Genomic DNA, 72,089 nt, shown 5'->3' with positions numbered 1-72,089 from the left:
ATGCATGCAGTGACTGCAGCTATTATGAAATACGTGAAATGTATTTGCAGTTGCGAAGATGAACAACTATCAGTTGCATAATGGAATGAAGCAATTCACATTTGTGCCGGACCGGGAATCGAACCTGGGTAACGCTTATCACGAGAGCTCACCTTACCATTAGACTATCCGAGCACGACACAGGGCTGAATCCAAATGGCGTTGATCATATGTCTGGCCTTGAGTGTGCTCAGATATTCTAATGGTAAGGCGACCACTCACGATAACCAGGAAATCCAAGCCCTTCACAAATGTGCATTGTCATCATTCCATTCTGCAGCTGATGGTTGCTCATATTCCCAGCTGCGAATACATTTCGTGCATTTCATAACGGGTTCAGTCGCGGCAGTGCCGGAACATTGAATCGTAGTTCGGGATAACACCTGCACTGCAATATTGTATTCATCCACAGACGATGGGGTAAGCAACTTCCATGTTAAATGCCTCGTCTGTATGGGAATATAGATAACCGATGTCCGCATAAGGGTTGTAGACAAATGGTCAATGGAAGTCTGGGTCAGGCCGTAAGTCTACTCGTGTAGCCTAACCGTAAGGCGAACGCTCGCGTTAAGTGGGAAATCGGGGTTTGAGTCCCGGTCCGCCACAGATTTTCATTGTCGTCATTCCAGTATGCAGATGGTGGTTGTTTATATTCGCAATATACAGTGAATGTAGGCTACAATAACCGATAAAACTCATAAAATTTCTCTGTCTACTGTTTCAAGATAAGTATGTAGTCAACAGCCTACCGGCCATGGACAAAGCCACGTTGATAATGGCCTAGCGTTCCTTTAGCCAATAGTTTCATGTGGTTTAGCAGCAGCGTTATGAAGATTTTCTAACCAGTTTCAGGAATATTTTGTAGTTAAATCTAAATAACTGACACGAATAAAGTCACTCGAACATTAGTTCCATGTGAGTTCCTCGACAGCTAAGTCTCCATACGGCGATATAACGTCAGCAGTGCATGCTCACACCTTAGCCTTCCGATAGGTGCGCCTTCTAGGCGGACAAAAGCGGTCGCGCGTATCTTGCAGATACTATTTGTTGTTAATAAACTTTGGCTTTTTAAACATTTAATTTTTATCTTAATAGTAATAATAAGTATTATCCATGCGCTTTACAAACAAAAGCAAGGCAAAATTTATTTAAAAATAAAGTTATGTTTCAAAACACACATTTTCTACCCACAGCTTCTCGAGGTACTGACACTCACTTTCCGTGTGCGAATGACAAATTTATTCAGGATTGTGATTGATATTTTGGTTTGTCAATATACTAAAGTTGTTTGGAAGTTAAAATACAATGAATGCAAACATTTCTTGAATGATGTGAACAAAAAATACCGTCTATATATCTCACATTTGAAACAACGAGTGACTATTTAGCAGCTGAAATATAATAATTCCGAACATTTCTTGAATATTGTAAACAAATAAACTGTCCACATATTTCGCATTTGAAACGGGTGATTCTCGTTTTCTTGCTGACGATACATGGCCTACATCTTTTCTTCAGAGACTCCTGAAGTTGATCTTCTTCTCCTTTTCTTTGTTGCTGTTGATAATCTTATTCTGTGTGAGACACATTTAAAACTTTTGTACGGAGGTCTACAGTTACTTTATACTTCTTCTTTAAATGCTCCTGCAAAAATTCGTTCAAAAGGTATCTGAGATATTTTCTTCTCTTGAGATTATTGCTGGTGTTTCCATTCCAGATTATAAATGACTTTATGGCAGCAACGTTCGTCATCGAAAAAAACACCACCAAAGGCCATCGCTCTGCGTTTCTCGCAACGTTGAAAGACCCACAAAGTTTGTAGTGTCAACGCCTCCTTTTGTGTGATTATAAAAAGTTATAAATTCTGGTTTCTTGAGATCATCTGTACCTTCATCGACTTTTCCATCGTTGAGATGGCTAGATATCAACAAAACATTCTTGTACTTTTTGGCACGTACGAAAAATTGTTGCCTCGTTGCGGAAACCAGACTTGAGTGGAGCTCTCGTTTTCTGGTCGCTGTGAATTCTGGAGAAATTTGAAGTTCATTTTTACGTAACTTCCAACGTATGAATTTTTTTATGACAATTCCTTCACCACATCGTAATCCGTAAACCAATTGACCTCCGTGATATTTCTTCCACTGTAGAAAACGGGTGCTGCTAACCTTTTCACAACGTCGGAAGGTTTATTACTTACACTAAATGGACCTTCTGGTTGGCTTACAGCGTATATTTACATAGTAAATATATAAAATAGCCGAGAGTCAACTATAGCGCAAATTTTTGTACCATATTTGCTTGGTTTTTTGGCGTGTATTGTATGAAACCGCATCTATCTCGAAAAGCCTTGAGTTTTTAATCAATTGTGACATTTTCACCAAGTGAATAGCATTTTTGGCAGTTCACAACAAATTCTTTTAAAATAATTTTTATAGGTGCTAGGCGGTCAATTTTTCTTCGTTCTCCTTTTCTTTCCACATCATCAAAACGAATAAATTGCATTAAAAACTGAAATATTTTTATACCCGTTACGGTTAGGAAGTCAACCGTCTGCCATAAGTCGTCGAGATTCAGACGATTCGCGTGGTACACCCCAGTGAGATAAAGCAGCCAGAATAAGGCTTTATTTTCCACTGTGTCTGTCTGCTCAGCGTCCCTTGAACGAGAATAGTTATCCTGTATTGTAGGAATAAATTTGTTTGTATTTTCTACAATACGTTGAATCATTGTGTCAGAGATGAGATATTTCCATGAATCTAGAATATTAGTCACGATTTTCGCGGGTCCGATCACTCTGGGTAGATGAAGCAAAATATTTTGTTTACCTCGTCTTTACGTGTTCGTTGGCTTTTTTTGCCATGACGAAATCTCGATTTTTTTAATTTTTCCTTTGAAAAGCTTGAAATGTCTATTTGGTGATCTCATCTTCGTCGTCTTCTGAGCAGGACTGAGCACTCAATTCCGTATCAGAATCTCCATTCCTTTCCTATACGTGCTCTTCTTCAACAGCGCCACTGTCCTCTGTAAAACTGTGGTCCTGATCATCCCATCGTTGGCATAACGCAGAATTGCATTTATCACAACTTAAGCATCGAAAGGATTGTTTAAATTATATATCCCTTTGTCCTCCACAGTACCTAAGAAATAAATATGAAACGAAACAGAATAAATAACATGATAAAACATTGAAGTTCGCGCGTATCTGACACTTATAATTTAGTTTAATTTCAGTGTCGATTCGAGACACATGTAAATTCACCATGTACACTGCTTTAAATTACTAACAAGCATTAAACATTTAACAACAAATAATGGAAAATGAAAAGTTAAATCTTACACGGAAGGTCGCCCGTATTCCTCAGATACGAAACCCTTGTTACTAGCTTGCAGTTTACCGTATCCGGCAGCAACCAGGACTGAAGTAGGGTCGAATGAAGAGGCTAGAACGAAGGGGGGTTTCCCTCCCTCCCGCTATCCAAGAAAAGGTAACAGTCATTGCCGAAGCGAAACTGACACATACGCGGGCCTATCGGAAGAGTGGAATCTAGTTAGCACCGCTTAACACTCCACACTGCTTTTATATGCTTTGTACTTGTGGGTGGAACAGGCCACTGTTTAGCAAAGTATGAGTTACTGCTGCTAGGGGTCGTCTGAGGCGCAGGAGGTGCGGACGGCTGGGGCCTGATTCACGGCCACTGCTGACGGCAGAAGACAATGGCAGCCCTAATGTACGTCTAATCACCGCAATTACCGTAATGAAGCACATAGCTCTTGTCAACCGGCAGACGGTAACGACACACGCCTACAGCCTTCGAGTTGCTCATCACAGACAAGGAAGATTCGTGTGTTCTCACTGATTATTTCCACAACAGCTGGTTTCAGCTGTGCAAAAGGCAAGATATTACGAACACACGATGTGGGAAACCGTCCTATTGTAACTATACAGAGTAACTACTCCTGAACCAGAAGCTTCCTAATTACCGTTTCATGCCCTGGCTCTAATGACTGCCGTTGCACCCAACTACAGATTATAGCAAAGGGTCCGATTACAAAATCAAACTTAATGAAGTATGATTATCCGCTTGTGACATCTGTAGCATTAGTATCGTCGCAAAATAGCAGAATATACATAAACTGTTCCTAATAAATTCGCAGTCGACCTTTTGATGGTAATGGATTTTTGTTTGCTATGCCTCCACAGACTTATTTCTATCATATATTGTATCGTAGTTGTCAGTGGTAAGACTGTAGAACGCCAATGAACGTACATAATGTAGATATACAGCGTGATTCAGCTGTCCACACCAAAATCATTTTATGTGTCTGGTAATGTTATACCTGACCTTCAAAAACCACTTGCTACATTTTCCCTATTCACCAACTATTACGCCTACTGGAAAATTATCAGCAGGGTCTTGCTGAGGCAAATTTAGTTTACTTAAATTTTGCACTGGTGTAGGTTTCCGATAGAGGCCCTGGTTCTAGAGATATTAATAAAAAAAAGTAAAAAACTGACCTTCAAGGTTACCACCAAGCTTACACTCAACCCCAGTCGGTCAGAATTCTGGTGTGCTATTCATGGCGCTATCTCCTTCCACTGTTCAATAATTTGAGACTGCACGAATTATATCCCACATTCGACCTTCTTTGTCATTCATTGACTGGCCTTGTTACGCCACCGGCTTAGTCGAGCACTTAAAAATTATTTAAATGATGTTTTAGTAAATTTTATTTAACAATTTTGCGAACTTTAACAGCATAAGGCAAAAAGTTACGAACTTCTATTCGTCAAGCCTCTTGGCCATGATACTTCTGCGCTTGTAAGTCTTAAGTTTGGACTGACTTATTTGTAGCGTAGTGGTCACAAAAGTCGTTTTTCTTTCATTACCCTCATGCTAACGAAATAGCAGACTATGCTCATGGCGTAACAGCGTTGTCAATACAGACCAAGAGAGGTCGCATATCGGGAAGAGTTCATGTGGTTGGAAATCTTTTTACGGTGCTAGGAGGGAGTGCCACGAGCAACATACTAGAAATTCGGACTGATGAAGAATGAGTGTGTAGTGGAAGTGCGTTTGAAGCCCAGTTTCGTATGTTGTTCTTAAACATCTCTAAAACCGTGGCCTCCGTATAAATTGTGTCTAAGTACGAAATTTAACTACTTTAAATTTCCTACAAAAAAGTCCTTTTCATTTATTCTGTAAGACTAATAGTTAGCGCTCAGTGAGCAAAATAATATGAAAATCTCGCGCATGGTTTTTGTAGGCTAGATGTTAAATTGCGGGTTGTACAAAACTTCATCGGTAGAGGAAACTGAATCACTCTGTTCGCAGGAACTGGAAAGCTCGGAAAGGTGTTGCAAAATAGGTTTTGCTGAGACATAATAGTTAAGAAAAAATAGGATATGTTGTTCCGTTCCTGAGTTAATTAGCACTGAAGTTAGCCAATGCGCCCGTTGAGCGCGAAACTTCAAGCGGTCCGCTAGACATAATTAGTCTCAGTTGTTCTCATAGCGTAGATGGTAGGACACGAGACTGCTCAGCCTCTGGCTCGGCTTCGATCCTTACTACCGTCCCAGTTCCAATTTTTGTATCGCTTCCTTGTTCGGTTTTAGAAAACCAAACGAAGATGTCCGGCGACACCGTCTCTAGCGGGCCCCTTTAATTTGCCCGAACAACGGCGTGATTGACTAACTTCAATGCTAAGTTAAATATCTTCAACATTTCGCGGCCCTGTCAGCAACTGTATAAATATTAATTTCATTTTTAATAACGAACAGCCTCACTTGCACCGTTTACCTATAATTTACCTAGGTTTTAGTAGGCATAAACTAACCCACTTCAGAATAACAGAATCTACAGTTTGTCCATAGGGGACACCGTCAAGCTAAAACTACAAATCCATAAATTATCGTAAAACTGTAAAACTTATCTGGCACTGCCTCGGTCCCACTTTGCGACTGCGATGCGGCACCCACAAGTGCTGTACTGGAACTCGTGGCTGCCGCATCGCAGTCGCGAAGTGGGGCCGAGGTCTGGCTTTTTTTTCAGAACAATGTGATTATAACATGTCAAAAAATACGTATTAGGGAGAGTCGCACAGCGAACTATCACGTAATACTCGAGACTCATTTTTATGAATTATATAGTAAGAAAATACGTGACTGAAATGGCTATCATGGGTAAAATACAAACAAAATCAAGAAAAACCGAAACTTCCTGGCAGTTTGGTATAGCACATGCCCGCGAAAGGCAAAGGTCCCGATTTCGAGACTCGGTCCGGCATACAGTTTTAATCTGCCGGGAAGTTTCATATCAGCGCACACTCCGCTGCAAAATGAAAATCTCATTCTTTAAGAAGAAACCGTTTCAAGCAGCTTCCCAAACCTTTCTGCTATTGTATAAGTCTGTGGTTCTGATAGAAAAATTTAGGACAAAAATATATAATTGCTGGGGATGGTTTCTTAAAAGAATTTTTACAAGAAACGCAATAACTATGAATATACTAAGCAGCATATTAATAAGTAATTTCAGGCGTGGAACATATTGAAACCGCAATAAGTTTATAGAATTAATTACTGCAGTGATTGAAAGGCAAAATATCGGTTGACTGGAAAATGTTACGTAAGAATAGTTGGCTATTACGCGAGGCAGGTAACAGCGATTAACACGGGTTTTCGTTGGTTGTACACACAGGCGCTCTTTATTTCTTTACGAGACGTTCAATTCTACCTTCACGCACCAAGTTAGAGTGGTATGGTGAGCCGGCCGGGGTGGCCGAGCGGTTCTAGGCGCTACAGTCTGGAACCGCGCGACTACTACGGTCGCAGGTTCGAATCCTGCCTCGGGCATGGGTGTGTGTGATGTCCTTAGGTTAGTTAGGTTTAATTAGTTCTAAGTTCTAGGGGACTGATGACCTCAGAAGTTAAGTCCCATAGTACTCAGAGCCATATCCACCATTTTTTTTGGTATGGTGATAATTTAAGGTGACCAATTTTGCTGGGCGGACCGTTGCGAGACCTGCAGGAAAAGAGTCACCAAGGTTCTGTGATGTACCGGCAGCGCTGAGAAGCCATGCCGACCCCAACGCCGCGGCCAGTTGGGAGAGGATTCTCGTTGTGGATCCAAGGCGCTAGTAGCCCGATCGAAATCCCACAGATTGTCGATTTGGTTTAAATCCGGGGAGTTTTGTGGCCAGGGGAGTAAGGTAAACTCATCCAGGTGTCTTTCGAACCAAGCACATACACTGCGAACTGTGTGACACTCTACATTGTCACCTGGTAGATGCCATGATGCCAAGGAAAAAACTGACAGCAAGTAGGGGCGGATAAGGGCGCCAGGCATATAAGCATATTTCTGTTGATCTATATTCCCTTCCAGAATGACGAGATACCTAGAGAACGACGCTGAAACATTTCCTAGACCATAAGTTTCCCTCCACCGGCCTGGACCTTTCCGAAGATGCTTGCAGAGCCGTTCACGGCAAGACCCGTTTGTCCAATGGAACAGAAAACAATATTAATCTCAAAAGGCTACATCTCATCGCTCATTGGCCTTCTAGTGTTGGTGCAGGCGTGCAAATTCCAGACTTCGTCAGCGATGAACAGAAGTCAACTGTGAAGGCCCACACGAAGTAATATTTACTGAAAATTTTTTGAGGAGACAATATTGGTAGCCCACTGGTTCATCTGGGCGGTCAGTTGCTCAAAAGTGGCACGTCTGCCGGACATAACTTGACATAATTCCTGTTGTTCACTCTGGAACATAGGGACATTACGAAATTCCTTCACCCAGTACGATTTCTAGCAAGCCTCTTCACTTCACGCCAGGTTTTCTCATCCTCTGCTACTTCCCTCTCTGTCGTCCTTTTCCAGGTCTGTTTGGGATGTCCATGTTTTCTAACTCATCCAGGGTTCCAGTTCAACGCAGGGCTTCCAACAGCTCCATTTGGTTTCCTCAGTGTATGCTCAATCCAGTTCCATTTTCTTTCCTTGATTTGTATCTTGATTGGTTACTGATTTGTCTCACTACAAAAAACCTTCAACTTCATTATATCTGACCACCTCACATTTAAAATACACCGGAGACAGAGGTTGATAAAATTTGGAGCTGGTTTTTTATGTGGTTAGTGACCTTCCAGGTTTCAGAACCATACAACAGAGCAGCCTTGACATTGCTTTTGAAAAGTCGGAGTTTGGTCTTCTTTGAGATGTTCCTGTTTCTCCAAACAGGGTGCACGTGTACAAACGCACCATTTGCTTTACGGATGCGACTACAGACGTGCTCCTCAGCGCTTCCTGTAGTCGTGAATATACTTTCGAGATAGATGACAGATTGGACGTGCTCTACGTCCACTCCATTAATAGCCAGCCTATTCGTGGTGGTCGCATTTATCCGCATTTTTTGGGTTTTGCGAACATTTGTCTTCAGGCCTGCAACTTCTGCTTCTCGCTGTAACCTGCGCAGTTTCTCTTCGATGTCTCGATATCGTTGTGCCATTAAGCAGATGTCTGCGAAATCTAGATCTTCGAGCCTACCCCGCCTCCCCAATTGTACACCTCTCTTCCTTCCCCCCCCCCCCCCCCCGCACACTCTTCATTACATGGTCCAACACAAAAGGAAATAGTGTAGGCGAAAGAATATACCCTTGTCGTACTCTCGAATGAACTTGGAAAAGCTCTGTTAGTTCTCCATTATGCAGTACTTGGCATTCATTGTCTTCATACATTTCCTTGATGATCTTCGTTAGAATGCCATATTTTGCAAGTGTGTCGCACATGAATCCGATTGATAGAGTCGAAAACCTTTCCAGAGTCAATGAAGGTGGGGTAGAGGGTATGTTGCCACTCCACACTTTGTTCCAGAAAATTCTGAGAGTATTGATAAGGTCTACGTAGCTTCGATGTTTCCTACAACCCGCCTGCTCTCTCCTCAGTCGTGCTTCCACAGAATTCTTAATGCGGTTTAAAATGGTCCTCGAAAGTACCGTACTCGGTACTGACAATGGGGTAATGCTCCGCTACTTGCTGCAGTTAGTAACAGCTCCTTTTTTGGGTATTTTCACCATGATACTTCATTTCCAATCTGTTGGCAGTTTTCCTCTCTCCATATCTTCTATAAAATGATGTAGAATAATTCGTCAATGGTGACCAAGTCTATTTTCAGCATCCCCGATGTCATATTATCTGGTCCTGGTGCCTTTCCTTTCTTGCTCTGCTTCAGCGCTATCCGAATTTCTGCTTTCGAGGGTGCATTTACACCAATGCTGTGACTAGCATCATTGTATTCCGTTCGTTCTTGTTCTTCTACCTCACCGTTAAAGTCTCTATTTCGAACTTCCTTAAAGTGTTCATTCCACCTATGCCATTGTTCTTTATGTGTAGTTAATATCTCCCCTTTCTTATTCCTTACTGGTCGGTTCCACTCGAAGCTTTTCTTTGAGAGCATCTTAGTGATATTATGTAGTTATTTCACATCCCCCCTCCGCGCTGCCTGTCCTGCTCCATCAGCCTGTTCATTTACCCATCTTCTATAGTCTCTTCTCACACTCCTTTTCACATCCTTATCTGCTGGTCCATAATCAGCTTGTGCACATCTGCTGACCGGTACTTATCTCCGCTGGCGCCATTCGCTTCCGTCATTTATGGCCAGTCGTGCATCACAGCTGCTTCGGCTCTGGTTTTGGTTAGTGCCATTATGCCGTAGACGTTAAACTTCATCCTCGTCGGCATGCAATTAGTTTACACTGAGCCGTTCCGCAAAACATTTCCACCGTTGCCCCAAGACCCAATGACCATGTCTTTTTGGACCTCAGAGAAGTCGCTCCGTTTCCACAATACGACAATGACTCTACTCTTGACCGTTCTCCACTCTTTCTCTCACCCCTTTTATATACTCTCCACTGTTAGTGCTGCCACCTCCCGTCTGTGAGTGGTTATTGCACTCGAGATCTAACATAGGCAGCATCACATTAATGTGACTGGACTATGTAGCACGACATCTACTGAGTTATTGATACATGTGGTCAGGGACTGAACTGATTGAAAGGGAGAATTACAAAGGAGAAGACATATAAATCTCCGGGAACACAGACAGAGGCACTGCTACTATAGCAAAGGAAAGGAGCGAGAGCTGAAGAGGATGGAACCGTTGTCAATAGAATATTATGTTGCAAGAAAAATCTGACATGGAGAATGAGCAGCTTCGTCTACGTTAATAGCACACTCGGCTAATATTTAAAACGTAACGTTAGAAAAGAGATTATACTGTGTTTCTTCCAAAATTGTAGCTATTTTAACCCAACAGTGAGGAAGTTCAGTTCATTTTGTAGGGGAAAGAAAGAAGGGAAAAGAAAAACAATGAGAGTAGGCAGAATTGAAGTTTTCGGGGAAGATCAGCTAAGTAGCCTATGAAAGAAGGGAGAGGAATAGGTATGTGCAAATAGGAACGGAACTAAAAACACAAGGATGAAGGAAATGTAAAGGACTTTAGAACAACAGGAGTATGTTCCTCAGAATGGATACGAGGTAATTGCGTCTATAGTCGTCACACAGTCGAGCGGGATAGGTTTCTTACCTTTTACTTCATATCGATCTTCGTGAATCTTCTCAGACTTCTGAATCACTGATGATTTGCGAATACGCACTGTTTGAAGTCTAAATATCTCTGCTAGAATAAGACCTCGAGAAAGAACTTATTGATTATCCGACCCGTCCCATTCAACGACAAAGCCAAGCTGTGTCACTGTAAATTAGTGGTCCTACCGAACTATCAGTTTAATAAGTCACAGCTGCAAAATGCTAACACGAATTCTTTACAGACGAATGGAAAAACTAGTAAAAGCCAACCTCGGGGAAGATCAGTTTGGATTCCGTAGAAACACTGGAACACGTGAGGCAATACTGACCTTACGACTTATCTTAGAAGAAAGATTAAGGAAAGGCAAACCTACGTTTCTAGCATTTGTAGACTTAGAGAAAGCTTTTGACAATGTTGACTGGAATACTCTCTTTCAAATTCTAAAGGTGGCAGTGGTAAAATACAGGGAGCGAAAGGCTATTTACAATTTGTACAGAAACCAGATGACAGTTATAAGAGTCGAGGGACATGAAAGGGAAGCAGTGGTTGGGAAGGGAGTAAGACAGCGTTGTAGCCTCTCCCCGATGTTGTTCAATCTGTATATTGAGCAAGCAGTAAAGGAAACAAAAGAAAAATTCGGAGTGGGTATTAAAATCCATGGAGAAGAAATAAAAACTTTGAGGTTCGCCGATGACATTGTAATTCTGTCAGAGACAGCAAAGGACTTGGAAGAGCAGCTGAACGGAATGGATGGTGTCTTGAAGGGAGGATATAAGATGAACATCAACAAAGGCAAAACGAGGATAATGGAATGTAGTCGAATTAAGTCGGGTGATGCTGAGGGAATTAGATTAGGAAATGAGACACTTAAAGTAGTAAAGGAGTTTTGGTATTTGGGGAGCAAAATAACTGATGATGGTCGAAGTAGAGAGGATATAAAGTGTAGACTGGCAATGGCAAGGAAAGCTTTTCTGAAGAAGAGAAATTTGTTAACATCGAGTATAGATTTGAGTGTCAGGAAATCATTTCTGAAAGTATTTGTATGGAGTGTAGCCATGTATGGAAATGAAACATGGACGATAAATAGTTTGAACAAGAAGAGAATAGAAGCATTCGAAATGTGGTGCTACAGAAGAATGCTGAAGATTAGATGGGTAGATCACATAACTAATGAGGGAGTATTGAACAGGATTGGGGAGAAGAGAAGTTTGTGGCACAACTTGACCAGAAGAAGGGATCGGTTGGTAGGACATGTTCTGAGGCATCAAGGGATCACGAATTTAGTATTGGAGGGCAGCGTGGAGGGTAAAAATCGTAGAGGGAGACCAAGAGATGAATACACTAAGCAGATTCAGAAGGATGTAGATTGCAGTAGGTACTGGGAGATGAAGAAGCTTGCACAGGATAGAGTAGCATGGAGAGCTGCATCAAACCAGTCTCAGGACTGAAGACCAGAACAACAACAGAACAACTTTCGACTACATTTCAGCAGCTAAATACACTTTTCATTGAGATCACAGCAAACTCTGGTGCTTGTAGTTCACTTTTAGACTAGGTGCTGCGCTGGTCCGCGTGGACTAGAGCAGAGCCCGTGTGTGGAGAGCCGTAATTCTGCCGGCTAGTATCGTCATGGGGGAGGGGTGGCCGACACAGGGTGGGTTTTGTGGCCGCACGTATCAGCCCGTGGCATCCGTGCGGTCGCCACGTTTCCGTGTCTGCCATAATATATCACGGAGATGAATAGCGGCGGCAGCGGCCGCCAAGCCGGTACGCTGCCTCTCGGCTGAGCTGCCGAGGACAGACAGCATACCGGAATCCCGACGCCACAAAAAAAAAAAAAAAAAAGAAAAAGAATTAAACGAACACAGGCGAGTGAAGTCGCACGTTTCGCCAGGGGAGATAATATTCTATACATTAAGAATGTCCCTGTACGCGTATATCAAGAAAGATTTGTCATTACTGTAGAACATTGCCTTCTGTTAGAGTGTATTCTTAAACTCTGAATCGAGCTCAGCAAGTTCACCTACTTGCACATAAGCGTTTCGATAGTATAGTTCCGCAGGTTCTTGACATAATGACTCAAATTAAAGGCCCCTAAGAGGATATTTGATGATAAAAATAATCATTCCACCACCACGTTTTATGTCTAGCTCACACGTGTGTTTCTGTCTTATATCTACATGACAAGTTATTTCATAACACAAGATTTATAAATATGACGTTTTAATTTTATCGAAAAGTATCCGAGGAACTGACGTCATGTGGAACAACGGAGATTTGGTACCGTGCCCAACCTAACTACGTCTTACATTTAGTAGAACACATAACATGAAACATTCTTTGTCTAAAGTTTTCTGGAGTGTCTAGTAATCGGAAGAACAGAGTGCACTAGTCGGTACAAAACAACGGAAAAGTACATTAATTTTATCTTGACGATACAGCTGACGAAGAGCATATAAGACAGGTTAGGTTACTGGAAGCGTAAGAAGCCAACCGTTGTGCTCTGTGTTGGAAACAAATACATACTTCAACCATTATAAAAGACACATGGTTCAATTGAAAAGACCATAACGGTCTACATTACAGATAGACAAACGTATAGGAACCCCAATAGAGCATACCCCACTCAGGATAGATACGGCTCCAGGTGCTATTTGGTAATGGTGGAATGTAGGGTGAAATGGGAAAGAGTGAAATATCTGAATTACGATAACTGATATTTGGACTCTAGCAGATGTATACTTCCCGCGATGATTTCACATCTTTGACTATATTCAATGTGGCTCTATAACAGAGGAGAAAGAGAAGAAGGCAGTAAACATTCAAATTGTTACGGCCATTTAAACGATTAGAACTGTAACAACTACAGTTTCCCAGGGACCAGGTCCGACTCCTTTTACTGTTGATGACCTGGACTAGATTCGATAATGCCAATAGTTCAAGTGTTACATGCAGACGTCACAAGTGCTAGGTGAAGAGATGGCGAAAGTTTATGAGGATACTGAGCGCGTAATTCAGGATGTAAAGGGAGATGAAAATCTAATAGCTGTGGGCTTAGTTGTAGAGATAGAAATGGCAGACATATTTGCGGAGGATTGCTCACTCTTTAGGAAAAATGAGAGGGGAGAAGGGTTCATTGAGTTCTGTAATATATTCGAGTTTGCTAGGCGAATACTGATCAAAACTCACTAGAGTAGTAAGTATACTTGGAAAATGTCTCGACACAGGGGAATATTTAAGCTGGATTAGGTAATGGTGAGACAGAAGTCTGGAATCAGATATTGGATAATAAGGCGTACGCAGGAGCAGATACGGACTCAATGATAGTTTAGTAATGATGAAATGGACACTGAAGTTTATGAAAATAAGCGGAATATTGTATGAGGAAAAAAGTGGGATACCTAAATACTGTAGAATGATGACATAAGTATGATGGTGCACAATGCGATAGTGAATACAACAATAGCAAGTTAAGTAGAAGAGGAAAGGGAAAGTGCATGATTTAAACAGACAAATTTATGTAGAAGGAAATCAACTGCGAAGAAACCTTGGGCGATAAATGAAATATTTTATCTGAAAGAGCGCACCTGTCACACCTGCTGGTTTCACTTGATTTATCCGATGGCTATTTGACCCTTTGTTTCGGTGTGATTATTACTAATTCTTTCGTCTTGCTCCCTCTGCCTTACTATGCCACATGACTTCTCGTTTTTTTCGTCTTCTCTTCTTAATCTACTTCTTTATTCTATTCTTCTTTCTTTTCTACTTCTCCTCTTTCTTAATTATTAAAATCTTCCTATACGAGGAACTTATTACTTCTGTCCCATTTTCTTCACTTTCTAAATGATATGTCTTCGTAGTCCTCCACTTCCTATGCACACATGCTAGCGTTTCCACTCTTCAAAGCGACGTTTCCGCTTTCCTAGCTTCGTGCAAGAAGAGCAACGTTACTATCTTATTTCTTTCCATCTCCTGCAATGACGTGTCCCCCCAACTCCATCATCAACAGATTTCTCTCTCACTTGCTTGTTGCCGGCCACTGTGGCCTAGTGGTTCTACGCGCTTCAGTCCGGAAACGCGCTCCTGCTATGGTCCAGGTTCGAATTCTGCCTCTGGCATGGATGTGTGTGATGTCCTTAGGTTAGTTAGGTTTAAGTAGTTCTAAGTCTAGGGGACTGATGACCTCAGATGTTAAGTCCCATTGTGCTTAGAGCCATTTTTGAACTTGCTTGTTCTGCCCACTTCTTACCGATTACCTTCTTTTCCTCTTGGTGAGCTATATCACCCTTTCCTCACCATCTTGCTACCCCTGAGTACTCTTCTCCTCTTTCCCACTTATCGAATTTTTCATTCTTATTCTCCTCTCTCTCTTCAGTTCCTGCTTCTTCTGGTTTACTAACATTTTTTAATTCTCTCTCTTGCCGTTCCCCATTCCCTCCTTTATCTTATCCAGAAACTTCATGTTCCAAATGGCGCTCCGTATACACATCTCTCTCTTCTACTTCTGCCTTTCCCCTATCTTCATTGTGCTCTTACTGCTTCTCTTCTTCTTCATATTTCTCTTCTCCTTCCTTTTTTCTTCTTTCCGAAATTCTTCTCATTCGTTCTCAGTTTTCTTGTCCATTTATTTACTTCCTAATTTACTGCTATCCTCATCTGTTTGTTTACCATAATCTATTTTTATCAGGTCGCTTTTCGTTTCTTCATCCTCAGGTAGTAATTCCACTTCTACTGTAAAATGCAATGGATGTATTCCCTAGCTTATATTTCTTCGTTCATTACGGCTACATTCTTCATCTGCTTCTTTTCTTCCCTCTGTTTCATACTCTGCCTGTCTAACGTCCTACTGGAATGAGTGAGCTTTTACAATTACCTTTATCGCTTCCAAGTTGCATCTATTGCCTTTGTTTCATCGCCACCGTGTTTCGTTTCGTATAGTCATGTTTACTGTTATCTAAAAAGTCTATATTCTGTGAATCATCATCTCATGGATTTATACGCTGGTTACTGTAACGTTCAAGTTGCATACAATCAGCCTCTCAGGCCGCATTGTTTTGTATGATGTCACCCCTATCTGCCTGATCATCAAGCTCCACGAAATTTTGCTTTCGCACACAACTGTTGTGCGTAACGCTACCACCGTCAGGGTACCTGCAGCTTACTCTCCTTCGCTGTATTGCTTCCTGCGGTACCTTAAAATATTGGAAGCGTGAAGTAGTTGCCGCTGTTGACGAATTGTGGGAATGGTTGTACAGCTGCAGCAAAACGGACAGCGACACGAAAGCTACTTAGCATTAGGAGTTTAGATCTGTGTGTTGACTTTCCAATAAAATGAAAGGAATATATCCGTTTAGTGCCTTGAACACGTTGGGTTTTGTACCTACAAAACTAAAGAAATCTGCTGTGGAAAGTCTTCGTTTGCTAATGGAAGCGTATGTGGAACATGCTCTTTCGGAAACAACTTGCAGAGATTGGTTTCGAAGACAACCGTTTTGAGATGAGTGACAAAATGCGTCTTGGTCTGTGTAGTGAAACATAAGCTGCTGCAGCCAAGTGAAACGGTGAATGCTGAATGCTACGAAACACAATTACGCAAAACTGAATAGTGCAGCTGAAGGCAAACGTCCGCAACATGCTCCGAGACATGACGAAGTTATTTTGCTTCATGTCAGTGCCACACCTTATGTTGCAACACGAGTCTACAAAACCTTGAAGGGACTTTGGTAGTACGTCTTCGTTCATCATACATTTCCCCTTCATTTTATCATTTCAGTCCATGCAGCATGGCCTTTCTGAGAAACACTGCACATTTTTAACGATCTCGAAAACTGGCTCCATGAGTGGATCACCTCAAAAGAACCCACATTTTGTTACTGCAGAAATCATTTGTTACCAGAAAACGTTGTAGCTGCCAAAGGAAACTGGTTTCAATAAGTTGTCTGATATCATTCCATTAAAATGAACAACTACTTTCTGTTCAACGAACAGCGAGAATTAACTCAAGTCCCATTATTTCAAATAGTCTTCACAGTTATATCTATAATTCTTGTCTCGACTATGGGTTTCTTGCTTATTTGTAAGTGCAGTATCTTGTTCTTGGTCAGCGATGATTCACTGGTCCTCATTTGCGATACATGTATGTCTGGACCGTCACATACGCCCTTCTCCGTTTTTCATATAATTTTGTTCATTGTGCTGCTTCCTGTTTTCCTGATTTCCCGTTCTTCTGTTGGTTTCTGCATTGTTTGGTCTCGAGTCCTCTACGTCCGTTGTTTTCGTTTTTTCTTGTTGAACCACTTATATAATTCTTACTTGTTTCAGATATTCTGTCGCTACTAGAGTTAGCTTCCGCTCATACCCCTCTCCTTATAAAGTTGTCTTACTCCATAATTCTCGTTGTAGCGTTATGTTTATTTTCATAATTTGTAGTTCCGTAAATAATTCTTCTTTTGGTGTGTTAACTATATTTTCTGTGAAAACAAATGGCATTTTGATATGCACAGGGTTAGAAGTCTGTTGTATTTTATTGTGAGATATTTGTCTAGTAACAAATGGAAGACCCGTAACAATATTTTCGATTCTAAAATAGTGAGTTCTGTGATTAACGATATAAAAAGGCCAACAACCACAACACGTGTCCGCGACGTGATCTGAACACGCAACCACTAATCCCTCTACTCATTTCGGTAGTTTCTTCCTCAAACCCAAGATCTTCATCTCATTGTTCGAAAACACCTTCGTGTGACGAAATTTGCTGATCATTTTATATAAATCGGTTTAAACGCTGTCCCCTGTGTATCCCGGGCTCCACATAGGATCTCTGGCTACATTAGCCACAATTTCATCGGACTAAAACAGTTTTTAAAGTACTAAATTAACTCTTCACAGGTTCGACAACGATTTCTAAAACCTCATAAGTTTGTTGGTGGCAATTCACTTTAATTTATTTGCAAGCTGGTTCTATTTTCTTTACTTCGCTCCTAGGGTTACGTATGTACCTTTGCAGTCTTTTCACAGAAAAAGAGAAGTAAGGTATTGAGAGGAAACGTTCATCAGAAGGGTCAGATGGGGAGTAGAATCGCTATCCTCCCGTATTCGAGTCCAGTGTGTTAGCACTGCGTCATCTCGCTCCATTTTCTACAGGTTTTCACCTTTGTGACTGTAGTCGACGTCAGCAGCCGTCCAATTACAGAACATGCTATTTCCTCACCATTACATCTCATCTCTTATTAGCAGACATCGTTCTTCCAAATTGTTTAATACAACCAAATGGAAAGAGTTCATTTATGAGTGCTACACATAGTTACTGCAGTCAGAAACAATTTTGAGAATCTAATTCAGAATAAACAGAGATGTAGAGCTTCATGATAGAATGGTGCAAATGGCTCTGAGCACTATGGGACTTAACTGCTACGGTCATCAGTCCCTTAGAACTTAGAACTACTTACACCTAACTAACCTAAGGACGTCACACACATCCATGCCCGAGGCAGGATTCGAAACTGCCACCGTAGCGGTCGCGCGGTTCCAGACTGTAGCGCCTAGAACCTCTCGGCCAACTCGGCCGGCTTCACGATAGAAGTGCTTTTATGTAGACAGCCCAAATTTAATGAGCACTGAAATTATGCTAATAATTACGTAGTATATCAAGCGAGTTAAATATTAAGACTAATGACTCATGTCGTTTTACATTAACAGAATTTGAACATGGAATAACATACATACTATATTATTGTCCCAACTTCCCTACAACTTAAATTTAAACCGAGAGTACATTTGAGGTACGCCTAAAATATATTTCAGAGTTTAGGAATATAATAATTGTGAGCTAGAGATATGGCCTGGTAATATCAGATGTATGGTTGACGATTATGTCACGCCATTTAGTGTAGAACGCTTGTTGAGCTGTCAACGAAATGTGGCTTCATCTTCTTTTTCATGGTCATCTTATGTAGGAGTGCCTGGCTATCGTTCTGGCTGCTGAATAAGTGCGGAGAGACCTTAAACCTGTTCAGCCGTTAAGAAACGGTCCCGTTTTTACGACTAATTTAACCATAGTATATTTAAAAACACATATTTTCTTTAGGTGACGGGTTTTCGTAAAAACGATAAAAGAACAGCAGCTGATATCTCTCACACTCGATTACCTCTTCCTGAAAGTAGCGTATCCAATTGAAGAGCAGTGATGGGTCGCATATTGGTTCCGTAATACTGGTTACTTTGCACCTTAAACAGAAGTATGCGCCCCCTACAGCGGCAATGATATTGCGGGAAAAATATATGTCAAATTAATAGGTAATTCTCCCTGGGCTCTCTATTCCATCCACAAAATCTGGAAAATGCATCTTACTGTCAAGAGGTTTATTAAACGGTAACTTAGTTGATGAATTAGTATCTGAAAATACTTCTATAGTCTAGAAACACTCGGCCCTAACATGAATTGGGGAACCACAAAATACCTCAACAAGATAGACCAAACTCGGCTTCTTCACTCACTATGGTTCCATTGAATAGGTGAGCAGCCATCTTACTCACTCTACGCATATGGTTTCAGAACATTGCAATGAGAAACGACGCCATGTTAAATGTCGTTGTGCCCAAATACACCCCTCACAATCAAAAATAATATTTGACGACACGAAAATTTCATTTCATGCAGCTACCCAACAAGATCAAAGAAGCCGTTAGGATCATCATAAGCAATAAAAATCTTTATCGGGATATGGGAAAGGTTGCTCGATGCGGAAATAACCTGAGTTATCTATCTTCTGACAAAATAGGTATCACTACCGTTTTTCGTCCGTCAAAGTTCCGCGAAGCCGTTACGTCTCCGTGATAAATTCGGCTAGTCACAGATTAAATTACAGCATCGCGTATTAACACAACAATTAACTTCTGACGTAGCAACAGTGACTGTCATTACAAGACTGTGTATACAGAAAAACTAGAGAGGCAGGAAAACAAAGAAACGTTTATCGAATAACTTCGCCCCCAGAAACTGCTTTCTATCACAACTGCCTAATTAATACTTAGATTGTGTTGCATAAATTATTATTACATACTTTAATTGATGAACATCATTTCTTCATCAATAGTGGCATGGTACCTGTCATTCTTTTTAGCTATGCAAATCGTTAAAAATATAAGTAAAACTGAGAAAAAATAAACGTGGGAAAAGAGGAGGATGATTAGGGTTTAAGGAGCAGACAAAGATGAGTCTGTCGGCTTCCAGAGATAATCTCTGGTTGATAAGGGATAGAGAAATAAGTTTGTCGTGCGTTTTTAAAACTGAACCATGGCTTTATTCGCCAAAATCTAGTTAAGAGAGTCGTGGGAAATGTAGCTATGGATATGAAGCCCTGTCTTCTCGATTTCGTGCTCAGTAAGAAATTTCATCGTAGTTTGATCCTGTCACGCGGCAAACATTGCATAACTGGACTTACATTAAACAGTTTTTCAAGACTTCAGTATGACTTGTATTTCCTAGGTTTCTCTACACTACGTTTCAAAGAATGTCTCACTCGTCTTCGTCAGGTGCTGTGCGCAATCTTTACGTCTGATAAAAAGGTTTGCCTTACAAATTTGGATATGAATGAAACAGATGCTAGAGCTACGTTTGCGTATTGAACATTGAGGTGTTTCCGGATGGCTTGTATTTCTGCAATAGAACCTCGGGGTGATGGTAATATAGCAACTAGTTCTAACAAATAGTCGGTCAACAACACTTGTTACTGCAGTTGATTAGCGGTTGCTGAATGGTCCTCGGAGGTGGTGGTAATGTAGCCTACCAGCTGCGCGTAAGGTGGTGATTAATGTTCCGTGATATAATCGCGAGGTAATGCATCGCACCTAGTTTTCTCTGGGTCCGACCTGGCGGACCAAGTTGGCTCCAGCCAATTACGCTGGTGCACCTGCGTAAGCGGGCGCCAACTTGTGGTGCCAGCGCCGCCTGCGGCAGGAAGCGCAACTAAATGGGACGGAGTGCGGCGGGCAGCGAAAACCCAAGGGAGCAATCTGCACGCGTGTCGCTGTTATCAGCGACTTCAGCGACTCAACGTGTTTGTTGGCTAAACACAGTGACACATAATGGACCTGCCTGGGCGACCTAAAACACGTCTACAACAGCGTAAAGTCATTGCTTAGCTACACTGACGTGACAAAATTAATGGGATAGCAATATGCACTTATACAGATGACGATAGTATCGCGTGCACAAGATATAAAATAGTTTGTACACAGGTGATTCATGAGGAAAGAGTTTGAACACGGTATGGTAGTTGGAGCAACAGGCAAGGGACATTCCATTTCGGAAATCGTTCGGCAATCAATATTCCAAAATCCACCGTGACAAGAGTGTACGCACAATACTCAACGTTCAGATTTTATCTTCCCCTCGGACAACGCAGTGGCCGACGACCTTAACAACCGAGAACAACGGTGTTTGCGTAGAGTTGTCAGTGCTAACAGACAACCAACATTGAGTGAAACAATCGCAGAAACCAACGTGGAACCTATGACGAATGTACCCGTTAGGACAGCGCAGTGAAATCTGGCGTTAACAGGCTATGGCACAGACGACATAGGCGAGTGCCTTTGCTAACTTGACGACATTGCCTGACTGTATCGGTTGGGCCCTAAAGATAGGGAAACCTTGGTCTGGTCAGATGAGCTACGATTTCTGTTGATAAGAGCCGATGGCAGGGTTCGCGAGTGTCGGAGACCCTACGAAACCTTGGAACCAAATTGTCAACAAGACTGTGTGGAAGTTGGTGGTCGCTCCATAGTGGCGTGGGCTGTGTTTACCTGGAATGGAGAGCGTCCTCTAGTCCTGCTGGACCTATCACTGACTAGAAATATTTATATCCAGCTACTTAGGAGACTATTTGCAGCAACCCATGAACTTCATGTTCCTAAACAACGATGGAGGTCTTATGTATGAAAATGCGCCTTTACACTGGGCAACAATTGATCTCGATTGGTTTGAAGACCTTTCTGGACAATTCAAGACAATGATTTGTCCACCCAGGTCGCCTGAGATGAATCCCATGGAACATTTATGGGACATAATCGAGAGATCAGTTCGTGCACAAAATCCTGCACGGGCAACACTTTTGCAGTTATTGACTGCTATAGAGGCAGCCTTGGCTCACTATTTCTGCAACGACTTGTTGAGTCCGAGACTTCGAGTTGCTGCACTACACCGGGCAAAAGGATTTCCGGCACGACATTAGGAGTTACTGTACAACTTGTGTCACCTCAGTGTATATGCCCTGCAAAATACGTATAGCTCTCTAATATGTTTAGACAATCCAGAAAAATAGTACTGACGACAGTTTCACAACCATTCAACCCATGGGGCCTCATACAATACCAGACAGTTATTGTTTCATTTCTTTAAATGCTGTAATTATCTTACCACTTGCTTGTTAAAATTATCAGCGAAGCATCTACACTGCCTGACAATTGCTAAGGAACAGACGCACTGTTAAACACAAATCACCACAGGCTATGACTGACGACATGAAACACTAATTCGTAATACAGGTGGACTGGTATATCTATAACTAGAACAGTACAGATTTTACCACTTGAGAAAGCAGGGTAACAGATAAAAAAATTAAAAAGAAAGCTCCTAAACTGGTTACGATAAGGTAATGCATTTAATATTTTACATGATAGCCCTGCTTCGGCTTAACTGACATTACAAGTGACCTGCGAAAATAACACTGCTAAAATTATCTATATGTAAATCGTGGCTGTTTTATGTTTACATTTGCATTGGTACTTAAGTCTAGCTGGAAGTGACGACCATACTGCATCTGTAGCAAATTTTTCTTGTCATTCGTTGCAGGTATTAGGTTTTTTTAAAATGTTCGTAGCGTTTTTTGTTTTGCATATTGGTATTCCGGTTGTTCTGGGTCTATCTACTGATTGTCACTTTTTATTTGTAGTTAAATGTAACTATTTGAGTTTACTTATTGTTATTTTGTCATTTGAGACCGTGAGTGGATCCGTGGACATTAGAAAATGGTATGTGAAATGAGGAAGGCGGAACATATCCGACATATTCTTCTGTTTCTGTTCTATGGAGGGGTGACAACAGCGGAGGCAGACAGAAACACTTACGTGGAGTATGCGGTAATGCCGCTGGACAGGGCACGGCAAGAATATGATTTTCTCGTTTTAAGAAGGGTCTTTTTGTCTCTCCACGTTCACGAAGACCTTCGTGGTCTGATGGCGATCGCGTAAACGTATTAACCCACAATGATTCACTTCAATGTACTCGAGAACACGTGCACATGACGTACTGCGATTATTCCACCATCGCGCAATATTTGTATGCTATGGAGGAAGTACAGAAATCGGGTGTGTGGCTTCTGCAAGGTGTAAGCTAAAATCTCAGAATGCAGCGTTAGGCCATATGTGCAGATGCAGTCCAGGAACAATGACCAGAAAGACTGCGTGAAGTAGTGCTACTCCACGCTAACGCCAGCCCTCATTCTACTAGACGGACAAAATACACAGGAGTTGTGTTGAGAAGTGATTCCTCACACATCTTGTTCACCTGATCTTGCACCCTTAGATTTTCACCTTCTGCTCTCTGTGTCAAACAACCTTCATGGAACCTTTCCAGATGAAAACGCGCTCCGAACGTGGCTTGGAGAGTTCTTCGCCTCAAAACCATGGATTTTGACAGTCATGGAATCGAAAAATTACCCCCACGTTGGCAGGCAGCCGTAAATAGTCAAGTAGAATATGTTATTGATGACTAAAGTCTCTGTTTCGTTAATCTGTTGTACTTACCACTCTTATAAAAAAAACAACGCTACGAAATTATGCCACAACCGTATATAACATTTGTTGTAGTTAAAAATAGAAAAAATACGTATTTGACAGATATTTTGATACTTCAGGACGATGTTACGTATTTGCAAATCACAACTTACCAGAGACGTTACATTTCGTTGTTTTTACCGTTATTTTTATTTTTCTTTGAATGTTATCTTTGGTTTCCCATACGACTATCTCTTTTCCTATTTCGTAATGTCGATAACATTATCGAAACAGTATTCATGTTTAAAGTCTGTTTGTTCATTTAAAATTTCGTGTGGTATTTTCTTATATGAATATGTATTTGCAGAAAAATTTACTAGAGATGCAGTATGATCGTCACTTCCAACTAGAAGTAAGTACCGTACAAATGTAAAATAGCCACGATTTACTTGTAGATAATCTTATCAACGTTACCTTCACAGGTCACTTGATAATGGCTGTTTGCCCGAAAGAGGACTGTCGTTAAAGAAATAAATATATTTTAACTTACTGCAAGTAGTTTTGAAGACTTTCTTTTTCATTATGTCTTATAACGACGTATACCATGCTGCGGGCCCAGCGGAACGTATGGCATAAATTACGTTACACACCGTCTTGTAAGAGGGACAACCGCAGCCATAAGTAGACATCTTGAATAAGAACCACTTGGCTGCTCTTGTAAATAATTCCTTTAACGACCGATTTCATAGCATAGAAGACACGTTATCACCTTAGATGTGTTAAATTGGAAAAAGCGTTCGCTGCAATTGTGGTCTAATTATAGTTAAAATCAATAGTTGGAAATAGAGCATGTCATTTACATGGCAAATCATGAGAAGATTGAATGGGGCCAAACATTCTTTTTCTACGAATAAATGACAATTAGCGGATCGTCAGGTAACGGAAAGTATGGATCTCAAGTGCGCCTAAAATAATTCTTCAGCTGTAAGTACCGTCAAAAATCTCCTCCCAACCTAATGCTATAGAAGACCAATAACACGCTAGAACACCAGTAAAGAATTAAAACTACGTTCCGTGAATCCGGAACGGACGACATTAGGCCTAACATAACGTTCATGTTCAGCTTCCTCTCCCTACTTATGTTGCTTCCAGTGATTACCTGGAACTTGTGATCACTTAGCATGCTCTTAATCATTCGAGCCATTGTTCTGCATGGTATGATGCGGAGAAATTTGTAGATAAGGCCTTTCCTCCACACAGTGTCGAAGGCGGCAGTCAGATCAACAAATGCCACAGATGTTTTCTGCTTCATTTGGTATCCTGACTCTATGAAGGATGTGGGAGACAATACTTAGTCGCAGCAGCTACGCCCTGGTCTGAAGCCTGCCTGATCAACTGGAACGTTCTCTAGGATAGCGCTACTTATTGTGCTGCCTCAAGGAACAGTTCTCTCACCCTTACTGTTGAACCTATATATATCTGATCTACCTGACTCTTCGTCCAGAAAATACTGCTATGCCGATGACCGGGCTCTAGCCGTAAAACACCAGGAAATGAAGACAACAGCAGAGATTATAGCCAATGACCTGTCTGCGTTAGATAATTACTTCAAAATCTGGAGACTCCGACCCAGTATGAGTAAAACAGAAGTGTGTTGCTTCCATCTAAATAACCAGTTGGCGAACGTAAAACTGGAAGTAATTTTCAGAGGCAGAATTCTTCGTCATAATTAGAACCTAAAATACCTTGGGGTCATCGTGGATCGTACACTATGCTTCACACAACACCTTAACTTAGCTCAAAAGTTGAGGACTCGATACAACATCCTCCATAAGCTATGCGGAACTACCTGGGGATCTTCTGTAACCACCCTGCGATCTTCAGCTCTGGGCTTGGTGTACTCAAGTGCTGAGTATTGTGCACCTGTTTGGACCAACAGTCATCCCAGGAATTCTAACCTTCCCGTGCATAGCGATCTGCCACTTTACAATCGTAAGAGACTGAAATCACGCCATCCAACTCTGTGCTATGCTGCTGACATGGTTGCTAAGGATTTCAAACCTCTTGAAGAATGGAAATGTCGGTGGGAAGCAGTGACAGATGTGCACCTGCATAATATCTTCTCAGGTGCTAAACTTCCAAGTGGATTCGACCTACCACGCAAGACCAGGACTACTCTCAACAGAATCCGTACCAGCCATGGCCGATGCAGGGATGCTCTCTTTAAGGGGAAGAAGCTGCGTGATCCAGCCTGTGACTGCGGGGCTCCATACCAGACTGTTCACAACACCTGTTATTCATGCTGGCTACCAAATTGTTGAGGAGCCCATGGCGGATGTTGACCAACTACTTTCTCAACGCAGTTTTCAGTTCTTGCACAGCTCGGGGACGGGGTGTTCGTTTAGAAACACGTCTGCCAGGAGCGTCGCAGGCGTGTAAAGTGTTTACGTGCAAGGACTACGCAGGCTATTCTATCAATATCTTTACATTCCTGTGAGCCCGAAGCCTCATTGGTCATCTGCGGACGGGCATTTTCGTTCATAAACAGAAAATCGCGACCTACTGCACCCATAATCAGCCGGACATTATCCAGAATACAATATTTCAAGGCCTGTGTTATTCTGAATAACAATGCAATGTTCCTTCGGACATGCAAGCGTGGTAATGATACCGCTCAAGAATAAGCGGGAAATCATGGTTGCGTCCCAATCAGGCATAGACTTTATTTGGCGTCATTCCGTACAGTTTATGGTTGTCCATAATCGCAGCTGTGAATACATTTCATGATCCAGAATAATCATCCTTCAGTTCTGCTGTGCTGTAGTGGTACATCGCGCAAAAGTAAGCAGCGCTGTTCGGCCACTGTGCGTAATGGCTACCTACATCATAGCACCTAGGTGAACGACCTCGTGGCCAGATTTACTTACGTCACTGAAGCGAAATTGGTCGTAGTACGTCACTCTGGACCACTGTTGCTGACCCCAACTAACATGCTCCTTACACTATCGAACGCATTCAGCCGATGGCGCGATTAAAGAAGAATGCATTTGACGGACTAGCCTGATTTAATCGTCGTGAGGTGGTTCTAACAGAGACATGTGTACAAGTAGCGGTTGATTGTCTGCAGCGATCTATCCACGAGGGAAACGTCTGTTCCTGTTCGCAGCTAGGGCTGCTTATCGATCCTGTTGAGGTGTGATGGTCCATCTATGACGATTATCATACTTTCGAGTAAGATTTTCACCTTCAGCGGCCTTTTTCAATCGTGAAATGACAGTTTTGGAAACCATCATTACTGAGGAATAGTTAGCAGATCGTCTGATAATGAGCGGAAAGTATGAGTCCATGTTATCTCAAGCGTACCTAAAAGAAATACAAAAGGACTACACACGCTATTCCACACATTCAATTTTTCGCATTCCTCTGAGTCTAACGCCTCATTGGTCATATGCAGACGGGCATTTTCGTCCATAAACCAAAATTCGCGATCTACTGCACCCCTAAACAGACGGACATGATGTACCTTCGGACATGCGTGATGGTAAGGCGACCGCTTGCGAATGAGCGGGAAATCCGCGTTCGTTTCCCAGCCCGGCACAAATTTCCACTGACGTCATTCCATAATAGGGCTGATGGCTGTCCATATCGACTGCTGTGAATACGTTTCATGATACAGAATAATCTTGCGCCAATACTGCTCTGCTGTAACGGTACATCGCCCAAAGATATGCAGCGGTGTCCGGCCATTGTGCATAATGCCTGCCCACACAATAACGCCTATGTCATATCGATGACGTGATGATGATGATGATGATGTTTGATTTGTGGGGAGCTCAACTGCGCGGTCGTCAGGGCCTGTACAAAGTCCCAATTTTTACGCAGCCCAATGTTTTCTTCAAACTCCAATCCAGCCACTGTCACGAATGATCATGATGATGAAGTGATGAGCACAACACAAACACCCAGTCCCCGTGCAGAGAAAATCCCCCACCCGGCCAGTATCTGAAACCAGGCTCCTGTGATCCAGATGCAGCAACGCTAGCCACTAGACCACGAGTTGTGGACCCGATGAGGTGAGATGTTTAATGTGTTCCCCTCTCTCTGCACACTAACTGGTGGCCAGATTCACTTACCACACTGAAAAGGGATTTGTCGGAGAACGTAGCTCCGGGCCACTACTGCTGACGCCAAGTGCCAAAGAAACTGGTATAGGCATGCGTATTCAAATACAGAAATCTGGAAACAGGTAGAAGACGGCACTGCGGTCACCAACGCCTATATAAAACCACAAGTGTCTGGCGCAATTGTTACATCGGTTACTGCTGCTACAATGGCAGGTTATCGAGATTTACGCGAATCTGAACGTGATATTACAGTCAGCGCACGAACAATGGGACACAGCATCTCCGAGGTAGCGATGAAGTGGGGATTTCCCGTACTACAATTTCGCGAGTGTGTCGTGAATATCAGGAATTCGTTAAAATATGAAATCTCCCACATCTTTGCGGCCGGAAAAAGATCCTGCAAGAACGTGACCAACAACAACTGTAGAGAATCCTTCAACGACACAGAAGTGCAGCCTTTCAGCAAATTGATGCAGATTTCAGTGCTAAGCCATCAACAAGTGTCAGCGTGCGGACCATTCAACGAAACATCGGCAATATGGGCTTTCGGAGCCGAAGGCCCACTCGTGTACCCTTCATCACTGCACGACACAAAGATTTACGCCTCGCCTGGGCCCGTCAACTCCGACATTGGACTGTTGATGACTGGAAACATATCGCCTAGTCGGACGAGTCTCGTTTCAAATTGTATCGAGCGGATGGACGTGTACGACTATGGAGACAACCGCATGAATCCATGGATCCTGCATGTCAGAAGGAAACTGTTCGAGCTGGAGGAAGCTCTGTAATGGTGCGGGACAGTTGCAGCTGGATTGATATGGTACTCCTGATATATCTAGATACGATTCTGAAAGGTGACACGTACGTGAGCATCCTGTCTGATCACCTGCGTCTATTCATGTCCATTGTGCATTCCAACGGAATTAGGTAATTCCAGCAGACACTGCGACACTCCACACGTCCATAATTTCTACAGAGTTGCTCTAGGAAAACTCTGTGAATTTAAACACTTCCGCTGGCAACCAGACTCCCCAGATAAGAACATTATTGAGCATATCTGGTACGCCTTGCTACGTGCTGTTCAGAAGAGATCTCTACCCCTTCGCACTTTTACGGAACTAAGGACAGCCCTGCGTGATTCATACGGTGAGTTCACTCCAACGTTACTGCAGACATTAATCGAGTCCATGCCACGTCGTGCTGCGGCACTTATGCGTCCTCTTCAGAGTATGCTACCCAAACCATCGAACACTTTCTCGCCGATGGCGTGATTAAAGTAGAATATACTTGACTGGCTTCCAGACGTGCAAAGCAGCCTGATTGAATCGCGATGAAGTGGTTCTGACAGAGACACGGGTACAGGTAGCGGTTGGAAGGTCCGCACAGATCTGCCTACGAGAGAAATGTCTGTTCTTTTTCATAGCTATGGCTGCGTATCGATCCTCTTGCAGTGTGGTGGTCCATCTACGACCAATGCCATGCTTTCGCATAACATTTTCGTTGTCAGTGGCCCTTTTTAATCGCGAAATGTCACTTTTGGACACACCCATTACTGTGGCCACAGCACTGGCATTCTAAGAGCCTTCGAGTCGTCCAACTGCTCGTCCACGATCCAAAGGAATCAAATGATATCTAGCAGACATGTTTCCGTACCACAAATAATGTCGCACTTATCAGCTAATCAGTTCCAATATGATTTTCGTCAAAGACTCTACTGCGCAGTTGAATGTGTACAGAGCGTTTGTGCTTATGTTTCGCACAAGTTAACTCGTCCCGCCCTCTACGTTTCCTTTTACTGTCTTTGGTGATGTGTTCCGTAGCAGTTATCGGTTGTTCCGTAGAAATTGGCAGTTGTTCCTCAGAAAGTTTCAGTTGTTCCTTAAGGAATCATCAAGCAGTGTACAGCCTATGACTACCCGTCCATGGTGTCGTTTAACTGAAATACCTCAGGTTTCACGCCCCTTATTCCTAAATAAGTTAACTTACGAACTCCTCCATTTTCTGATTATCCAAAACCCTCTTGGGTCTGGAAGAAATTCGCTCATTACATACAGTCTCAAACGGTACCTTCATACGATACTCATTAGTTCTCTTGTGATGCTGTAATGGCGATATTGTGACTTTATTTACCAAAGCGCTATTTTCTCCCAAATTTCAGTTCTCCGTCTAGTTCACTATATAGGGATGAGAGAAATTGTGTGACTGTTAGGTGACGGAAGGCCGAATCGAGCGCAACCATCCAAATAACCACAAAAAAATGCACCGTTATCACCCCAAACGAACACGCTAAAGTGTGTTCATTTACATTAACTTACCGCAGCTAATACTTGTTATGTTAACGAGCATAGTCACTAACCAAATTAGCTGAAGTTAATGGATTCAGTTAGCAACCGTTAAAATACTATTCATGGCTGGCTACGGTTGACGCAAATTGAAGCTTGGCTGTTAATTTAACTACGATCTAAGTGCCGTAACGCCATTAATTTATTATGATGACAAGCAGTACTGCATAAACAGTACTGCAGGAAGAGAGTAGACGTGGGGTACTGTTGGATACAATGTTATTATTAATAAAATGTAGATGCCCATGTTATCATTGTTGATAATCTGCAGATATCGTTTATGAGCTTTCATTCAAACAAGAACAGCAGCTCACTGACTGTGAAATAAGACAGTAATAAAAAATCGGAATAAGTTTTAGTAACATTCGAGCACGATGGGTTCCGTACAGACTTAAACATATACGCAGATAGTTCATTCATCCCGGGAATCTGGAATATCAATGATTATTTCGTTTTACCCAGATCTACATTGACTAGATTTCAAAATATGCGATATAAATGGCCATTTCTTTTGACAGTATTGTAGTAGAAGCTTACATTTTTTACACTACCGAAGGACCGTAGTCGCCAGCATGTGACCTAAGTTATCTCTTGATGTGTCCACCCGCTACTGAGAAAATGGTATCTGAACAGATGGACCGACAGAAATTCAGGCAACAAATGACGGACAAACTATTTTTTCGTGCGATATAACTACAAATTAATAAATTTGGAATGTTTCCCTTCAACTGTACTCTGGGACCTTGCTCCCTGCCAAACGTCATGATTGTAGGTCAATAGGAAATACGCTACACGTTTCGATAAATGAGTCTGCGAGTGTTAAAATATGTAACATAAATAGCCGCACCTCTTCATTACATTTACTGATTAGTCGATCACAATATTATTGCAACTGGGACTGAGTGCGCATCTGCTGGCTTATCGTGAGCCAGTCGGTAATCAGGCTATATAATACGTGCATATAATACGTGCACCATTTACTTCAAAGCGATACAGTGGAACGCGTAGTCCTCAGTCACCACTGTACTCGTTCACTGTAACGTCACCGCATGTTCCCGATTATGGCTAATCAGATTAATATCGTGACAGTAGAGTAGTAGAAGATTAAATAATTTACACCAAAAAAGGAATGCAGATCTTCACCCCGTTTACATGGGGCTCCGAAAACCTGATTTCGTAAACCGATTTACCCACACCGCTCCTGGGTGGTCACGTAAATCAATATCGATTCTGGAATCTGCTTCTAGTTGCCGGCTTTCCAATCCGCATCGAGGTTCACTCCCATGTAAACGCAACCGGTTTTGGAGCGTGCTTGTGTTGTCAGGTTTCGTCTTGTTCTTAAATATTTTAGGCTAATGTGGAAGGAGTGGCTTTTTGTGTAGTAAAGGATAAGTTGAAATTTTAGATTGCAGATTTTTACATCTCGTCTAATCGGACAGAAATAGCGATTCACTAAATCAGAAACTGTACCAGCTGTTTTCAGGCGCCATCTTTAACTAGGCTAGCAAATCCGCTTGAGACGTTAACATGTAAACACGACAGCGAGAAATCGTTTACGAAATTCGGTTTTCGACTTTCGGTAGATGTGTAGCATGTAAACGTAGTGCTCGTGTAGGTGTACAAGCCCTATTACATCCAATCTTCGGATCGATTATGTGCACGCAACAGAAGGTACAATTTTAACTGTTGTGGAGTGACCGAGGTTGGAGGCAGTAGCGTCCAGGCTGCGGTGATAGCCGCTCATTGGAAGCAGTACCGTACAGGCAGAAGTGATAGTCGCTCGTGCATACAGTTATTGTGTGACTGCAAACAATTTACCTGAAGCGTTCTTCAATTGTGTCTGTTAATATCAATGCTCGTATGTTTAACAAAACAAATGTTGTACAGTAAAAACCGCGAACTGCTAATTTCAGTAGTACATCACTCAGCATCTCTTACAATAATGAGTGAAGCGAACAACAGGAAAGCAGCATTTTCTGTGAAAACTAATTAAATGCTGGCCCCCTTTTCACAAAAAACTAATGTATTCAGTACAGAGACGCGGTGTGTAGACGTACAAATGGCGACACGTTTCGGAGTTCAATTCAAACGCAAAATCGGATACGACGACAAAAACATCACAGCAGTCGGCGAGTCCGCAGCAATTCAGCACAGCAGCGCTTCGAATGGAATTTGAGTCAATGTTTTGTAGGCGTACCTGGGAAAGGAATAGTCATTGTGTTAACAACACTTAACTACGTGGAAGAACTTCTTTAATCACGAGTAAGCGGTAACTTATAACAACCTGTGATTGTTGATAGCATTGTTAACATGACCGACACAAAGCAAAACGGTAGTGTTGTACATGAGAAAGTAAATTTTATCGATTCCGTAAACGAAGCACAGAGTAATGTCTTAGAAAATACCACAGCTGAACTAACAGAAAAAAGCGGTCTTACTACCTTTCATCTACCTAAGCTAGCTCAATGCCATTCGAGACTCAGCAAACGAGAACCCCTATTGTTAACAATGACTTCGTTACGCAGTTACTTAGGAAAATAGAGTTAATCATGGCTAACAAAAGCAAAGAATCGCAAAGGCAGTTGGAATCTATTCGGAACGAAAGCAAAAAAATGCGGAAGGAAAACGGAGAAATTCAGGAGAAAATCTAAATTAAATTTAGCATATTAACAATTGGAGCACAACTGGAAAGCAAAATTAACATTGTAGCATACGCTGATGACATTGCATTATTATCTGACAGTGAGAATGATTTGAAGCTTCTTACAGCACAATTAATTAAAGCCACAAATGGCACAGGCCTCCAGCTGAATACAGACAAAACAATGTACTTTATCTTATCCCGCTATCCATCAAATAATAATGTACTGCAAATTAATAACACAGCTTTCACAAAGACAAATGAATTTAATTACCTTGGTACAATAGTAACCTCTGACAACTCCATAAAAATTGAAATAGAATCACGAATTCAGAAGGCTAACAAATGCTACTATAGTCTCTTGACAGTTTTCAAAAGCAAGTTAATTTCTAGGAACACCAAACTACAAGTATACAAATCATTGATTATACCAGTACTCACCTATGGATCTGAAACCTGGACTCTCACAAAAAAAGAGGAAAACAGATTAAGAGTATTTGAACGAAAAATTTTGAGAAAAATATTTGGACCCATAAGAGATAGGATCAGTGATGAATGGAGATTGCTAAATAACAATGAAATTTACAAATTATATAAAGACTCCGATATAGTGGCCAAAATTAAAGCCAAAAGACTGAAATGGATAGGGCATGTCATCAGAGCACCACCAAACAGGACCATCAAGAAAGTGACTGAAGAGATTCCCACCGGAAGACGACCTCTTGGACGCCCACGCATGAGATACTTGGACAATATTCAAGACGATCTCAGAAAACTAGGACATGACAGACAGTGGCAAATTACTTGTAAAGACAGAGCAAAGTGGTTCAACATTGTCCATTCTGCAGCAAAAAGCCTTCATGGATTGTAATGCTTAATAATAATAATAATAATATTAACAGATACTATTAATAAATAGTGAACAGATCTTACTGGGAAACATGGGAAACTCAGAGAGTAGTGCAATGTCAAACACGAAGAAGTCGAAATGGGAATCCAAGAATTTCGGACCCAAGTTGATGAAAAATAAAAGCGTAGGCGCGTACAGTAGCCTTGCACTTCATATGTCACGTTAGTTTCAGTTTGATACGCCGACCAGTTCGTGAGAAAAAAGGATCTTAACCGATGGACAGACAGAAAATCACATAACAAATGATTAAAAAAAAAACATTTTTTCGTGTGATGTAATTACAAATTTACAATTTTTTTCTATTTTTTCCCTTTACTTGCACCGGCCTTGGTGGCCGAGCGGTTCTAGGCGCTTCAGTCTGGAAACGCGCGACCACTACGGTCGCAGGTTCGAATCCTGCCTCGGGCATGGATGTGTGTGATGTCCTTAGGTTAGTTAGGTTTAAGTAGTTCTAAGTTGTAGGGGTCTGATGTCAGATGTTAAGTCCCGTAGTGCTCAGAGCCATTTGAACCATTTTGACCCCTTTACTTGCACTGCGAGACTTAGCTTCCTATCAGATTTAATGATTCTCGGTCAGCTTGTAGTACCCTATAGCTTTTACTGAGTGAATTAGCGAGTTTCAAAATATGTGACATAAATGGCCGTAATTTTGATTGTATTGACGTAGAAGCTCAAAGCTTTTACGCCGCGAAGCGACCATAGACATTAAGTGACATAAATTTTTGCGTGATACACCCGCCTTTCCTCTAAAGGTTCCGTTTTTATCAAATGATGTGCGGAACCCTCAAAATGAAAGATAAATTATGTTTCAAACGTGTTTTCTCAAGCCACGTTCATTACAGCAAATACTCAACGTTCCTGCGTCTAACATCGCAAAATGGTTGACATCATCGAAGAAATGACTGGTGCACCAAGACGTTCGCTTTCTAGTTACAATTACGCACGATCATCTCTGATTTCCTGTCGTTTTCTGGTCGTAGTTCCACGACGGTGCGCTTACGACCCGCGATTATATGTGAATTTTGGTCGATTTCATGTCATCTACCCTCCTGTGGCGTAATCATCAGGTTGTTTTCTCTCAAACCTGTACACCATAGAGGCTATAATTTTTCGCTTCCTGGGAATCTAAATGAAATTTAACCCAACATTACTTAATACAACTATTGTAGGTCTCGCGTCTCGAAACTAAGCGTCTTCTCGAGTTACTCTCGTATCCTCAATAGCATTTCACCTCTATCGTGTAAAACGGAAGGTAGGACCTCATTATTTGCACCGCAGTGTGTTTGGTTTCGTGAACATTTCACATATACGGTAGCAAATTTATGCACTTTTTCTGCTTGATACAGTGGAAAAGCAATGCGAGGGGAAACGGATTAGTTCTAAACTTCCTGCAACCCTCAGTTTTCCATGAGATTTCGAAACGACTAAGACGACACCTTAGTGTCAAGACACTGGATTCGAACTGTGTAGGGCAGTAATTCAGTCACTAGTCATATTACTCAGAAGCAATATGGTGTTCCAATTCCAGTAAACAGTTAAGCTGGAGAAGATAAACTCAAAATTTCCTTCCTTCTGCAACGGTTTTTCTTTCCAGCTATGGAACGAGGATGGGTGTGATTTATGGAGTTGATCATTGAAGAGGATGTAAGCAACTGGAAAAAATGGTAGGCGAAGAAAAACGAAAAAATATGGAGTAGTCGAAGCGTACAACCACTGGTATTAGGAACGTTGTCCACAGCAATGCGATTCGGCAGTCAAGCTCCCATCATTTCACTGCCTAAGGTATTCGTACATGAAATGCATTCGAATTGCTATCAAGGTAGAAAACAAAAAATATTCGGACATTAAGGCTTCATCTTACTCCAAAAGTTTCAACATCAGATTCCCTGCCCCGCTTATTTACTTTACCGCTTACTTACTTTACTTTACATCCTGCAAATCGTTGCTTCCGTAACGCGATAAACAAAGGTCGCTGCTGTTTCTCCGTGCACCACAACTTCGTAAACATTTGTACGGCTCTGACGGACTGCACTGAACCAACTGCCTACCATAACATCCCAAAGATGTTATAAAGGCCACAGACGTAGACCATGCATCACATTTATAGTACTAAAGGCAACCTTAGAACAGATCTAAAAACCAATTGAAGAGGGCGCAACCATTCTCACCTGTTTGTATATTAAGCACATTATTAAAATTAATCCAGTGGATTGCTGTTTCAAGTTCCTCAAACAGGTCGAGTTTATTTCCTTCCTTACCACACGCATAATCTCAGAGACCTCTTCTGTGCCTATATGGGGGTGACTAGCCTCATATAAAGGGTGATTCATATTAACGCTTGAAAAACTCTGAAGGGACGTAGATGACGCTGAGGCAAACAATTTAACACAAGAAACATGGGGCCACAAATGTCCGGGTATACCCCAAAAGTTGATGAGAAGTGTTGAACATCTGACGTCACCAAATAAGGTGCCTCGCCTCATCTACAGTGGGTGGGACTGTTGGTTTGTCGCAACTGCTCATCCCAACACCAGTCATGTATTCACGTTGGTGTGGCTCCGAACTCGCAAGCGCGACATCAACACGTGGTGCTCAGGTTTCGAGTCTTGCGGTTGGCAGGAAATTTTTTTTCATTGATTTCAACAATTATGTGTTTACATTGAGATAAGGTTTATTCATTTACCGCCGTCACTCTCCACTAGTTTATTCCAAACTACAACAAAGACCTATCGTACTGCTTCACAAGTAAACTGCGTCGTCAGCGGTGTATGACCTACGTTTCCCTTACTAAACAATATATAAATATATGCAAAAAAAAGAGGGAACAAAAAGAAACGAGCACAAAACAAGAACAGCCTTTCCTCAGCTTAAAACAGGACGCATTCACAAAAGGTGTTCGAAATCTGCACCATTTAGTCGAATGCAAGTATTGCACCAATCAGTCATCTCTTCACACCCAAGCCCAACCAGTACATGCGCGGCGAGATACGTCACGTAGTCACGTCAACATTTCTCATCCACCTCTGGAGTATTACCCGACATTTGTGACCCCACGTGTCTTATATTAAATTACTTGTCTCAGTGTCATCTGCGTCACCTCGTGGGTGTTTATAAGATAATAACGGTCACCCTGTGTGTGAGACTAGTCATCCCATTACAATGTAGCACCTGCGCCAATATATGATAAATTCCTAAAAATTTTACGTACCCCTCGTTCTACAGCACACAGCAAATATAGCACTATAATCATGTCATTGATCTTAGAAACCAAGCCAGAAATCGCACTACAATAACGTCACTTCCTTTTGAATGCGAGGCACAAATCGCAATAACTTAACGCCATTTCTCTTCGAATAATTAGAAACCAGTGCCGATTTAGGTCATCCACGATGCGATCAACTCTGAAAAAGAGACGCAGCAGTCAGTTTTCGACTGTTCATGTTCTGTGACGTCAGCCCTTCATCTGCAACTACATTTACATCTACATTTATACTCCAGAAGCCACCCAATGGTGTGTGGCTGAGGGCACTCTCATTACCTCCCTTTCCTGTTCCAGCCGTGTATGGTTCGCGGGAAGAACGACTGCCGGAAAGCCTCCATGCGCGCTCGGATCTCTCTAATTTTACATTCGTGATCTCCTCGAGAAGTATAAGTAGGGGGAAGCAATATATTCGATACCTCATCCAGAAACGCACCCTCTCGAAACCTGGACAGCAAGCTACACCGCGATGCAGAGCGCCTCTCTTGCAGAGTCTGCTACTTGAGTTTGCTAAACATCTATTCTTTGGATCTTCTCTATCTCCACGGTCAACCCGACCTGGTACGGATCCCACACTGATGAGCAATATTCAAGTGTAGGTCGAACGACTGCCCTGTAAGCCACTTCCTTTGTTGATGGACTACATTTTCTAAGGACTCTCGCAATGAATCTAACCTGGCACCCGCCTTACCAACAACTAATTTTATATGATCATTCCACTTCAAATCATTCCGTACGCATACTCCCAGATATTTTACGGAAGTAACTGCTACCAGTGTTTGTTCCGCTATCATATAATCATACAATAAAGGATCCTTCTTTCTATGTATTCGCAATACATTACATTTGTCTATGTTAAGTGTCATTTGCCACTCCCTGCTCCAAGTGTCTATCCGCTGCAGATCTTCCAGCATTTCGCTGCAACTTTTTAATGATCCAACTTCTCTGTGTACTACAGCATCATTCGCAAAAAGCCGCTGACACCACCAGGTCAGAATTTTTCTTTGAAACTGTATGTAACATATTGTGCAAGTGAAGACTATGAGAGACCGTTGAAGTGCAGTTGACGATATGGGGCCATGGCTGAGTGGTCTCGCACTTGCAAGGTGCTGAGTGCCATGCGTATTTCAGTACAATGTGGCAGGAATACAGAAGTAAATTCACTTCCTGTGATACTGTTCTGACTTGGTGGTTTAAATGTGCGATGCTAAAACTAAAGAAAATGTTAATATAGTATTCGCTGGAAAAATATTTCTGGATCAAGAAAACAACCCAACCCAATTCTATTTCCAATGCCTTTGTGACCTTCACAAACTCAGTGCATTAGTGACTGAAAATTATAGTTGAGAGAATCGAATCCTAAATTTTGTCCTTGAAGCGGAGAAGTTAGGTTTCTTAATCCGTGAAGAAACTTCAATATTTCATGTTATACACGAAAGGAAGACAGGACGCAGAAGTATAATCACAGAAATTAAAGGAACTGATTGCACTGTTCTCGCAACGCAGAACGAAATTAAGAAGGAAATTTACGGCCTTCTTACTGCCCTTAGGTCCGGCAATGTGTAGTGGAGATGGACGATGAGAATATAGTACCTGCCATCGCGCAGAGTTGCAAAGATCATTCTGGCTTTACAGGTGCAAATGAAGTCTAAATTGCTCGCATATGTAACCCAAATTCCGAACCACTTTCCAGAAGGCATTGTCATGCTAATCCTGAGACATCCACGAAGTGCCCCAGTAAAAAATTTGCGAGCTATTTACCCGGTTAACAGTGACTTTTGTTATGCGGACTCACGGACAATTCACTGACTGGGGTTTGATTCCCGCTGCTGCCGTGACATTTTATTTTAAATCTATTTTATTCCTCGCAATATTAAATGATCAGAGAATTTAACTATATCCAAACAGTTCCATTTATATACGTAAAATATATTAACTTCTCAGGGTCGCGGTTCACGGTCATGTAAAATTTTTTAAAGGACGTCGTATTCATAGCTGACTGTAGAAACGATTTATTTCACTATTGCAGTTTCGAACCTTGGCCCACTTTCAAATGGCACTGCAGAGGAGTATGTTCCATCACGTCTCAGACTTTAAAACCCTCCGACATGTATGCATGTAAACGTTAAAAATTGGCGAAGCTCTTTACGTCGTACAATGATGTAAATTACATGACACAATATTGAAACAAATAGTTTCTACAGTCAAAGGCGAATGTGATGTCCTTTAAAAAACACACAATCAGTTGAGTTAAGATTACTACGCTTGCAAGCCGATAGTCAAATGATGATGGCAAAAAAGTGAGTATTTGGGGAAATACAGTATGAATTTGTTTTCTGTACATGATCTGCTAAAGAGGCTCTTCTCCAGGAGATCTTTAAAGCAAAAATTGATATTTGAAAAATTAGGCATATCTACTCCAAATGACAATCCAACAACAGGGGGCCGTAGGACGAGAGTCACCAATTTGGCACAAACCACGTGAGTAGAAGCAAGTGGATGCCCCTTTCAAGTTCCTAAAATATTTTGCGTGAATGGGCGTTAGGAAAAATGAGCACGACGTGGTAGCTGTGGAATAACAACTTTGTATGCTTCGTTGTTGTGCTATCGGAAGTTACTGCTACATTAATCGCTTAGATTATTCAGAGATTACACTCGTCAATTTGAACTGTGTCTGAAGTTCAAGCTTAAGATGATAAAATTTCTGATAAGAACAGTGAACTCTGCTAATTAGATAATCAGGTCTATCGGTCATTGTACTTAAAGATTTTACTGAACAGAGGCTAAGTAATTGAAGTTTAAACAGGTAAAAGTGAGAATCTGTATGAAACATTCACACATTTTGCGAGTTGCGGATATGGAATAAAGTAATTGCGCACTCTCTGGTGAAAGGAGCTCGGAATCGCCGTGTACTGTAAAATACATTATCCGTATTACACCGTAAGAGGGGATCAGACTCGTATTGTAAGATCTGTTTTTTACCAATATAAAACGTTGCAGATACACCATTCATAAAATCATCCATTGTGTTTCCGTGTAATTCAGGTCGCCCAATTTACTGCAGCATCGGTAAGGCTACATCATCGCCAGGTATCTCTTCTCTGACATCTCTCTCGTCTTTGACGAAACACAGTGGCGACGACGAAAGGCAATGCAGCTAGTGAGAACCTTATACGATAGTGTTCCTTTATGGCATTGAACTTTGCAGATACTGGAGTAAAATCAGAGTTGAAGCTTGTTAACGAGTAAATAGGTTATCACTTTCGATAAGAAAATAGTTTCTAATCAAAGATAAGTATGCTTCATTATCTGAGAAAGGCTAGAAATGTGAAGAGCGAAGTATTTTGACTGACAACTTGGAAAGGACATTCGTCAAAACATTGAAACAGAGTAGCATGGCATTATCATATTTTACTGTTTCATACACATAGGTAATGAGAGTGCATGATACTGAATGTCTTACAGATTTTATTCTGGCAGTCGTCTGGTATCACGAGTCATTCTACAAAATAGCGTCACAACCATGTTTCGGTTGCGTCATACCCTGCATTGCCGTCGTTTATCTTTTTGTATTGTGATCTTTCCAACATTCCGCCTGAAATTTCGTCTCTGACAGAGTCCTTTTGATTCTCGCTACCCATGCTGTTTCCGCGAATTCTCTTGTACTTTCAGGTGGGATCCACTCCATTATCTTCTTACTCCATCTAACCTCAGGCAACCAGCGTTCAAGTTCTTACCATCTCACTCGTTTTTCTTCGACTGTATATATTACAGCAATCTCCAAGTTATGTTTCATTTTTAGTTTGTTCCCACAGTGTTAACCTGCAGCAGCACCGTCTAAGCCCTATTTGTGGCCTTTATCTATTACAATGGTGTCCAAGCTCGTTCTCTCATGGATTTTTCATCTTTAATTTGTTTCCTTGGCTTTAACCTGCAGCAACGAATGCGAAGTGCCACACTGACAATTACCTCATCTTAATTTTTTCACTTTTTTCCCATATTTCTGCTACTACATTTTTTTCCTCGATACTGTACTTTTACAGTCGTTTTACGCATCCTAATCTTCTTTTGTCATCCAAGATCGATGGTCCACAAACTTCCATTTAATTGTTTGGGCGCTTACCTACCTTGACCATCTCAATTCATCATTTCACTTTTGCTAAAGCTGTCTTCGTTAACAATAACTCCTGCATATTTAAAGGACTTCACAGATCTTACTATCCCAAAATTTCTCCTCAGATCTTCACTCACTCTTCCACTAACCAAATAACCCGTTACCTATAATCTGATGCTTAAATCAAATTTATGATATCCTCTGTGCAGTTTTCTAACCATGTAGTACTTCTCAACCCAATCATCTGCAACACTTGCTTAAAAGTCAGCAAAATGTTAAATGATAGCCATCTATCATTTATAGGCATACTAATACTACGACAGAATGGTCTCCAAATTCTTTCGACAGAATTCAAATATACACTGACGAGCCAAACCATTGTGACTAAATGCTTAGTAGCTTCTTTGTCCGTCACTGGAACGAAATAAATTAATGATTTTTCTTACCACGGATCCGACAATCTGTCGGTAGGTTTGTGGAGGTATGTGGCATTAGATGTCTACGCACATGTTATGTAAATCGCTGATTTGCGTACGTGGTGATGGCGACAGATAACGACCCAGATGGGTTCCATATCATATAAATCAGGCGAATTAGGTCTCTGAGGCATAAAAATGAGTTCACTTTAATGCTCATCAAACCACTGTAGCACGATTTTTGCTCCCATACACGAACGATTATACAGCTGAAGGATGACATCGCCGTCGGCTAAGACATCAATCAGGAAGGGATGCAGGTGTTTCGCAGCTGTCTGCGTGTCTTCGATTGCTACCACAGGTCCCATGCAAGCGCAATAAAGTGTCTCCAATAGCATAATACTGCTCCCATCACACTGCGTCCGTGGCGCGATGCACGGTTCGAGCTGCCATTCAAATCGATGACGACGTTTGTGGAGACGACCATCGAGCAAGTATAGCAAAAATGTGATTGACTCGAAAATCCGACACGTTTCCACTGATTGACGGTCGAATGCCGATGGTCCCAACCCACTGCAGTCGTAACTGATGATGGCGTTGGGTCAACATATGAACACGTAGGGGTGTTTTGCTATAGGGCTTTATTTTCAACAATGAACGATGAACAGTATGCTCCAAATCACTTTGCGTGCTCCAACAATGTGGTCTGCCGGCATAAACGCTACAGATCATCATCTATCCTCCTTTACAGATCAGTCAAGCCTCCGAACCTCCCGTTCTGTGAACAGTTGTGGACGTCCAACTATTTAGCGCCCAGTGGTGGTTTCACTGCCCTTCTATCTCCTTCCCTAGATGCTCACCACAGAAGCGCGTGGACATCAGAACAGCTTCGCCGTCTTCGACATACTCTTTCACAGGCTTTCAGTAATAATATTCTGTCCTTTGGCAGAGTTTCTTATCTTAGTGGACTTCCCCATCTGCAAGCCCATAACTTCGCGAGGGTGATCCCCCATCCCCCATCCGTCTACCCTTTTCATAGATCGTCACGTGGCCGCAACGTCACCAGGTCACCTCCAACCTCGCGATGAGAAGTGGTCACAATGTTTTGGCTTACCAGTGTATTTTAAATACTATCTGAGCGATCGCATATTCTTGCCCTGAGCCTTTCGTCACTGAGTTATTAGTTGGAAAAAGAATTCTTAACAGTTATTGTAGCTTTCGATTCCTTTTAAAAAGTTCTGAATATCATATCATGTACACAGACTACACGGCCTACCCCCTTCACAGCTTCTATAACAATTACTTTCTATTCGATAGGATCAGTCATTGTGTAGATACCCGTCATTTCCAAAGGGCTCTACTCCAATATTCTTTGCATAAATTACGGAATCGCTTGTGAGAGCCATCTATTAAATTTAATATTTTGCTACATTATCGGAATCAATTTATTACTCAAAATCTTCTAAGTGCGTTGTCGTTTGTTTGTACTGTAAAAAATCAAGTATGGACTCTTAAAATGACTAAACGTAAGGAAATTTAGAAAATATTGTACGTGCAATAAATAGAGAACACGGTATCTTTTTCTGTTATTCAGCCGCTTAGATTCAATTTGCAAGATAAACCTTATTCTCATTTCGTTTATGTGCCGCAACTGTCGTTCGTGAGTGTGCATCCAAAGTCAATTTATGACGATAACAACTGATCACTTAGAGGTATAACGACTAAAGTATAAATGTATTAATAAATACTCTAGTGAACTTTTATCGCAGTGATCGTAAATAACTGCAGGTCCAAATGGCGTTTATTTACGATGATCACCGATTACGAGATAACTAATCGTTAGAGAATGTTCGTTTCGTGCAAGTATGTCGGTATGTAGCAGCTAGTGATGAAGAATGAACTACGAGATCAAATTTTTCATTCTGAGCCTACGTTTAGTGTTTAGTGTTTACTGAATCGTTGAGTGTTTGTCTCCAATTACCATCTCTCCAGATCTGTGCTTTTTTTTTCTTCTTTTCAACCCCAGTGCGCCTATTGGGGTTGTAGTTGCCCACATGTTGGCAGTTTTTTTATACGCTTGGACCACCTTACGGCTCAAGGACAATTAACCGTTGTGGAAACTTAGTTACATCAAGGAACCTAACATGTTGCAAATGAACTACCTTAAGCTCCCAACCTGGAAGCTTTCTTAAGAAATCGGCGATTTTCTACTGCTTTTCTACCATTATTTTTTAAATGTCGGATGGTACTGCATAGCTATCGCTGAGTCTTCTATGAATTTAAAGTAATTCAGTTATACTCTCAAACTGTCTATATCTTAAGTAAGTACCAATTTTTCCTATGTACAACTAAATACTACGTTTTGTGTCCTGGTTAAGGAGCCGTAAGTCCTTTCAGCCAGCCATTTCTACACGTGTTCATTTGTGTCCTCGATGGCCGTTGGCCAACTGATACCGCTAAAATTACGGAAATTACCTGCACGTTCTCGCGGATGCGCGAGTTAGCGAATTAGCTTGCTCGGCGTCCGTTGTTGGGTGAAATTACGTCGGGTGGAACGGAACGTAATCACAAAGACAGACATATTACCATGGCGTAATCGCTCTTCTCTGATGCAGTAATTAGCATTTCATTCATACACGCCTAATTATTACCATCTAATCACCCTGCTCCTCAAAATTATTACCATTTTCATGCGAGGGTAGCTCAGCCAACACTCAGGCAAGTTAATGTATTGAAGTATAATAAGCTATAGAGTGCGTCACAATGTTATGCGAAATGAGCCACTGTAATGCGCAACAAAACACACACACACACACAAACACACACACACACACACACACACAGCCTACTCCCTTCACTGGCTCTGTAACAATTACTTTCTATTCGATATAAACAGTCGTTGTGTTCATATCCGTCATTTCCAACGTGTTCTGCTATAATATCGACATTTACTGTGCAGTTGGTAGTGAAATCCGTCAGTTACACTTGTATTTTGTCACGTAATCGGAATAAGCTTATTAATGAAAATCTAGCTGCGGTATCATCTGCGTGCGTTTTAAAATATCAATAATTAGGAATATTAATGATGTACAGCTTGCGCAATTGCAAGAGAATACAATATCTTGTTGTGTTATTTACAACAAGATATTAGTTCCAGTTTGCAGGACAATCTTATTTTCTTTTTGTATATTTGCTGCCACAGTCGTTCGTGAGTGTGCATCTAAAGTCAGTTTATGACGATAACAACTGATCCAACGCTATTTCATCTACATCAACATGATACTGCGCAAGCAACCTAAAGGTTTATGGCGAAGGGTAATATTACTACCACTAACTGCCTACTACCATACAATGCTGTACTCCAAATATACATTCTCTGGAATTTCTTCCTCAAAGTAACACCTTTATTCCATACTAACAGACTTCTCTTGAGCAACAATACGTTTTTTCCCAATGCTACTCTGGTTTTTATGTCATTTTTACTCTGTCCGTCATGGGTCTTTTTGCTAGCTATATAGCAGTATTCGTTAACCTCATCTAGTTCCTGCTCACCGATTGAGTTTCTGTATGTTCACATTTCAGTTGCTTCTCATTATTTTCTTCTTTCTTCGGTTTACTCCCAATCCATATTATATACTCATTAGACTGTTCATTCCGTTCAACAATCCCGTAATTCTTCTTCACTTTCACTGAGGATACCAATGTCATCAACGAATCTTTGCATTGATATTCTTTGACCTTGAATTTTAACCCCACTCTTGAAACTTTATTTCATTTGCTTCTTCGACTAACAGGTTGAACAACAAGGGTTAAAGGCTATGTCCCTGTCTTGTACTCCTTTTAATCCGTGCACTTCGTTCTTGGTCTTCCACTTTCATCGTTCCCCCTTAGTTCTTGTAGATGTTACCCTCATTTCCCTTTAGCTTATCTCTATTTATACTCTGAATTTCAAATATCTTGTCAGATTTTACAATCTCGAAAGCTTTTTCCAGTCGACAAATACTATGAGAGTTTCTTGATTTTTTATCAATCTTACTTCCAGTATCAGCCGCAACATCAGAACTACCTCTCCAGTACTTTTACCTTTGCTAAAGACAAACTGATCGTCATATAACAGATACTCGGTTTCCTTTTCGGATCTTCTGTATATTATTCCACCTATCCGCTTTCCTCTGAATTTAACAGTGGAATCCCCATTCCACTCTTAATGTTTCCGCCTTTGCTTCTAATTTACCGAAGGCTTTTTTGACTTCCTTTCCTACAGGCTGAGTCAGTCCTTCGGACACTTATTTAATTTTCGATTTATTAAAATATTTCATCAGACATTTCGCCTTATCTTCCCAGCACTTCCTATTTATTTCACACCTAAATTACTTGCATTTCTGTATTCATGAATTTTCCGGAACATTTTTGTACTTTCTTCTTTCGTCGACCAACTGAAGTGTATATTCCGTTACGCATGGTTTCTTCGCAGTTACCTCCTTTGTACCTATGTTTTTCTTTCCAGCTTCTGTGATTGCCTGTTTAGAGATGTCCATTCGTCTTCAACAGTACTGCGTACTGAACTATTTCTGATCGCAATATTACAGCCTCGGAGAGCTTCGACAGTACCTCTTGATTTCTTTGTAGATCTGTAACCTTCTTCTTTGCTCTTTGATTATTCCTGACTACCCTCCTGAACTTCAGCCTGCTCTTCATCACTACCAAACTGTGACCTGAATCCATATATTTACCTGGGAACGCCTTAGCATCCAGTATTTGATTTCGGAATATTTGCCTGTGTGTGATCTAATCTAACGAATATCTTCCTGTATCTCTCGGCCTTTTTCTAGTATACCTTCTCCTCTTGTGTTTCTTAAACTCTTGTGACTCTTTCTCCTCCGCATGTGGAAGATATTTTGTTGACGCCGACCTACAAAGGGAGGAATGATCATCATAATAAAATAAGGGAAATCAGAGCTCACACGGAAAGGATCGTTTCTTCCGCGAGCTGTTCGATATTGGAATAACAGAGAATTATTCTGAAGGTGGTTTAATGAACGTTCTGCGAGGCACTTAAGTATAATTTGCAGAGAATCCATGTACATGTAGATTTAGAGTATTCTCAGTATTCGCTATTACTGTGTGAAATTTATTTCAGAACTCATTTAGTCTTTCTCCTCTTTTAGTCCGAGTACCACGCCCACATTCTCCTGTAATCCTCTCTTCTGGTCCTTCCCCTACAACTGTAGTCCAACCCGCCCCCCCCCCCCCCCCCATGACTATTACATTTTCATTTCCCTTTACGTAATGAATTACCCGTTATCCTCACTTTCGCTCGATCTCTATCTTCTGTCTGCGACGTCGGCCGGCATGTATATCTGAAATATTGCTGTGTGTGATGTTTTCTGTCTATTATGATAAGAACAATCCTGCAACTGAACTGTTCGCAATAACTCATTCTTCCGTGTTTTAGAGGGAGTTTCACTCTCCAAAAGCAATAGGGTGGCGTGAAACTCCGTCCGCACGTCCGCCCTCTTTGACAGGGACGTTGGCAGAATGATGGCAGCTGCTTATGACGGAGTTCTCCGATCGCAGTGGCTGATGATGTAAACAAAGGCGGATTTCAAATCTGGAAGCAAAGACGTTTTGATTACTTATTGCAGATGGTACGCCTAGTCCAAGGGTGAAGCTTTTGATATTGAGCAATAGCTCTTAGGGTTTTTACTCAGATCGGCTGCCTAAATTTAATTTTCAAAGTATCTGAACGCTTCCCTCATTCCTCTCCTGAAGCTCATTATCGCTTCTCTCAGCTTTCGTTTCTCAACTAGATTTCGACTTCTCTTGAGTCTGTGACGAAGCTCTCTTTGTTTATAAAGAAGTTTCATAACATGACGGTTAAACCACATCATTTCGGTTTTTAATACCAATAATTATTTAAAAATTACAAAACACATAAAAATACAGTGACTAAACTCTTAAGTTTGTCACTTACAGGATGATTAAGAATATCAATCGTTTCGAACATTATATCACTAAAGGCCTCCGGTCATAGAGTGCAATGTAACACGGATAGGTATGCGAAATTGTAGCGTAGCAGCAACGGGTACTACACTGAAGCACCAAAGAAACTGATGTAGGTATGGGTATTCCTATACAGAGATATTTAAATACGCAGAATATGGCGTTGCAGTTGGCAACCCCTATATGAAACAACAAGTGTGTAGTGCAGCTTTTACATCGATTACTGCTGCTACAATTGCCGGTTATCAAGATTTAAGTGAGTTTGAACGTGGTGTTGTAGTCAGCGCGCGAGCGATGGGACACAGCATCTCCGAGGTAGCAATGAAGAGGGGATTTTCCCTTGCGACCATTTCACGAGTGTACCACAAATATCCGGAATCTCGTAAAACATCAAATCTCCGACATCTTTGCGACCGTAAAAAGATCGTGCAAAAACGGGACCAACGACGACTGAAGAGAATCGTTCTAAGAGTCAGAGGTGCACTCCTTCCTCATGTTGCTGCAGATTTAAAACACTGGGCGATCAACAAGTGTCAGCTTGTGAACCATTCAACGAAACATCATCGATATGGGCGTTCGGAGGCGTAGGCCCACTCGCGTACCCTTGATGACTTCACGAGACAAGGTTTTAAGCCTCGTCTGGGACCGTCAACACCGAAACTGGACTGTTGATAACTTGAAACGTGTTGCCTGTTCGGACGAGTCTCGTTTCAAATTGTATCGAGAGGATGGACGTGTATGGCTATGGAGACAACTTAATGAATCCATGGACCCTGCATATCAGGGGACTGGTGTCTACTCTGTAAGGTCGTGGGTCGTGGGGTGTGTGCAGTTTGAGTGATACGTGACACCAGATACGTCTAGATACGACTCTGACAGGTGACACGTATGTAAGCATCCTGTCTGATCAGCTGCATCCATTCACTCCCATTGTGCCTTCCGACCGGTTTGGGCAATTCCAGCCCGACAAGGCGACACCCCACATGTACAAAATTGCCACGGAGTCCCTCCAGGAACACTCTTCTGAGTTTACATACTTCCGCTGGCCACCAAACTCCCCAGACACGAACTTTATTGAGCATATGTGAGCTTCCTTGCTGCGTGCTGTGCTCTTACGGATTTATGGACAGCCCTGCAGGATCCATGGTGTCAGTTTCCTCCAGCACTAGTTCAGACATTAGTCGAGTTCTGCCACGTCGCGTTGCAGCACCTCTGTTGTTCGCGGGGGCCCCACACGATGTTACGTAAGTGTACCAGTTCTTTTGGCTCTGCAGTGTATAAGTGTTAGATAAATTTTCCTCCCTTTCATAACCTGCTTTTTAATTTTCATCCAATTATTTTTATATTTTGTAAACTTTACGAATGTTTCACGTAAATTTAATATAGTAAGAACGACGCGTAAGAATAGTCGACGCGGCTCAGTTATGAAAATTGTAACAGAAGATGAGTGACACAGGCGTGGGCGGAAACTTTACATAGGGAAGCCGCAGGCTATCTCGGCTGGGAAGGCTACCGCACTCACATTTGGATCGAATTGCGCATTGCGCCAAAATGTTCCGAAAATGTTATGGCAACCTTTTGACCTACGTACACCTTCCGTAGCTCGAGAGAGGCTTTGGAGGTCTACAGCGTGAAGTACCGAGATAGCAATGGAAACGAACTATTCAACATTATTTCAATAATTGTAAGTTAAGAAGTGCGGAAAAGGTCCTTATTAGCTCGCCTTCACTTGCATTGTTACGTGTACTTACACATAATCAATGTTGCAGTAGTTTCCAAATTCGATGTTGATACATATACGTAAGATAGTGGAACCGCACACTGACCGTAGGTATGCGATGACTATCTCTCACAGCAAACGGACGACGTGAGAAACACTGTCTCTACTGATGAACATTTATAGCAGTTCAGATTCTGTTTTGAGTACTCCGAGCTAATTTGATGCATGTGACAGCTACGTGTCGAATGCAAAGTGGACAGTATAATTTTAACAGAGCTGGTATTCGAAACGACAATAGTTCGCGTTCTTGTATCATACAATTTTTTGCGCTTGGCATCATATTTACCAGTTTTGACATATTGTGTGAATTTCGTACGTACGCATAGCATACTGGATGCTTTTTGAAGCTATAATTCCCATTGTGGCTGTAGTTTCAGAATAATCAGGTGATCATAAGTGTGTTATGGGAATCTGGTATTCCATTCCGTCATATCTGAGCTGCAGAAAATTCCACATATCAGATTCAGTTCAAGCATAATTAAGCTGAAGAGACTTATAATACAGCCAACAGGTTACAACAAGGTCCCACTTGATTTGGTTTCGACATCGACTATGGGTACTTTCATCACACAACAAAAACAAAATCAATTATATTTTGTGACAGCTTGTAAGTAGGCTGTTTATGTGTTTGTATGTTGGCAGCGCTATGTAGGACTCTGCATTAATATCTCTGACAGCACTGTGTGCACTCTGTAAGAGACTCTCTGTGGCTAGTCGCACGCAGTTGGAGTTGAACAGCCAGCAGTGATGGACGTTAGATGTGCGTAGTCAGCAATGATGGAGGTTACAGGTCAATAATTGAGAGTGTTGGAGGTTTGCAGTATTAGCGCGGGCGGACGGTCTGAATGTGTATCCGCCATGGAGATTCATTACTGATTATTACGTAATTTTATGAGCTGGTTGTCTATGGATTAAGGTAAAATTTGCTAAACACATTGTTTGCTATGCAACAAAATCTTGCCTTTCCTAACAACATGCCTATTAGTAATCAGAGCCTACAGTAGTTAGAATATTTTATATAGCTGGCTGTATTAGTGCTTGCAGCATTGCTGTAGTTCGTGTAATGAAGATTTTCTGTGAGGTAAATGACTTATGAAATGTATAGGTTATTGTTAGGATTTCTTCTAAATCAAGGCCATTATTTTGTTTTAATTATTTGATCAGTCAGATTGCGTTTGAGTTGTATTTGTCAGGAATAATTCTGTAGGTCAGGTATGAAATGATAAGACAAGCAAAGTGACAGTACGTTCAGTTTCACTCAGCAGTTTAAGCAGGTTCACCTGCAGTCAATATCACTCAGCAGTTTCAAAAATAAATATAGAAGTTTCATCTTCTCAGTTATTTCAGTCCAAGTAAGTAAAAATTTAATTCAGAACTTTCAAGCTTAAAACAGATTTACGAGCAAAATGTTCTCGTCATATAAAATAATTTCTTAGAGTCATCTTTAAGACAATGTAATAACTATAGATATTGGAACTGATACAACAGTGATACTTGTCAGTAAAAATTGTAGTGACGTACCACACTGTACACCTGTAAGGCTCCTCCAGGACCTGTTCCCTGCACGCTGTATCGGTCGTGAGTGTTAATTACCTTTGAGAAGTGCCGTGGTGATGTTAGTCAAGAATCACTTTAATGCAACAAAGACGTCATTATAAACTCGAGAAGTTGGATGTTCCTTCTGCGATACCACAGAAATACTTGGCAGGAATGCGGAAACTGTACATGATTGCTGGCAGGGTGCTGACGAGAATGTACTGTCGCAAGAAGACCGGGCCCCGGACGGCCACGTGGCACTATCGAGAGTAAAGACCATCGTATTTGGTGTATGGCTCTGGCGCATCCTACAGCATCTGCAGCGTCTGTTTGACCAGCAGCTGGCACAACAGTGACACAACGAATTGTTAGAAATCAGTTACTGCAGGGACAACTCCGAGACAGACGCCCTGACCTCAAACCACCGCCGTTTGCGAGTTCAGTGGTGTCATGCGACACACCATTGGAGGGCAGGGTGGAGGTCTGTTGTGATTTCTGATGAAGAATGTTGGTTAGGAGGAGGCCAGTTGAGGGCTTACAACCAACCTATCTTCGTGATAGACGCATGGACCTACATCAGGAGTTGCAGGAGCGATTTCATATGACTGCAGGAGCGTTCTCGTGTTTATCCAGAGCACCTTGATGGAAAATTAGTACGTCAGTCTGGTGATTCGATCTGTTGTGCTGCCATTCCTGAACAGCATTCCAGTGGTTGTTTTCCAATAGGATAACACGCACATACCGGTGCTGTAAGCTCGTCCACTACGGAGTGTCGACATGTTGCCTTGGCCTGCTCGACATCATCGGAAGACAATTTCAGCGTCATCCACAACCAGCATTAAACGTCCCTGTATTGACGATCTAAGTGCAACAGACGTGGAACACCATCCCACAAACTGACGCCCGGTAACTGTGCACCTGTACTATACAATGAATGTAAGTTTGTATGCCTGTATCCAACATTCTGGCTGTTACTCCCTGTTATTAATGAACCAGCAGTTCACATTTCTATGACTTACGTCATGCCTTCATTAATCTGCAGTCTTGCAATGGTTCAAATGGCTCTGAGCACTATGGGACTCAACTGCTGAGGTCCTTAGTCCCCTAGAACTTAGAACTAGTTAAACCTAACTAACCTAAGGACATCACAAACATCCATGCCCGAGGCAGGATTCGAACCTGCGACCGTAGCGGTCTTGCGGTTCCAGACTGCAGCGCCTTTAACCGCACGGCCAGGTCTTGCAATGTTAAGCACTTAAATATGTTACCTAGATAAATTAAGTTCAGAAATTTCATTTCTCTACGTTAATTGTGTTAATTACTTTTTGGTGCTACGATTTCTCCCCGCTAGTATCTATGTATAGATCCCGCTTGTATATACGCACGAATGTCTCTCCTTAAAGTCATCAGGCTCTGGGGATTCGGCAGATATTTGCAATTTAATTTTTCCATTGCGTATCTGGAGTCAGCACATATAATTACTGTTCGTCATGTCTTTCACGAGAAGCAAGCGTTGACAGAAAGCCTCTGTTCGTTTCCCGTTACAAACTAAATGATTTTTAAAGCTAAATTTTTCGTTCCCATTTGATAGGGTGGTCCCAGATTAGTCTCGGCATTTTTTTATCAATATATATATATATATATATATATATATATATATATATATATATATATATATAGCCACGCGTGTTCGGATGCCGCTTCTGTGACTCGTAGAATGTGCGGCGGCCCTGGATCGAATCCACCTGTTCGATTAACGACGAGGGCCTTAATATGGGTTTTAGGCAGTTTCCTACATCAAGCTGAGTACATACCAGGCTGGTACACAAGCCCCGTCAATATTCCATGATTTGCATGTACTTGGAAAACGATCACACATTATCAAATGGATTTAGAGACGCAAACAGATGGAGTACACAAATTTCGTGCTGTGGGGGACGGGGTGACTACAGGAAGGGCATCACCCAACATTGACTATAGTAACGTTTGGCATGGAGCTGCTCGACAATTGTACATCGTTCTTTTTAACTCCGTACTCAGTCACTGTGCTTGTTGGACTGCTGAGAGCACTTTAGAACTCAAAAGCGATTCCTTGCGTGCTGATTTCATGCGAATTTTACAAGCACCCTCCGCAGACGGTCTTGATCCGTCATCACATTAGAACTTTCTGGTCATCACTTAGCGCGGTTTGTCATGCGCATTTCCATTTCACAATCACATCACCAGAAATCGATGTGGACAACCTTATATGGGTTGAAACGCCTCTTGCGGACTAGTCAGGTGACACCCAAATACCAGTCCTCATCCGTGACGTCACCCATTGACGTCGCCCACCCTACCAATTCTGGTGTTACTGGTTCTCTACCACAAACATAATACTCGACGCCTCCTTTTCACTGGCGGGTCCGCCTCTTGTGTATGGAGTGGTCTATTCGGCAGTACATAATATTATACATATACTTTTATCAGATTATATATACGAGAGCTATTTTTGTTTCGAGGTCTGATTGGTCGTGAAATGTTTTGATTTCAACATTTAGCTACGCCTTCCAGGTAATTCTCCACTTAGTTGCTGCTCCACCCTATGTCACAGCATTGTACCAATTTTGCAGTACCCCATGACAGCAGACACCCACCCAAGTTTTCTGCCAGTTCTCTATGCTGGTCTGCAGCTCGTCGTCCTATCCAAAACGCTGTCTTCGCAGCTAGCGGTTCACATGAGCCAAAAGATTAAAATCAGAGGCAGTGAAATCCGAGCTCTGTGGTGGTTGACCAAGCACTACCCATCGAAATAGCCGCAGGAGCGTATTTGTTGCAGCTGCCACGTACTGCCGATCATTTTCATGAAGAACGTCAATGCCTGATGACAACATGTCTCTACTCTTGTCCTGAATTGCCCGTCGTAGACGATTAATTAGAATCGCCCTGATCCACTTGTTGAACAAGATCATCCGTTCACAATAGTTTCTTCCCTGACCGCCTGCACCAGGAGCGTCTGTAAACCATGCTTCTAATTTCCTGCACTAATAGCACAATTGGCTGTCATGCATGTCAGGTACATTAACTGGGCTGCGTGAAATCTGGCTGAACCCCTAAGCAAGATGAAATCGAATGACAACATGCACTTCACACTTGGCAGGAGGCTCTATCGTTCTAGGCATTTTTACGAGCTCACTGCGCATTTAGAATTTAAGTGTTCCTTATACAGGCATAATAGAGACATGTGCAACACATCTGTGAAAAGATTTATTATATTTTCACTATTGTTATAATTTTGCGACTAATGAGACCTTGAGAAAACGTGCTTAAGGGTTGTGTAAACCTAAATTTTGTTGCAAAAAACGTGTTTACATCCTCCGAAACATTGGTGGATAAAACCACCTTTTGCTATAAACGCTTGGCTGTTCTGGATTCATTTATTGATTTTAGTTGTAATTTCTATTCAAAAGTTTTATTACTAATGACAAAGTAGAAATCACGTTCACATGCGATTGCTTGTACAGAAGAGATGAAAAAATTCAGTACCAGGTGTGAGATTGGCGCTAATAACAATAGACGCACTTATCCAATATTTCTTTTTTTTAACTCGCTATATGAAGTTAAATTAACCCCGTTGGAACACTTTAATTAAGCCAAGACTGACAGCCATGCAGAGGGTGACTACCTCTTTTACAGTGCGTAGATTTACACTTGAGCAATGGGCGTAGCAACATAAAATTGGGCCAAAGAAAAACAAGAAAAAGTCTGTGCACACCATAGAGTCTATGCGTACGAAGTGGCGAGCGCTAAGCTATTTAGATAATCATAAAACACATCTGCTCACTGGATCATCAGCTGAAGGCTCAAAAACGAATCGCATAACTCACGAAAAATAATCGTAATGCTGATGTCATCTGTCGTATGGGTTGTGGGAAACGCAGAAAGAAGTAATACAAAAACCCGCTTATCGTAGTTGTCCATTCTGTAAATTGTAGTAGAAAAGCAAAACCCTTGCTCACACTGTTTTCACCGCGCAAATTCGTTCAAAGGTTAGCGTCTTGTAATGTTACCTGCTCTCTTTAAGACCTCTGGCATAGAGAGATAGCGGAAGGCCGTAGGTGAGGATCAAAGCAACCACAGCGGGTGTCCCCTGATTACAGAAGAGCGCAGTGCCGGCCAAGCAAGCGCAGTCAGATTCCTCTGCACCTCACGTTTCCTTTCCGCAGAAAGGCCCCCTGCGGCTGCCTCGGGAGGTCGGGTTCTCCAGCCCTGCTTTGTTACCTACAACGTCCCTGATTAACCGGCATCCTGGCTCCAGCGCCCAAGCCCTCCCTGATTGGCTGTACCGCAGGAAGTCCACCGGACTCCAGGAGTTCGGCCGCCGACGCTAACAGCATTGCTCTGCTACGGACCGCTTCGGCAGGGCAACGTTAATAGCATTGCTTCGCTGCGAACCGCTTTGGAATTCACGTTTCTCGTAGAAGATGCGTATGTACCTAGTCACTTGTTTACCTTAGGTCTGGTATTATGATGGAACGTTGTTTCGAGGTCTGTATTTAAACCGGAGTCATGATAATGAACAAACGCTTTTCAACTTTTCATTCCGTTTAGTAATTTTTTCTGTATTATTGCTTAGGAACGTAGGTATTAAAGGAGAAAAAGTCTGACACTTTGTTGACATTATCAATACATTTACTGCCCAAGCACCGAGGCCAAAATATGTTTACACCGAACAGTTACTTACCAGAAATCTATGGCAATTATTTTGCGCAATTGTAATATCTAACGTGTTCTAAAAACACAAAACGATTGGAAGTACTTACATACCAGCAAAATCCACAGGTAAGGAAACGTTTATAGGCACCAACTCTTAAATAGAGTAGATACAGATAATGTACCTAGATTCTAATGCCTCCATTCCCTCCTCTTTATCAGTTGCGCTGATCATGCTTTTGCTTATTGGAGTGCATACAAAACCTGTTACATGTTAGCGTGAACTACAGTATTTGAATAATCTGTTAGATGTGCAGCTGGAAACATCTTTGTCTTTTGCTTGCAGGGCGAACTTTATTAAAACTGACAAACTACAGGGATGGATTCCTGACTGGAAAAAGATGAAAATATGTCTTATGAACATGTGACTAGAAATGCAATGTTGCCACGGTAGATGGCATTAACGAATGACAGTTCCCCTGATCACGTGACGTATGTTCCTTGTGTATTGCATGTTGTGAGGTTGATGCAGCATTCTGTAAGCAGCAGAATGGCTTGGTATTCATGTTGGGAACAAGCCGAGGTGGTGTATAGTGTACGACCAGTGTGACGGAACGTCACATAAATTGACATTTAGAGAAAAGCTAAAAGGGTTTTTGGTGTGTTGAAAAATAGTGACGTGTGAACCATAAATTATTGAAAGACTACGTCCGCGTGGCGATGAATATCAAATTTTAAAAAGTGTACTTTATTATCAGTAAAGCTCGCAAACAGCGATGCGTTAAACAAATAGCCCTTTGTTTATAGTATCTGTGTAATGTAGATGAAGAAGACCAGAGATAATGTTTTTTGGGTTAGATTATTTCTTCCGCCCTTGTTTCGTCTAGCGGAAGGCCGCCATTGTATCACAATCTGATATTTAACGCAAGTCTGTAAGTTATCAGAATATATGTCCAATTGTTTTTAGATATTATTAGTTATTGAAGTAGTGAGCACCTCCCATAATAACCACCATTAATTGTAATTAATAACTCTATTTCAGAACTTCGAGTTGCGGGGAGCTCTCATTCCCTAGCAGCATTTGGTCGGCCATTACGATGACGATACTTTTAGTTCGAAATTCAGTTTGTGATATTTAATGTAAATGTGGGCGACTTCTCTGTTTTGATCTTTTAATAGTTTCAAAGCTAGTAAAGTAAAGACAAATTCCATTCATTAATGTTTTCGTACTGAATGAGTTCAGGATGTTTAAGACGGCCGCTTAATGGCAGATGAGATTTTCCTCAGTTTTTTGCCTTGCAGATAACGAATAGTAAATACAGAAGAATATTCCGTTAAATAAGCATAAAGAATATATCAGTTCCTTTGTGAAAGTTGGTACATAAATGACCAGTAGCCCCTAAGTACCTAATTAATCATTACAGTTTGCATAAAAGCACGCATATTATCTCTCCATAATATCAGCGCTCACGCGAACTATCTGTTAGAAGGTGGTGAGTCGTGCGCTGTGTATAAAATATCATTTCGTGAGTACTTCGGAATACCCGATGTCCGTACGTATGTTATCGTGGTATTGGGTTATTTCAGAGTCTCATGCTAGCCCACAATATTTAAGAGTAAATAATTTTGCAGTATTCAGTATTTATTTATTTATTTTTTTGGTTAATGGCAGTATATTTAGAATTTAACAAAACTCCCAATCCCGAGTACCGCGAAACCAGGCAGATCGTGAAAAGCGTCAAAGCTTTTCGTGTTTATAATTAAAGGAAATAATTGCTTTAAAATCAGTCATTAGTTTATTGCAATATATGAAGTGACATGGGGGTGAATTATTGTGCCATTAAGCATCGGTAAATGGCTATGTTTCTTCTCTTTGCAAACTTGGCACACTTTGTGCATGAAAGGAATTCTTCTCATGCGTTCCTAGCTTGGAAGCCCGGCGACCAGGTGGACACAGGTAAGTGCTCACGGGCGAGCGACGGTCGCGCGCCTATGTCAGCACGCTTCACAAAGGGCAGGCCTCCAGAGGATTAACGACAGGCGGAGACGCTGCATACATCAACACGCTGCCAAGGGAAGCCGTGGACATTCGCACGTGTGCACGAGGCAGCGGAAGCTACAAACTTCGAGCGAATAACAGTTTTGTCACGCGGACAGAGCGGCGAGTTGAATAGCAACAGCACGACTTCGGTCTCCAAGAATCTCAAGTGGCCCAGGGAATTTTGGCCGTTTCCAGCGAGCAGAACACCTGGGAACGTAACGGCAATACTCAAAGGGAGAAGTCTTGATCTATTTGTATACTCTGTCTCACACACAATATCGTGGCAAGAATCTAATGTTCGCCTTGAAAAATAGTACCAGCTACGTAATTTGCGGAAGTGCGGAGACAAGACGATGGAGGGGAGCCGCTCTCTCTCTCCAGGCGCGAGGAGCGCACTAGTATTGGGCATTCCGAATATTGCTTCTGAGGAGGCAGGAGTTCATTCTTGACTGCTTCCGATAAGTCGCAACGGTTCTCCTACCGCTTGTCATGAGACAATGCACTTTGCATTCGCCGCAAACAGCGTAGAGAGCAAAGTTTGTTAGATCCAATTTGGCGAGCTTCACTCACTGTGCGCTTTATCAAGGTCTTAACTCAGGATCATTTTGATTTACTACACGTCCGATGACGGTAATACTGTTAGAACAGTTTTGAGGCTTCTTTAATGCAGTTTCACGTAGGTTTGCACTTGCAGATGGACGCATACCGTCGTCCAGTATCGATAACTTCCAGTAGCAAGTTTTGGTCACTATTTTCAGCGTATGGCATGTTAGAGGCTATCAACTACGACGCCAGCAGAGTTTTGATGCAGCCGCACGCAATCAGCCGACTCCACCGCCACGCCGACCACGCTATGAACATGGTAATACAGAAAACGCCCGCTTTCCTAGCTGCGATTTCTTATTTCCCTTTCTTCAATTTATTTGCAATGTGTTAGATGCTCATAAAGACGCAAGGCATAGTATTCACCGTTTGCCCATTAAGAGAGTCATCTGTTCAGCTGTTTTTTCTTTTTTATTCCTTCTCATTTATTACACCAGGTCAACCCGTGTCGTATAATTTATTTATATATTAAATTAGAATGAAGTCATACAATGCTGATGTTAAAAGGCAAATACCAGGGCAAGCACCTTATATAACTCACTGGATGTGAGCTGCTGGTGCCAATACAATTATATTTGTTGTTTCTTTATGATACTTTCTACAGTATCTGGCGCCCCAAATTTTTTACTTTTGTTTATCATTATTTGAATAATTTGTCTGAGATTGTTAAATGAGGAATAAAAATTCAATAATTATTGCATATGCAGTTTTATGCAGTCTCACTGAATAAACCACTTATATGTTGAACAGCTCTCCTTGCATTTCATTTATAGAGTTTAAATAAATATTCACACCTCTTTCTCCCTCCCACACGAGGTATTTTGCATACAAAACGGTCAAGAGGCAGCCTGACTAGGTCAAAACAAGTACCCTCACAGACGCCAACCGCATCATACACCATTTCAAGCCCTTTTAGGACGTTAGCAAAATCATGGGTCCTTTCAGACAGCCGAACGTGCAGACAGGCGGCAGACTAGTGGTACACCAGATTTCGAGGGCAGGGTTCTACTCGACATTGAGGCGAACCCTAGTACAAGCTGGAGGCAAGTGTTCCGTCGACATGGTGTACGATTATGTGTATCCCGCTACTAATCCTATCACCTGCAATCCCATGAAGGGCACTTCGAAGACATGATGTGACGTGGATGCTATGCAAATCTGTAATGTATTCCAGGACGATTTTTTGTCGCACACACACTGTCCATTTCCGGACACGTGTTCATAGGACCTTCTTCTTCCATTTCAAGTCGGAAATCCGTTTCTGCAGTTTGTGGGTTCTATTAAAGATCACCCTGTATATCGTATTGTGGCCCGGTGACAAAATGAGTGCATACTCAACTTCCAATGTATAGTTCAGTGCTGAATAAATAGTTGGGTCCAGTGTTTTGCCATAAAGCGCTTCATTCGCCTTTGTTAATGATTTACTTCCATGAAAGAGTATATGTTGCACCGTGGCTCGAAGTACATCTTAAACAGTCCCTCTATACATTGCTGAGTCAGTAAACAACTAACGAGAGATTAACGCATGTCTCTCATTACAATTATTTCTCTCTTTTGATATGACGAACCCATTTCCAAAAGTTTGTAAAATATTATAATCGCACTCCTTCTGCCAAAATGAATGCATTACACAATTACCATATCTTCCGCTTTTAATGATGTAATTACGTAACTGAAGGTCAACAAATCTAGCTGTACGGCTGCATGCAATGGGCAATGTAAAGCAGCCTCTAGATTCCCCTAGATGCATATGGTAAACATCCTACAGCCGCACGAAAACCGTTCGGTAAAAGTGACTTAAGGTCGTCTAGGATCAAACCAAAACTGTGATATAGTCACCAGTTTGACTTTGCTGAGCAGGCCTGTTAGTGTGTCGCTGAACTTTGTAATTCTAACTCTCCATGTTCAGCGATGTTCCATCCTGTCGAGTACGAGAAGGTGTCACCCTCTGCAAACTCTCTCATCAGTCTGGCACAGAAAATGGCAGGTTTGACTTCGGACTGGTGCCTGTTAAGCACAGATGTGTGCGGATTCCGCATGGTATCTGTTCTTTCGGACATTTCTGAACAGACACGCATTCATGTAATTGATTCAGCTCGATGAGCAATTAATCCGCCACCTTCAGTGCGAATCCACAATTACGTTACACCTCTTACGGGAATCTCACAGTAGCGCGCATGGAGGCCATGGACAGGTGGCTTTATGTGCGAATGTGGGTTGGCCGAGAGGCAGAGACAGTTAGCGCAACTGCTATGAACACACTGACCGTGTGGCGCAGATGTTAAAGCAATGGCCGCATAAGCTGACCACCCTGGGTTCGAATCCCTCTTCGGCACTCCTTTTTACTAGTGGCTGCTTATTCCGTATAAAGTCCAGGTGCAGCTGATATTACTAGTTCCTTCCTTTCTCCTCCTCCACCTTCAATTAACGTAAAAGTATAAAATAAGAAAACTAATTTTGTTTTTAAGCTTTTGCTTCAGACGCTCTGACCGAGTGCCGTAATGCTGTGTTTGACACATTAGACTCGCTTTCGGGAGGACGACGGTTCAAATTGCCAACCGGCTATCCTGGTTTAGGTTAATCGTGATTTCCCTAAATTGCTCCTGGGCGGTTCGTTTGAAAGAGCAAGCTCGATTTCCTTCTCCATCGTTGAATAACGACCCGAGCTTGTGCTCCATCTTTAATGACCACGCAATCGACGGAACGTTAAACCATAACTTCTTTACCTTTTAATCGTTCTGTCCTATAACATTCATTGTAGTCCCAAAGTCGCTATAGGTGCTAGCCGTTAGCGGACAAAAATATACCATTCTGCTAATTAATTTTTCACGGCAGACTGCACATTCATACAGGATCTCTGTCGGCCATACACCTGATATGATTACATAAAACTAAATACGGAGAAGGGAAGTGTCCATTACTGAAGATCAATAAGGGCCTTTACAAAAGCCCGATGGAGAGAAGTTTAAAGACGGTATATTAGCACTGCGCGACAAAAATACGCATTAATATGCATCACAGGATAGCGTCGATAACACTTTCAAATGGCTCTGAGCACTATGGGACTTAACATCTGAGGTCATCAGTCGCCTAGAACTTAGAACTACTTAAACTAACTAACCTAAGGACATCACACACAACCATGCCCAAGGCAGGATTTGAACCTGCGATCGTAGCGGTAACACGGTTCCAGACTGAAGCGCCTAGAATCGCACGGCCACACCGGCCGGCCGCTAACACTAGCGAACGAAAGGAATGAAGGTGATTCACCGTGAATAGCACGTTACTCATTTCTCATGTTCATATCTATTCAAGGGTGGATTCGGCTTTGTCTTCATTTTTACGGTTCCGTACCTAAATTGGCAGAAACGGAACTCTTACAAGATGATTTTGTTGTCCATCTGTGTGTCTGTCCGACCGTCAACGAGCCTTATTCTCAGTGGCAGAAACACGTACCAAGTTTAAATTTATGTCACATATTGAATTATATTGTCCCTTTGTTTCCACGTCAGTGCAATCAATTGATACCGCTGTTTATGTCAGATATTATGATACTCACTCACACATTCATCAGAACCTGTAGGAAATTTGGTAGTGAGTGGAACTTGTTATTTTGTAACTATATCACACGAAATTTTTTTTCATTTGTTACTCGACTGTCGGTCTGTCCGACACTTTGCGAACTAACCGTAGAAATCAACGTGGGACGTACGACGAACGTATCCGTTAGGACAGTGTGGCGTAATGTGGCTTCAATGGAACATGGCAACAGGCGACCAGCGCCAGTGCCTTTGCTAATAGCCTGTAGCGCCCCTCCTGCCTTCATGACCATATCAATTGGACCCTAAACGTCTGGAAAACAAGACCTGGGCAGATGACTTCCGATTTAAGTTGGTAAGAGTGGATGCTAGTGCTGAAGTGTGAAGCAGACCCAACGAAGCTATGAGGACAAGTAGTGAATAAGGCACTGTGTCGGCTCGTGGGGGCTGCAAAATGACGTTCGCTATGTACATTATGAATGGACAAGGTCCTCTGTTCCCACTGAACCGATCATTGACTAAAAATTAGAGCGGTCCTAGGCGATTCAGTCCGGAACTGCGCTGCTGCTACGGTGGCAGGTTCGAATCCTGCCTCGGGCATGTGTGTGTGTGATGTCCTCAGGTGAGTTAGGTTAAAGTAGTTCTAAGTCTATGGGACTGATAACCTCAGATGTTAAGTTCCTTAGTGCTTGGAGCCATTATTTTCAATAAAATTTGTTATTTTCGGCTTCTTGGAGACCGTGTGGAGTCATTGATGGACTTCATTTTTCCACACAAGAATGTTGTATGTCACCGGGCCGGAATTGTTCATCATTGGATTGCAATACTTTCTGGAGAAATCGAGCAAGTATTTGGACCGCCCAGATCTCCTATCATGAGTCCCGTCGAACATGCATGGGACATTATCGAGAGAACAGTGTACCGGCAACATTTTCCCTATTATGGACAGCTATAGAGGCTGACTGGCTCTGTATTTCTGCAGGGGGCTTCCATCGACTTGTTGTGTCCACGCCACGCCGATATCTGCACTACACCCGTCTCGGCGTAACGTCAAGCGGCGGCACGTCAGCCAGGAACTTTATTGCAGTGAAGGCTTTGAACGCGACGCGAGCAATACTACGCTGACCGACCCATCTCTACGACGACTCCGAGACAACAGCGGCCTCCATACGAAGAGAATTTAAGCGCCGCGCTGCCTGGCTGCGACCCAGTTGAGTTCTAAGCAATCTACGAGTTCGGCAGAAGCGACTGAAGACCACTATAATTTCACTTGTGTTAGCAGTTGTATACACTGAATCGATTGCTTATGTTTCGTGTGGCTCTTTGCCTGAGACATCTCATTGTACATTTCTCAAAGTTAAGTACTGTTATTTATCTTATTTTAAAAAAAATTCATTAATACGATTTGCTTGAATTGTTGTCTAGTGATACGGGACCTAGGCATCCTGTATTAGAAGAGTGGGCAGAATACAACACCGGGCAAAATGTGGCCCGACATGATATTAGGAGGTATTCCATGTCTTCTGTCACCTCATTGTAAAGTGCAATGCAATATGTGTCACATATGTTGATATATGGCCAGTATCAATGTCAATAACAACCAAATTTTGTCGAAATTCTCGGTTCCCGGGGTAGATGTAGTACCTAAACACACAATTAAGTTTGTAAGATATCCTCAATGCGCGAGCCCTACTCGCACGTATCCGGGTATGGATGACAATACACGGCCGCACCGAACAGCGAAGTTGGAGAAGTCCTAGGGACGACAGCACATTCGGTGAATGGATTGGCCCATTCATTAGCGTGGCTGAAATTTCACCGAGCATAAATCTGAATTATGCAGCGATTGCCAAAACCTCAGTATCTCCTACGACGCTCGGAAACAGAAACAGGCCAAACAATCACTTCTTGAAATACATCATAATTCTCTAAAAATAAAGGGTATACGTCCTGAACCGAACAGTGGACGAGGCTGTAGTGTGTGCCCCTACCGGTCCTGCAGACCCTTAGGAATATTGTGTAGCTTTCAGCTACTGTAAACATACTTTCATGCAAAATAGTGTGGCCTCATTGTAAGAGGTTTGTCCAGAAAAGTTCCGGTCGGTCGCGTAATGGAAACCACAGTGAAAACCAGAAACGTTTTATTTGCAACAGTTAGGCACACCTTCCAATTACTTCTCTACATAGTCGCCGCTCTAACTTCGAGTTTTGTCGTAGTGTTGTATCAACTTTCCAATATCCTCGTCATAGAAAGCAGCCACCTGTGCTTTTGGGCAGTTATCTGCACTGGTCTGCAGCGCGTTGTCTCTGGAAAAGTTTTGTCTTCATAGCCGGCGATTCTCGTGAGCAGAGATGATACTCATGGGGAGCCAATTACGCACTGTATCGTGTATGATCAAACACTTCTCATCGGAAACGCTGCAGGAGCGTCTTCATTGCCCCTGCAGTGTGCGGCCGAGAATTGGCATGAAGAAGGAACTGCTCGACAGTTGTGTTATGTGGGCTGCATGACACAGGCGAAATCTCTAACCAGGCCCTCATACTTAGCGGGAGACGCTATTCCCTACGCATCTTTACATGTTCACTGATCACTCAAAACTGAAAAGAGCGTTGCGACCCGATCGACGGGCATACTAGAGACACTGCGCAACACATCTTTGGAAGGCTTTACCGGATATTCCCAGTGGTTTCCATTTCACGACCGATCGGAACTTACTTTCTGGACAACCCTCGTAAATACATTTTTCAAAACTGAAACAAACACTCACACCCTTACACTGGCTTTTTGCATAGACCCCAATAAAACGCCCTGAAGCAGCAACTGACACCTCGTATTATGACAGCATGCCATTTCCCGCTCAGAGGAAACGAAGGGGAGTGGTGCAACCCATAACACAAGTATATAAACACTCAACCGGCATCAGTCGGAATACATAATAACGTGATAGGAATCATTTCTGAGGTGGAAAACCTTGCCCCAGTTATGCAGGAAGACACGTACACTATCAAGAATGGAACAGCAATTGCAAGGTTACGCAAAACACGAATAATGGGACCAACACTGAGTATACAAACTTCTTACTCAGTTGATATTAAAGTAAATTTATTACAAAATTCGGTAGGGCATTTAAGACAGAAATATGTTACAAACACAAAATGAAACTGTTCGTACGTTTTTCTGAGAGATAACTTAATGGCAGATCAAAATTTCTATATTCACTGAGGTGTGAACATTAAATGATCTGTTGTTGCACTGTGTGGCTAGATTGAGGCAGCAGTGTAGTATGATCATAAATGTTAAAATAAAACCATGAAATTCCTCGTGATGCATGTAATCTGTTTCGTGCCTTGTGATGTATTTGTAATCGGTTTCGTGCCTTCACTGCTTATACACTGCTGGAAATTGAAATAAGAACACCGTGAATTCATTGTCCCAGGAAGGGGAAACTTTATTGACACATTCCTGGGCTCAGATACATCACATGATCACACTGACAGAACCACAGGCACATAGACACAGGCAACAGAGTATGCACAATGTCGGCACTAGTACAGTGTATATCCACCTTTCGCAGCAATGCAGGCTGCTATTCTCCCATGGAGACGATCGTAGAGATGCTGGATGTAGTCCTGTGGAACGGCTTGCCATGCCAACCACCTGGCGCCTCAGTTGGACCAGCGTTCGTGCTAGACGTGCAGACCGCGTGAGACGACGCTTCATCCAGTCCCAAACATGCTCAATGGGGGAGAGATCCGGAGATCTTGCTGGCCAGGGTAGTTGACTTACACCTTCTGGAGCACGTTGGGTGGCACGGGATACATGCGGACGTGCATTGTCCTGTTGGAACAGCAAGTTCCCTTGCCGGTCTAGGAATGGTAGAACGATGGGTTCGATGACGGTTTGGATGTACCGTGCACTATTCAGTGTCCCCTCGACGATTACCAGTGGTATACGGCCAGTGTAGGAGATCGCTCCCCACACCATGATGCCGGGTGTTGGCCCTGTGTGCCTCGGTCGTATGCAGTCCTGATTGTGGCGCTCACCTGCACGGCGCCAAACACGCATACGACCATCATTGGCACCAAGGCAGAAGCGACTCTCATCGCTGAAGACGACACGTCTCCATTCGTCCCCCCATTCACGCCTGTCGCGACACCACTGGAGGCGGGCTGCACGATGTTGGGGCGTGAGCGGAAGACGGCCTAACGGTGTGCGGGACCGTAGCCCAGCTTCATGGAGACGGTTGCGAATGGTCCTCGCCGATACCCCAGGAGCAACAGTGTCCCTAATTTGCTGGGAAGTGGCGGTGCGGTCCCCTACGGCACTGCGTAGGATCCTACGGTCTTGGCGTGCATCCGTGCGTCGCTGCGGTCCGGTCCCAGGTCGACGGGCACGTGCACCTTCCGCCGACCACTGGCGACAACATCGATGTACTGTGGAGACCTCACGCCCCACGTGTTGAGCAATTCGGCGGTACGTCCACCCGGCCTCCCGCATGCCCACTATACGCCCTCGCTCAAAGTCCGTCAACTGCACATACGGTTCACGTCCACGCTGTCGCGACATGCTACCAGTGTTAAAGACTGCGATGGAGCTCCGTATGCCACGGCAAACTGGCTGACACTGACGGCGGCGGTGCACAAATGCTGCGCAGCTAGCGCCATTCGACGGCCAACACCGCGGTTCCAGGTGTGTCCGCTGTGCCGTGCGTGTGATCATTGCTTGTACAGCCCTCTCGCAGTGTCCGGAGCAAGTATGGTGGGTCTGACACACCGATGTCAATGTGTTCTTTTTTCCATTTCCAGGAGTGTATGTTTGCTTTCACGGGATACATGCTGTCCCGATTCTCGTCGTCTGTATACTCCTGCACTTGCAAAATACAACACTTTGATTACGTGAAACTGTTATTTTGGCCACTCTCACTTGTCTGTGCACACAGAGTCACATAACCTCGCAAGGATATTGTATGGAATCCAGCAGTTTATTTCATCATGTGTGTCACATCAGTGGGTTATGTCGTGCAAGAACGATCATATTCATCACCCTCTCGCACTCTTGTCAGGCCGGCCGAAGTGGCCGTGCGGTTAAAGGCGCTGCAGTCTGGAACCGCAAGACCGCTACGGTCGCAGGTTCGAATCCTGCCTCGGGCATGGATGTTTGTGATGTCCTTAGGTTAGTTAGGTTTAACTAGTTCTAAGTTCTAGGGGACTAATGACCTCAGCAGTTGAGTCCCATAGTGTTCAGAGCCATTTGAACCATTTGAACTCTTGTCTGGGTGCCACCATGGACTGCCCAGTAATAGCTGTTATCACCGGATGACTGCTCCTGAGAGGCTAGGACTGGCTCTTGAAGAAGGGGTGAATGTTACGACGAAAGACAGGAGAACTAAGATGGCATTTCGTCCGCTTCTAGTGAGGGTATCACTTTGACTTCTGCTCGCAGAATTCGGTGTGAGAAGTAGTTTCTTCACTTTTCAGCTCGAACTGGAGCATGATATAAAGTTTGCCTTAGGCAGGAACTACAGCTATCGTCCGACATAATGGCCGCCGACAGTAGACACAACGACGCAGTAAAAAAGAAAAAAAAAAGTGAGATCGGCACTTGGCTTCGGAGTGTGTAGGTCGCATTGTACTCGGGAAACGTTAGACTGTTAATGAGTAGGAGGAAGACGCCTCCCTGCCATGTGTAGATTACGAACTCAAATTTTGGCAGTCACTGTCGTCACATTGGGGAAACTGATGCTAATATTGTAGTAATCTACCAAATGGTTCCTTGTCAAGAATGTCTCCCAACGTTAGTTACTTGTTACTGTTTCATGTGCTTCTGATAATCTGTCAATGAATAGGGTGTTATAAAACATGTTCGTCTAATATTTCTTTGTTTTTTGTCAGGATTTATAACAAACAATTGGACTTATGGTATCTCTGACTTTATTTACATACGTATCTTACCTGCTCACAAAACTACGTAAATTACAGTGTCACTATTCCACCACTCTTTTCAGGTCTATAGGGCCATAATATAGCGTAAATAAAAAAATCCTGGCGTTACAAAATGATGGTTTGCTATCTTCATTGGGCATTTACGTGCTGGTACAGGTTAATTACCTAAACGTGTAGGTGGTGAGGAAATACGAAATGCCACAGCACAACATCCAATGAAATATCCTGCTGTTCCAGGTACTTTCGAGAAGCACCGAACAAAGCCGAGAGAGAGGCCAATACTTCGTCCACCTGCGGCACGCGAGAAGTTGGGCACGCTGTGGCCGGCCTTGATTTAGATCGTCGAATGAAACTTAGCAATTGATGTCACACTTACGGCTGATATGTGTCATAACTAGTGAAGCTCACGTTCTGGTTCCAAACCAGGCAAAGAGATGGCATGTTTAAGTTTAGATTTGATGTATTAGTCTTTGAATTCTCATTGAGTCCACTAGCCGTATAAATGTCTCCAAGACATTTGGCCTTGCAGACGTTGGTCAGGTTTCGTTGTGTGTGTGTTCTTTCTGTATCATCTCGTTTTGTCCTAGCTGTATAACCGAGCGACGTGACGCAGTGGTTATCACACTGGACTCACATTCGGGAGGACGACGGTTCAATCCCGCGTCTGACCATCATGATTTAGGCTTTCCGTGATTTCCCCAAATCGCTCCAGGCCAATGACGGGGTGGTTCCTTTGAAAGGGCACTGCGGACTTCCTTCCCCGTCCTTCCCTAATCCGATGAGACCGATGACTTCTTGGTCTCTTTTCAGAAACAACCCCCCCTCCCCCCCGTAGATGTAGTCTTAGCTTTATTTAATCATATCTAGGAAGACTTACTCGCCTCCGTAAGCGAGGTCGCTTACGCACACTAGTGCGGTGGCGCACGATTCCGAGGTAAGCTGGTTCGACTCGTAGAGGTTCATAAACTTTCCACTGCAACTATTTGACCGGCTGCAGGAGAAAAGATGGTGCTGTAAGGTTCCTTATCACCAGTATTTACGGCAACGTCCTGGATTCAATTCTAAACCTCTCCACATTGTCCCACAAAGTGAGGGCATGTGACGCTCTTCATGTTGATCCGTCCGTCGGATGGGGATGTTATGCTCCGCGGTCCCCTTGGTGATATTCGCGACTACCTACGGGCATCGGATTTCACCCTTTCCCTTCCTTTCATCCATAACAACACAAAGCCAATATTACCCGGTTCAAACCACTCATCACAGCCATGTACACGATACAGGGACCACTTAGCACTTCATATCAGGTGGGAGGAAGGTAACGGCAAACCACCTCCACTGTAACCTTACCATGAGCTGCCGTGCAGGTTTCCTGCATATGATTTCCCAACGCTCGTATTGTGGGTGTAGGACTTTGCATTGAAGGGTGATTTCTGTTGCTGTCTGACTTTATATCAATCAACGAGCTCCACCGTAAAATAATTTGCTTTTACCTTGGTAATTATTAAGTGGCATATTCATATATACTCCAATCAAAACAAGACACAATTCCTCTCTCCGCTGGTTAAGTACTGTTCTCGTGTTTTTTTAATGTATATAGCGATACCTTGTTTTTAGATTCAGGGATCACTGCATTACTTTAAAATGTTGTAATTATTTTAACGGTATTTGGAAATGCATTTCATTTCCCTTTGTTTATGTAATCTGGAACAGACTGTCTCTCATTAGGTCCGTTAAATATTATAACTGTCCTTCAGTGATTCTTTGCTTTTGAAAACTTTTAAGGTAATATTTTATAATAAACTTTACAAATTCTTAAGATAGTTTAGTGTACTTTGACTCTATTTACTACAGTAGCATTATAAGCCAATAAAGATATCTCTCCCAATTTCCCTAGGCCTCTCTTCTCCTCCCCCCCCCCCCCCCCCCCACTCCCATTTCTGGTGTATGTTCGCCCATCCCCATATCCACCCAGTTACTGAAGAAATTTCACTTCGCTCTGCGATTCGGGTCCTGCTTTGTCTAATGGACTCACAGAGTGTCTTTCCTATACTTTTATGTTTTCCAGTGCTCAATACTGCTGATTCCTATTTGTCACTTCATGTGATTCCGAAATGTCATCTCTGTCCTACTTCCCTCCCGTGCCCATCTTTCCTTGATATTGCATCCCCTAACGGTGTATGTTTGTTTGCAAACTTTTAATTGAGATTCTCAATTTTCCGCAAAAAAGTTGATGGTTTTTTATCCTTTTGCACTAGTTTCTCATGTTGATTTTGTTAATAATTGCTCTTTGACTTTTAATGCAAGGTTCTAACAATACTACAACCATGTCAGGTCCTGGAATGTGATTGTAGTTTGTTTTGTAAGGGCAGTACGCCGTCAATTGAGCTTCAGCGTTACTGCTTATGTCATTTTCCGTCAGATTTGGTATCAAGTTCTTGCATCTGGTATGTAAATTTGATTGACAATGAATTTAAATATGTTTGCTTCCTGATTAATCTATAAGCTGTGCTCTAAACACACTTCTGACGGTTTTATCAGATATTCTGAAGATGAACTATGCTTGAAAATCTTAAATAAAAAGAATCAAAACAAGCCGACTCTTGTGATAACCGCCAAAATGCGGTGTTAAGGACATACTCAGTATTCGGGCACTATCTGATGAAAAGAAATCCGACACCTGTATGCAGGGCGGAATTGAGCACTAGATGTCATGAGAGGAGGACCAGCAGGTATTAAAGGAGGAGGAGAGTACTGTGTTATCATTTTGGAAGCAGCAACAGCAGAGCGGCTCTGTCAGAAGAGCTCATTGACTGTGAAGGTGAGCTAGCCATCGGATCGGTTGTTACTGGAGGAACTAATCCATCTGGGACATTTCAATCCTTCTATAGCTGCTGGAGCCTACTGTTGGTGGTGTGCTTGTGGAGAGGTATAGGCATTTTCGTATGGTCACTAACTGCACCTAGTGGCAAAGATTTTTTATCTAGTAATATACTGTACAGCCTAAGCCAGTGTGGGCGTGATATTGTAATGGAATGATTATAAGTGACCTATGTTGAAAGTACGTCATCCGGCTTCACTGATTCATTGTAAGGTATACTTCTCTTTCGATTTACAGTGTATCCTTAAGAAACAAATCTGAAGGTGGGGTAACACGAAACTCGCCATGAAAAGGTACAAGTAAAGAAAAAAACTTCTAGCAACGAAGAAAAATGTATAATCTGTAGCTGAGCAGAAACGCGAAGGAACAACCACAACTGAACCAAAACCACATAGACAGCATGTACTGACGGACGTGGATCGTCGGGAATTGCGGAGAATGCTTGCAAAAACTCGTATTAAACCCATGAAAGTAATCATACGTAAATTACAAAATCCTACCATCAGTCCAGCTAGCAAAATGACTGTCCTACTGAGTTAAGAAGAATGGAATATAATGATCGAGCACTTCCTCATAAGCGATACATGTCCGTAAGCAGTGCTAAGAGGTGCTTCAGGATGTTTAGAGACGGACAGTACTGGACTTTGAAAGACTGGAAACGAGTGATTTAGTGTAACAAGTGACGCTATAACTTGTAGCAAATCAACTGGCAGGATTTGGGTTTGACGAATCCCTGGAAAACATTAGCTGCTGTCAAGTGCAGTGCGACCAATAAAGTTTGGGGAAGGGGATGCTGCAGTAGCGCTTTTCGTAATTGGATTGTGGTCCCCTTATTGGGCTTAAGAATGCAATCACTGCAATAGGATAAGATGTGATAGCATTCCGTATTGCTTACAGGTAGGAATACTTTGGAGACGACGATTGTATCAGATTGTCAATATACGAGTTTCTGTATGGAATCTAGTTGAGCTAGATTCCACTCGATAAAAATCTATGTATTACTAAAACTATACCCACAAACTGTTATCCAACTTAACATCGTGTGATAACGCTAGGTTAAACTGAACATAATTGGAATTGAATTGTAACTGGTCTCTACACAGCTTCTCTTTATGTTAAATGCGCAACTGAAGTAAGACTGTTATCTGGCCCTAATCAAAATTTCCACTTGCTTCGCGTCTTGACAACACTGTTGCAGATTTTTCGAAAGCACAACAGCAGACAGCAAGCAGGCAGCGCCTAAGCTAGATTTCTATTTTTAAAAAAATACTCAAACGGTTGAATATCACAAGGTGCAATGTTGTAATGCATAATGACAAAACTTCTTGAAACAGAGGAATGGGGAAAGTAACTATTACTACGACATGATATTCCTGGACAATCGCTTTAGAATGAAGTACATATTCCGAAAGACAGATTAAAGCTTCGCGATTTTCACACATAACATTAGTCGTGACAATATCATGCTTGCCAAAGTGAGCAATGATTAGAAAAAAGGTACAATGTTAACAGAGACTTTCAATAAATACCAAGCAGCTTAATCTCTTGATATCTTAATCCATGACTCAGTAAGTTAAATGGTCTTTCTTTCAGCTCGAAGCACGTTAAATAGCTGACAATAATTAATCTAACCCATTAGCTGCACATTGCTAAAGTCTTATCTCAAACTTCTTGTCTTCAAAAATTAATAACATTTTTCTAAATTTAAATTCTTTTCGCCTTCCAATATATACTTCATAGTCATCCTCGCTATCCTTTGCAATAAATCTTTCTTCCTCTAACACATACAATCACAAGTCGACACTGCGTACTGAATACGTCCATCATCTCCCACACTTCAACTAAGAAAGTATCACACAGTGCAGAAGCAAAGACTGT

Source organism: Schistocerca serialis, chromosome 7 (genome assembly GCF_023864345.2).
Source record: "Schistocerca serialis cubense isolate TAMUIC-IGC-003099 chromosome 7, iqSchSeri2.2, whole genome shotgun sequence".
In the NCBI taxonomy this organism is placed as follows: Eukaryota; Metazoa; Arthropoda; class Insecta; order Orthoptera; family Acrididae; genus Schistocerca; species Schistocerca serialis.
Note: the sequence above shows the minus strand (reverse complement) of the source record.